This window comes from Diadema setosum, chromosome 7 (genome assembly GCF_964275005.1).
Source record: "Diadema setosum chromosome 7, eeDiaSeto1, whole genome shotgun sequence".
In the NCBI taxonomy this organism is placed as follows: Eukaryota; Metazoa; Echinodermata; class Echinoidea; order Diadematoida; family Diadematidae; genus Diadema; species Diadema setosum.
The window spans coordinates 40,577-96,456 of NC_092691.1; the positions used below are offsets into that span (position 1 = coordinate 40,577).

Here is a 55,880-nt window from a genome sequence, read left to right on the forward strand (position 1 = left end):
TGTGTTTTATATTAGGATCACGATCTTATCAAAATATTTACTAATCAGTATTTTTTCGGTTAGATATTTTGAACATTATGTCTTATTATTGAGCAAGTATATCTAAAGAAAGTAATTTACGTTCAAATTACAGAACAACCGGCAAAGTATTCACATATATAAATAACAGTGTCTGGTAATTAAGACTAGCTTTGTAGATACTGCGTTTTTCCTTGGGGAAATATTCATCATGTAGATACTGCGTTTTTCCTTGGGGAAAGTGCAAGTTAAAGTGAAAACAAAGTTCTGGTAAGGGCCTGAGAACCCGTCTGGCACCATTTCATATTTGGTTGCAATATATCGAAAGAGTCTACAAAGAAACTTACCTGGCTGACGCGGTTTGCCGGAATGATGAGTCGTTTTGGAGTATTTTGAGAAAAATAATAAAAGTCGGTAGGCAGCCTAGACCGACTTTTATTCCAGAAGGCTCCAGACTAACTCGGTCTCAGGGAAAACTCGACCCTTTTTCAGGCAATTTCAAAGAGATTTTTCTCCTCCCCACCACTAGAGGGCGGACTCTACAATGGAGTCAGTGATTTCATGGGGGCCGCCATAGCTCACTTAACAATGGCGGACTTTGCGTACCATGTATACATTTCTACAGCGCGTATTACGCGAACTTCTGAACTTTTACGCGAGTACGCACTTGATTTTGGCTGCTCCTCGGTTGCTCGATTGCTAGCGTGTTAGCACGAGGGGTGAGCCTACCGTTGTACCTCCTCGTTGTCATCCAGTGCTCCCCTTGCGCTCACAAAACAATAGTACAGGGCGTATGAAGACTCCGCACTCTAGCAGTCACTGGGGAAAATCTCTTTGGGCAATTTACACACAGTTCGTGATCGCCATGTTCATCAGTACTCTATACTACGGGTACCAAACGAGGCCTTGATGAGCAGACAGGAAAGTGCGTGCTAATCCTGTACAAAACAAATGGACAGCGCGCGGTCCTCAAGCCTATATAGTATACGCACATCACCTCAGTTGCTGAGACGCGCGGTCTTTGAGGTTTTTGTTGTTGTTTATCAAGCGTCTTTGATTGTTTTTAGAGGTGCTTGAGGGGCGCACACTAATTTTGCATGCGTGCCAAAGAGGTTTTTGATGCGCGTTGTAACAACTCGGACCATTACTTTTTCTTGTTTTTTTACATTCCTTTTTTAGTTACTTACTGCACTTTATTATTTCGTTGGATTTAGTTTATTTTATATACCCTTTGCGTGATTATTTGCATCAGGCAGTGCCTGCATTGTGCGTAATTCATGTGATAGTTTTACATTTTATTTTGTATAGTATATTATTTATAACATACTTTTATGCTAATTTTATTTGAAAAGTATATCTTGTATATATTTGTATTATATTTGTATATATGTTCATTCTTGTTTGAAATTTTCTATTTTGTGTATTTTCAATTGACATTGTACTCCCATACCCCATGAGGGTCGTTGAGTAATAAATCAAACTTCAAACTTCAAACTTCAAACTGCGAGTAGCCAGAACGCTACAATGTAGTTTATACAGGCCACTCCCATATGCATAGTACAACGCTGTACAATCCAGAGGAACAACCAATACAACTCATCCCGCCGTCAAGCAAAGCGAGGCCGAGTTATCCCCGAGTCCGAGTCCAGCCTGACCCCGTTCGGGTAAGTTCTGAGACTGAACGTTTTTGGTTAATATTTCCCATTTACGTTGTTACCCATCGAATATCTTGTTATTACAGCGTTATTCCGCACATTTCACAGGCATACGTTCACATTTTGGAGCAAAATTTGACAACTTTTGCAGGCGTACCAGAACTTTCTTTGGGCTTTAATAAATAGCATATAAATCAATAATAAAAGATCTAGCACTAAGTTTGCGCACATGAGTTCTCTGGGGCTCTCTATTTGGTATTAGAATAATTATTCCTTAGTAATCCACTGTATACATCGCTGAGTAATAATCTTTATCTATGATACCCTGGGAGCGCATGATCATTCATGTATCTCAAATTGCCACACTATGATTTTTACTCGACGAGACTTTCAATTTTTATTGTTTTCTAAGCGAGGGACCAATTCAGTTCTTACTGTGCTATTATAACAAGTATATCTAAAACGATGACTATCATTCATGTGGTGATTCAACCTATGAACGGGTTGGGTTGGCAATAAATAGAAAGCCTTGTTCTAATTTGTCTCAGGGTCGTTTGGAAAATATCGATATAATGCAGAGATATGAATAATGGTATCATAAGCTCATTTTATATAATGTAAGCATTGAAAGGTGTGATTTATTTCAAATATTCACATACCATGTCAATTAGTCACGGATAGTAGATCTTCATGTCGTCAATAAGTGAATCTCGTAGACCATGCACTTTGTCTCTGAATTATCTCGCAAAATCTCGGGTGCTGAGAAGGACATCAATGCGCAAAAACCTGAGCGTATATACGATAAATTTTTGATTTGAGCTCATTAACGGCAGCGTTGCGGTCTGACTGGGGTGCGGGCTTCAGAGCCCCTTGCCCCTGTCGTGGTTCGGGGACCGAGCCCCCTGAAGCTCCCGAGATTTTAGACATTGTAAGCCTTGGAATTGGGCGCTGTTTCAATCGAAATTAAGCACGGGTGGCTTAATATTACAGAACACATTGCTTCAGCGTAAAATTTAATGTAAGTGGGGTGCAGGGACAGAGCCCCAGCCTGCGGGGGGTGGGGGATGGGGGGTGGGGGGAGTAGCCTTTTGTCAAGGCCCTCTCTCTGAATGATGAAGAGAGCCCAGCTGAGTGGGCTGGGCTTGCTTCGCTCGCCCATTATGGCGAGAGGGCCTTGACAAAAGGCAAGGGGGGGCTCCTTGAAATTCTCGAGATATATACATTATTTTAAACCATGAAGAAGGCTGCAATTTTGAATAAAAATGTGATATGCCTATATATGCTTTACAAAATAAATTGCACCAGTTCTATGCGGGTAGGATCCAGGGGCCCACCTTAGGATTCCTGGTGGGGTGCACCGTGCAGGGCAGAGCCCCTGCCGGGGGTCTGGGGGAGCTCTAGAGATTTAGACATTTAAACCTTGAAGTTGGCAGCTATTAAAAAAATAGCATGGCTGGCTTTACAAAACATATCGCTTCACTTAGAGCCCACCCCGGGGGTCCGGGATTGAAGCCCCCCCCCCCCCCCCCTCCCCGAAGCTTTCGATATTGAAGCACTGTAAGGCTTAAAGATTTTTTATTAACAGTGATATGCCCATATACTTTACAAAAGGTCATACGCACAGTTTTTCCATCATGGAGGGGCACAATTTTCCTAAATGGTGTGAGGGTGCGAAGCGCCCGAGGTCGAATTTTTGCATTTTCAGAACTGAAATTGAGTGATTAGGTGCACATTTTGGGGGAATTTCGGGGGCGATTGTCCCCCCCCCCCCTTGCTGCTCGTTAAGCAAACACTTTCGACAATGTAAAACTTCTGTCTTTCTTCACTTTTAAAAGGTGTGTGTTCTGGTTGAGGTGAGGATTTAGCTGTTAACGTTTTGCGAGACATTCAGAAACCACTCTACGAAATGTCAAAGAGCATGCAATTCTAAGGGATATCAAAAGTTTATTTGATGAAAATTGGTTTCGAAATGGCTGAGATATCCAAAAATAAGGTGAAACAAAGAGATCCTAAGAAAAGGCGTGGCCTGTCGCTTTTTATTATTATCACTCTTTTTGATATCTCATCCATTTGAAAACCAATTTTTCACCAAATAAACGTTGAATCCTTCTTGAAATTACATGCTCTTTCATATTTCATAAGAGGTTTCTCATTATCTCACTTTGGAATGTTCAAAACATGAATCACCACCTTAACCAGTACTGTACAGTCCCTTTAAATAACTGGGTCCCCTCGCGTCTCCCAATTTGGCTTATGCAATATGCCGCTTGGCCGTGCCCTTTCCTTTAACCTTTTTTCCCACTTTCAGTCTCTATTCCCTTTCTTAATTTTTTCCATCCTCCTTTCCCCTTTCACGTTTTCCGTCTTTTTCGCTCCGTTTTGTTCTTCCCAATTTCCCGTTTCTTTTTGCTCATTGTTTCCTCCTCATTTCTCTCATAATTTATTTTCCCCTAATCCTTCTCTTCAACTCCTCTTTTCTTTCAATTTCCGTCTGATTCTTCACTTCTCCAATTTATCTTCATTTCTTTCTTTCCTCTTTTTTCCTTTCCCTCTTTTTCCTTTCCCTTTCTTCCTTCCCCTTCCTTTCTTTCTCCCTTTTCCTATTCTTCCTTTCCCTTCCTCCCTTTTTTCCTTTCTTCCTTTCCTCTTCCCCTTTTTTTTTCTTCCGTTTACCTTTCTTTCTTTCTTTTCCTCTCTCTTTCTTTCCCCTTTTTTTCTTTCCTTTTCCTTTCTTTGTCCCTCTCTCCCTTCTCCCTTTTTTCCTTCATTCCTCTCCCTTCATTTTCCCGGTTAGGGTTGGAGTTAGGGAGGACTTCCGGAGGGCAGTCTGCCCCCGGCTGTTACGCTACTGAGCAAGCTCTGAGCAGGGAGGTGGAAAGAGACTGCGGACCAGATTCGGAGAGGCCGCATCATGAATCCCTTGCTGCTGCACTGTTTTTTTGTTTTTTTGTTTGTTTGGTTTTTTTTGGGGTTTTTTTTTTTGGTTTTTTTTTTGGTTGTTTGTTTTTAGAAGGGAATGTTCTGGGCTACTTAAAATTCCTGCTTTGTTACGGGATAACATTCCCGCATTTCACATTTGATGTCTCAAAAAGCACTTGGAATTTATCAACAGAATCAACTTCACTCTCACTTATTACAAACTGCATGAGCCCCCCCCCCCTTTTTTTTTCGCAGGCTCAAAAGAGGATATCGGCCCTTTCAGCTGCAAGATAAAAAGTGCATGTAACTACCGCCTCCCCCCATCCCAAGTGAGAGGGAGATTTTCAGGCCTGGTGGGTAATAAGTATGGGGGGGGGGGGAGTTGTCCTCGGGGGGAGTGGTCCTCCGGGGGAGCAGTCCTCCGGGGGAGTAGTCTTCCGGGGGAGTTGTCCCCGGGGGAGTGGTCCTCCGGGGGAGTTGTCCCCGGGGGAGTGGTCCTCCCAGGGGAGTGGTCCTCCGGGGGAGTGGTCCTCCGGGGGAGTGGTCCCCCGAGGGAGTGGTCCCCCGGGGGAGTGGTCCCCCGGGGGAAGTGGTTCCTCGGGGGAGTGGTCCCCCGGGGGAGTGGTCCCCCGGGGGAGTGGTCCCCCGGGGGAGTGGTCCTCCGGGGGAGACATCCTCCAGGGGAGTAGTCCTCCGGGGGAGACGTCCTCCGGGGGAGACGTCCTCCGGGGGAGTTGTCAGGTGGGAGTAGTCCCCGGGGGAGTTGTCCTCCGGGGGAGCAGTTCTAGAACCTACGTACACAAGTGAATACAGCTGTTTGAAGCCGGAAAAAAAAAAACTCTGTAACGTCTATAACATTTCCATTAAAATCCAGTGGAGGTTGTAGAAGAATTATTGTTCTACAATATCTAAAAGGTGAAAATGGTTCACATATGAAGGCAACCACGTGAAGATGCCCAAAATTAGAATATAAGCCTTCTATATGGGAAGTGCCCACATTAATTGCCTCTATATGTGACCCTTATAACGCAAATACCAAAGCAATTACAGTCGTTCCAAAAATGTGTGTCTCCAAAAAGGTCGTTCCTAGAGTTTTATGACTATCACTTGAGTTTTATGACTATGTGTAATTATCGTAAGGCGCTACAATCACTGTACATTCTTTTCATCCAACATAATTTTACGCACCTCATTTTCTGCTACAAAAAAAAGAAGTGATGTCTGTATGTTCTTGTCGAAAAATGGAATAAAATTTGAATTGAATTGAATTAAACTGAATTCCTGCTATATCAAGACAATTTTATTTCTATAACTAGAAATGTCGCTACGGCGACTGGTATGCCTCCGCCATAATGCATGGTTCTCCTAAAGGCCCGAATTCACAAAGGTGGTACAAATGAAACCATGGTTTAAACCATGGACAAAAACCATGGAGCGCCGAGTGTCGCATGGAATATTTCGTTATGAAATCAGTCATTTCGTCGATGAAATGATTTTTTTTTTTTTTGTTCTTGATACAAACACTGCAAGTGCGGGTATCATCTATCATTAATGCCAGAATACGTATAGTGAAATGTCATGTGTGCAATGAATATCTGTTATTTTTCTATTTGATTAAAGGTACTAGCCCACATTTGTAAACCTGCAGCAATTGGTCTCATAGTTAGCATGGAGTTTAGGTATGATTGCAGTAACACCTGTGCAAAATTTAGCCCCAACGCTGCACGTTGGGGCTGGTCGCAGTTAGTACGTAGCTAGCCCGCGCTCGTAATTCGATTTTGGGTCGGGTTGACCCGGTTTGAAAATTGATTTTAAAACGATGATTTTCTCTCTTTTATCGAATGGTATAGACAAAGAGCAACAGGTGAGGTATGTTACTGTTATAACTTGTACTTGAAGTCATATTGGACCTGTTTTATGCAGTTTTGATTTTCGTGGGTTTGCAAATGTGGGCTAGTACCTTTAACGTGTGCTGCTGTGCAAATTTGCTGGGCGAATTTGGACGAACGGCGGACGAATAAGAAACGAATGCAGAGCGAGCAAAACATTCGAACAGTGGATGCTAAATGAACACAAAGCGGATTGTCATTCCGTTTATCATCCGCTCAAGATTTTGGACATGTCCAAAATCAAAATTTGGCTCCGGTGGATCTCTGTGAATCTCTTCGAACAGCTATCGGATACAGCTAACGTCAAGCGAGTCACGAACGACGAGCAACGGTTGTGAGCGTATCTCCAAATTTTCGGATCCGTTGGGCATTCGTGGGCTCGATCCACTCTAGTGTGACGGGGGCTTTAGGTACCCTAAAGAAGATATTATCTTAAAACTGACCTTTCGTACCCCAAAAGAGACAGTATACCTTAAAAGTGACAATAGAGAACCTAAAAATAGACCATTACCAGAAAAAGTTACCTTTCGTACCCCAAAAGAGACAGTATACCTTAAAAGTGAAAATAGAGTACCTGAAATAGACCATTACCTGAAAAAGTTACCTTTCGTACCCCAAACGAGACAATAACTGCAAAGCGCAATTAGGGTACCTAAAAGAGACCTTATTATGTCCCCATGAAGAGACTATTGTAAACCCACAGTGACCTCCGTGCCCACGAAAAAGTGACCAACGTATACCCCAGAAGGGACTTATATACCCCCCAAAAGTGACAAGTACAGATTAACTTTTGTTTACCCCAAAAGTGAGCAATTTCGTGGGGAAAGTCACGTTCAGATGTATTTTCAAATCTAGCAGAAACCTTTCCGTCTATTGGTCCACATCGAATCTTTCTGAACTTTTTACATCTTAAAGATTTGCTCACATAAAAGTACACATGTGATAGTATGCCGATTGTAATACAAACAGCCAAAGACATAAGGATAATATATCCTATAAAAAAAAAAAAAAAACTTACCATTCAAGTTATCTCACAAGAAAATTTGAACTACCGTTATAACGCATTCCCTCAATTTGAAAAACGAAAATTTGAAAAAAAACGTCATTTATACTGACTACTTCATTCAGGCTGTAATGATAGCTTGATATTCCTACCGGCCTCTAGTGTGATTATCTCAAAGTATAACAGGTCATACATTTTACTAAGTACTTCACTCGAGCTGTAAAGACAACAAGATATTCATACGGGCCTCTAGTACAATGACCTCAAAGTATTACCGGTGATACATTTTACTATACATACTTTATTCGACCTGTAATGACAACTAATTATTCCTACGAGCCTCTAGTGTAATTATATAAAGTATTACCGGTGATACATTGTACTATCTATACTTTATTCACGTTGTAATGGCAGCTGGATATATCTACGGGCCTCTATTGTGATGTAATCAAAGTATTACCGGTGATGCATTAAATCCATATCCATGTTTTATCTATTTATCCAGATAAAACCGACTTTTTCCTTTGATAATCTCAGACTATACATCTTTTTAGTTTGTTTGTTTGTTGTTGTTTTTTGCTCCACACTTGTAAAATGATATATTATATAAATGTTGTTTGTAGATTAACATTAGACATGTCCGACATTCCATTTAAATCTCATGCCATAGCTGTTCTGTGTATCAGGAGCTCCAAGATGTGCATCAGTTTTTATTGTGTTTTCTATTTTTCACCAGCAATAGAACTATTCTGAAGATGTGTGTGCGTGTGCGTGCGTGGGTTTTTTTTTTACATCTTTAAATTTCGTTTATAAAAAAAAAAGACAGCTGCCGACATATTTTCGACTTTTCGGTTGAATAATGGGTTAAAATGCTCTTTGCTCTCTGTCTCCACCTTCATAAATCATTTCATAGTAAAATCACATTGCAGAATAAAAAGTCAACTCAACGCGACATATTCATGCGAGCGCAATAGATCATTCTACACTTACGAAGATGTCATTCGTCCTTCACCCTATATGAAGTCAAGCAAAGTAATAAGCAACACGTTTTCTCCTATCGAATGGCAATTAGAGATTTATTCCCAGATAAGGGACGAGGTTCAAATGGGTTAGATAATTGCAAAATGTCACATGCCGTAGCCAATCATTTGAATAACCAAGTTCTTCTCATCATATAGCTTCGTATTCTGTGACGAGATCCAGGATAAATTCGGAAGATGACTGCGTTAATTCTATCATGATGAATGAAGTTTCTTCCTATTTATTAGATGTGAATATTCACAAATTCACACAACTACGCCTTGTCATGAGTTCCTTTGTGATGAGTGCACAAACTGCTGAATAACGATGGATAAAATACCAAGTTAATTCGGTATTTGTTAAACATAGTATATGCCTCATGGTGGAGACTTGTACAAGGTAAGTGTACAAGATGCAACACCAGTCAAAGCTCTCGGAAAACTAGTGAAGGCAAGCCACTCATCCCTGTTAAAGTCATATTCCTCTGCAGAGTTCAGCCAGGATTTACTTTCCCAGTTGTATCCACCAATCATGTACATCCGTCCATCCACTACACAGCCTGCTGCCTCTGCACGAGGGGTTGTCATGGCAGCAAGTGTACGCCACGTGTCTGTTGAAGGGTCGTACTGTTCTACATGCTCAAGGCAACGTAGAGTGCCACCACTTTCCACCGTGGCTCCACCTGCGAGGTAGAGGTAGTCACCAAATGGTATCAGCAGAGAAAAGAATCGCGGTGTACTTAATGGCCGTAGAGATGTCCACTCATTTTTGTCCGGATCGAAGCATTCCACCTTGCTCGATATTCTGTGATTTCCTGCAGAAAACAAGTTCAACGACTATGAGCATGCTCCAACCTCACAATAAATGATAACTGCGTAGGTCGTATTATGTTTCGGTCAGTAGTCAGTTGTGAGTTATTAACTCTTTATGTTTCATGGTGGAAACCTTCTGTGTGCCACATTATTCTGAGACACCAACGTAGTAATGCCTTGAGAAAACATTCTGTATTTCAAATCTATGTTACTTCTATAGATATTTGTAAAGCCGGACATATAGTGAGTAAAATTGTAGGAAAAATATCCAGCTTTGCTATGATGTAACGTGTATGAGAAATCTATGATTGTTTTTTTTTTTCTGTCAAATAACTCGCATAACTAAATTACTGTAAAGTCATGACTTTTGCTAATCATCCTAATAGCTATCACAGTCGTAGACCTCATAAGCCTTCGTGAAGAAGCAACCCACCTGATCCGCCCACAGCGTACAGTAGGTCACTGTGAGCTGCGACCGCCACACACCTCCTAGGATCACTTAAACTCGCCACGGGCTCCCACACGTCTCGACAAGGGTCGTAGCGCTCTACGTCAGGTAATGAGGTCGTGTCGTCCAATCGTCCTCCTATTAAGGAGGGAAAATGAAGACCGTGAGGAGCTGGGATTTGTAAATATGAAAAATAACAGGGCATAACGGGTAATATAAAAACGTCTCACCGGGAAATGTAAGAACATCTAGCCGGGAAATGTAAAAACGTTAAATTTTGCAGGGAAATGTGGAAATCATGTACGTTGACGGTATTACGTAACAATGGTATTATGTTATTCATGAACTCGACGTCTAACAAACTACTAGTGAACCTTTATTGTTTTCATTTTCTTGTAAGCCCCACAATTGAGTTTCATCAAACTTGGCAGATATCATGTTTATGGTGATATGAAATTAAATCATTTCAACAGTGTTTAATGAGTCTCTCTCCCCCCCCCCCCCCCCCTCCCCACCGCCAACAGAGGTTGGGGCAGTCGAAACCTCAGAGTCCCTAAAATCTGGAATTCTTTTATCTTCTTCTGTCGAACCGATAACTATGAAGACATTAATGACCGAACCTTCATGTTTGATTATGGCGGATCAAGGAGTGCCCTATATAGAATATGGACTAAGGGGGGAGGAGGAGGCGGAGGAATTTTCACATTTTCACATTTTCACGAGTTATGTTGAAGATATGGGAAAAATAGTGAAATTTTAACACTATCACTAACCTTTGACCCACCCCACCCCCCCCCAAAAAAAAAAAAATGTTTCTTTACAGAATCATTGCACAGTAGTATATCATACCTATAAATTTTACAGAAAACTCAAACCCAAAGAGAAATGTGGATTGAATGATAGCGGCAACATTAGTAGAACATATCAGTGAAAGTTTAAGGAAAATCGGACAATCAAAGTAAAAGTTATGAATTTTTACAGTTTTGGTGTTGGAACCGAACCGGTGGATGAGAAGGCTACTGGAGGATAATAAGGCGCCATGCGTGGACAATAATATAAACAAACTATACAGGGAAATCAACACATACACGCAAAAAAAAAAATAATTTTCATGAAGATTATACATTCCATCAACTTTATACTGACATATGTAAAGGATAGCAATTTTTCCCCCTGTCTTCTGAGATCGGTTAGTCAAGTGCTCTTTCATTATGCTAGAAATGGGAATTTTTGTGGAATTCCCTTTATATTTTCTTTATATTGTTGTCCAAACAAACGTTATAGTCTCTAGATAGTCTCGTCTTCCAACACCAAAACTTTAAAATTCATAACTTTTGCATCAATATATTGTCTGATTTTCCTCAAACTTTCATTTATATGTTCTACTAATGTTGCTGCTTTTACTCAATCTACATTTCTCTTTGGGTTTGGGCTTCCTAATCAAGTAAGTTTATGCAATTAGTATGACTTTCAAGGTGTGGAGACAGCATTAACAACAGAATTTGAGCGTTTCCACCTGACATTTTACCCCATGATCCTAAATTTCTCAAGACAAATCAAGCAGTACATGCATATTAATCAAGTTTCCGAAAATAACTTGAGCCAATTCCAAGATGTGAAAAAAAGGTGAAGTTTTACCATTTTCACTTCATCTTTTTAATAAAGCTTTGAACTTTGACCCCGTTAAAAATATGCTCCAAAACTTCCATAGTGAATCTCTACGGGTGCACGTCACGAGACAGACACCCACGAGTCAAACAGCCCACAAGTCATACAGCTCACAAGTCATACAACCCACGAGTCATGCAGCTCAGACAGTCATACAGCCCACTAGTTATACAGTCCACGAGCTCGACACTGAGTAAATAAAGCCCACGAGTTCGACATCAAGTAAAATATGCCCACGAGATATACAGCCCATGAGTTCGACACTATGCAAAAAAGGCTAACACTCACACTATGCATCTACAGCCCGCGAGATAGGCCTACGCTTAAAAGGCTCACGAGACAGACACTAAACAAACAAAGCTCACGAGACCGACACTACGCAATTAATAGGCTCACGAGACCGACACTAGGCAAAGAAGGCCCACGAGACTGACAGGATGAACAGCGCCACCTATATACAAGTTAATTAAAGGGTGTCCAGATAATGCCATAAGGAAGATATGAAAGATGAAAACGGAGAGTTGCTAGGGTATTACCCCGTCAATTGCCCACCTTCACCCCAAGATCTTTGTGTTTGCGTGTGTGAGTGTTTGGGAAAAAAATAAGTAAAATTCAGTAAAAGTGCATGAGTTTCAACATCAATTTCGAAAATGCCAAAACATTCTCATTTTCCTTTCCGCAAAAAAAAAAAAAAAAAAAACATACCGGTAAACACCTTCTTGGAAAAAAGCAAAAATGATGTGGAAATTTAGATCAACCAAAAAAACAATAAATAAATAAATGAATAGCCAGCTGTGAAATGAAATTTACCCCCCCCCCCCCCCCAAAAAAAAAAAAAAAAAAAAATCAGCGCACACCTGCTTTACATGATATAGAGCGGGAGTCGTCATCTGCGAAGGTGTTGATTTAGTATAAATTCACAAAAATAATAATTAGTAATCGTCTATTAAGGATTCAGGAAAAGAGGATGCAACCATTTAAAAAAAAAAAAGCTATTCTACTTCTTGAAAATGTACCGTTTTGAGAAGAAATAATTTTACAAACACAAGCCACAAATCGAGGAGAATTGCTGAAACATAAAACGTTTTCATCCTTTCAATGTCATACATTAGGGCCTACAGTTACAGAAAAATTTACAGATTGAACTCTTTAAGCAGGCTAAAAATTGGGAAGGCCTATTGAAAATAGCATAATGGCATTTAAAATTAAACTATATATTGTTCTTGCCCTTTTTATTTTTTTTTCATACTTTTTTTGGGGTGGGAGTCTCATGAAGAAGACAATTTTATTTTTTTTTAAAGAAAAAAATTGTATCAATGTTACTCCCCGTAGTGGGACGCGATTTTTTTTTTTCCGTAACCCTAACGCGTCGAAATTGCCAATTGTGTCACTTGAGCACAGACTATCAGTGTACTGGCTGGTTTTTGTACGCATGCGCGTGGACTTGGTTAGGCATACTGTACTGTCGCACAGTACCAGTGGCATGGTCGTCTGCTAACACAGAATCAGATTCGAATGGCACGCCTTCATGCCTTTCAAACATAAAATGTTCAAGATATTACTTTTGATGCATATTATCTGTAGGTTAGTTGTATCACAATACATCCTACCATATAAAATGTTTCCAATAAAGCATAAAATGTAAGGAGATATCATAGTTTTTCTCATTAAACCATAACTTTAGACGATTTAATCTGGAAACATTTTTATTAAAACTATCGTTCGCATTTTGTATATCTAACAATATTTAACATCGATGATAATGGTTCAAATATTTATATTGGTTGTTTCTTTCCCTACGGCGCACATTTTCGAACTATTTTGAAGCACCAGTGCTGGGTTTTAGTTTCATCTGCAAATGGTAAATTATGCCTTTAAGTTAGAATGTTATATTTTGCGTACATGTACTTTCTTTTCTATTATCTTGTATAGGAAGTCGCTGGAAACGTCAAAAATTTCCTGATCTTCTTGATCGATTATAATGTGTTGAAAATTAGAATGCTTTCCTCAAACTTTAACCAATCTTATTTTCTTATTATTGTCAGGTGTTTGAGTTAAGAAAAACAAGGAAAAGTAGAAATTACGCGGTGCGTAATATATGTCCCCGCCGGAAGTAGCATTTTGTAGCAAAATGTACAATATAGGTAAAAATCAAGGTCAAAGGTCAAAGAAGTCAAAGGTCAAAATTCTGTGTAGAAGTTTTGAAGCCCTCACCTAGTGCCATCACATAAAGCAAACAGAATCGGAATCGGGTTAGAAATGGCGAAGGAGTAGCATTTTGTAGCCAATGTACAATATAGGTCAAAAATCAAGGTCAGAGGTCAAAGAAGTCAAAGGTCAAAATTCTGTGTAGAAGTTTTGAAGCCCTCAACTAGTGCCATCACATAAAGCAAACGGAAGTGAAATCGTGTTAGAAATGGCGAAGGAGTAGCATTTTGTAGCAAAATGTACAATACAGGTCAAAAATCAAGGTCAAAGGTCAAAGAAGTCAAAGGTCAAAATTCTGTGTAGAAGTTTTGAAGCCCTCACCTAGTGCCATCACATAAAGCAAACGGAATCGAAATCGGGTTAGAAATGGCGAAGGAGTAGCATTTTGTAGCAAAATGTACAGTATAGGTCAAAGGTCAAAGAAGTCAAAGGTCAAAATTCTGTGTAGAAGTTTTGAAGCCCTCACCTAGTGCCATCACATAAAGCAAACGGAATCGAAATCGGGTTAGAAATGGCGAAGGAGTAGCATTTTGAAGCAAAATGTACAATATAGGTCAAAGGTCAAGGTCAAAGGTCACAACGAAATTCTGTGTAGAAGTTTCAAAGCTCCCATGTAGTGCTATCATATAAAGCAAACAGAATCAAAATTGGCTCCTAAATGACAGAGAAGTAGCAAAATGAACATTTTGATCACACACGGACGCACAGACGGACGGACGGACAGACGGACACACGGACACACACACGTACGGAGCCCGTTTCATAGTCCCCTGCTCGAACTCGTTCGGCGGGGACAAAAATAGCACTACTATTATACAGTGAAGTCATGTGAGCGGTTGAATTGGCAGAAAGGAATGGAACCAACTTTATGAACATCCCAGCTAGCAGCCGGAGGTCAACACGTCACTTCGCAACTGGTCAAAGTAGTCGCACGTCTTATAATGACCAGGAAATTACGTGATTTCAACGTTTTTGAAACGAATTTATCACGTCATGTTATGGACCTCCTGACGTGAATTTGAAGTCAGTTTTCCGAAATATTTATTACCTAATATTAGTGACCTTTTAATGACGTAAAAGTTACGTCAATTCTGCGACGTATTTTTACGTCATAAAGACGTATTAATGACGTAAAATCTATGTTGCTTTGCAACGTATTTATAGCGTTATTTAAATGACCGTAATATACCATAATACCGTAATATATCGTAATATTTACTTTGTTTTGCAACGCATTTATGACGTCATATGAGCGACGTATGAATAACGTGAACTTTTCCTCAGTTTTGCGACGTATTTATGATGTCATATTAGCGACGTACTAAAGACTTAAAATTGAAGTCAGTTTTGTGACGTATTATTCAGTCATATTTACGACGTATTAGTGAAGTAAAATTTACGTTGCTTTGCAACCTATCTATACGCCATATTAATGACGTATCAATGACGTTAAATTTACGTCAGTTTTGCAAAGTCTTGCAAAGAAAACAGACGCCATTTAGAGGTCTCAAACTGACACCAGAAAGTCGTATTTCTGCTCAAATGGAAGACATCTATAGACGTCATATTTGTGACGTCTTTCTGACGCCTGGGTGGTTATACAAAGACGTTGCAAGGACGTGTAAATAACTAATTTAAAGTCTTTTAGACAAAATTAAAAAAAGATAATTGACGTCGTATAAACGTTTCAAACTGACGTGAATATGTCGTATTTTTCAAACTGACGTCAATATGTCGTATTTTTGATGAAATGGAAGTTGTCCCAAAGATGTCATTGGTGGTCGTAGAGTCGTCCTAATGACGTGTAAATCACAATTCTAAAGACAAGACGTACGTCAGAATAAGGTCATGAGCACGTCGCTTACACGTCAATTCATGACATTTAACGTATATTGGTAAAGAAACAAGAAAAACGTCTGAAAGCCGCCTTTTTTCACGAAAACTTAACAAGGAAAATGGACGTGATTTTGACCTCATTTTAAGGTCGTGGGCGGTTGGTTAATCAGTATTTCATTTGAAGATCTAATAAAGCGCATGTGAGCACCTCAAGGTACAACCATGATACAAATCTGGTTCCCAGCTAACATTTGGACATTTTCTGAACGTTCTTGAAACGTTCCAAGTTTGTTATTTGGACGTTTTGTCAAAACGTTTTCAGACCGTCTTTTTTGTGGAAGGTTTTCCACGTACTGAAAACGTTTCAAATGGACGTTATAAAAACATTTTTTAGACGTTTAAAAAACAATAAAAAAACTTTCGGAATTTTTAAGGACCTGCAGAAAATCTTTTGGACGTTATTGACGTCAGTAAAACCTTTTAAGAATATTCAATCCGTTTTGTAGACGTTCTGCGGACATTTTAGAAAATCTTTGAAAACTGTCTAGAACGTTAAAAAAAAAAAAAAAAAAACGTTTTAAGAACGTCTAAAAAGTCTTGACCCGTTCAGGAACGTCCAGAAAACCTTTTAAGAACGTCTAATGTTTATTTATTATTGGGTATTTAAAAAAAAAAATGTAGGCACAATCTGGGATTAATGTACCCTAATCCTAATCCTACGTATATAATCCTATCCTAACCTGTTCCTAATGTCCTACCACCTATACTAAGTATTTTATACTACATCCTATTCCCAATTGATGAATTTGTATCACATTCTTTTATATACCAGCAAAATGATGAGATACATGAAGACGTTACTAAGATTAGATCACACACACCTTAATTAGGCATATTAACATGATAAAATGAAAATACCTCTTCATAATCTCTTCATAGTTGAAATTGTGAGTGACTGAACAATACCTTAGGTAAGTTTATTTTCAACACAGAAAGTTCGGACCCAGAATAAATCTTTCGTTCAATAAAAACGAAGTCGACGCAGCAGACCTAATAAAAACGTTTTTTGGACGTTTTTAAAACACGAAGACGTAGCAGACATAATAAAAACGTTTTTTAACCTAAGCACGTCCATTGACGTTTTTAAAACGTTTCCATTTTGTACGAAGACGTACGGAACCTCAAAAAAAAAGTTTAGAAAACGTTCTGAAAACGTTATGTCTTTTCCGGGTTACTGCTCGTTATTTCGAAGGTTCTTTATTTCGAAGGTTCGTTACTCCGAAGATTCGTTATTCCGAAGGTTCGTTAATCCGAAAATAAAATAGGGTTCGCTATTCCGAAGGTTTATTAATCCGAAATGAAATAAGGTTCGTTATTCCGAAGGTTCGTTAATCCCAAAATGAAACAAAGCTCGATATTTCGAAGGTTCGTTACTTACCCTTTTTCATTGTCGGATCAACGAACCTTAGGAATAACGAACCCTATTTCATTTCGGATTAAGGAACCTTCGGAATAACAAATCCTATTTCATTTTCGAATTTATTACGAGCCATCGGAATAGCGAACCCTATTCTATTTTCGGATAAATGAACCTTCGGAATAACGAACCTTCGGAATAACGCCACAAAATAACTAATGTTCGGATTAACGAACCTTCGGTTTAGTAACCATGTCATAAAGCATTACAAATTTTTGCCCTTATATAAAAAGGTGATACAATAGTGCTAGCAACTAAGAATACGTGGCAGACGTAGATATAAGGCTTAGGACATTTGAAGGAGTAGATTAGGTTAGATTTGTAGGGTGCTGTTCGTTTTTCCGAAGGTTCGATATTCCGAAGGTTCGTTAATCCGAAAACCCGAAAATCAAGAAGGGTTCGTTAATCCGAACATTTGGGGTGTTATTCCGAAGGTTCGTTATTCCGAAGGTACGTTAATCCAAAAATGAAATAGGGTTCGCTATTCCGAAGGCTTGTTTACTCGAAAATGAAATAGGGTTCGTTATTACGAAGGTTCGTTAATCCGAAAATGAAATAGGGTTCGTCATTCCGGAGGTTCGTTCATCCGACAAGGAAATACGGTCCGTAACGAACCTTTGGAATAACGAACTTTGTTTCATTTTCGGATTAACGCGCCTTCGGAATAACAAACTTTATTTCACTTTCGGATTAATAAACCTTCGAAATAGCGAACCCTATTTTATTTTCGGATTAACGAAATTTTCGAATAACGAACCTTCGGAATAACAAACTTTCGGAATAACGAACCTTCGGAATAACGAACTGTAACCATAATAATGGGTGCATCGTTCAAACGTGTAGTTATCAGTTTCCTATGAATGCATTACAAAAACTCGAAAGTAGCCTCTGTGACTCTGAACTGATGCTCGATACTCCAACTTAATGAAAAGATCTTAAATTTGGCTAATATCGGGCAAATTGATTTTCATTTGGTTATCGTTTACCATTATTACAGATAAATGAAATTATTTTGTGCCAAATAACAACACACAATAAAACGATCGTTTCAAGTCGCCTCTACAAATGTGTATTACTTGAGAATCGGAGCTGTGGGTTGGATTCTCTCTCTCTCTCTCTCACACACACACACACACATAGTAGACATGGTTATGCTGATACTGGTAAACTGCTATCACAGCTCTAATATCTCATCACTTTTTATGCGTTATAAAATACGCTATTCTTTTGCATGTGTTTGTACGATACTGCACAACTTCGAGACAACAAATCACGCACGGCTTGCCTTTTTTGGGTGTCAGTCGACAACAAATGGTTTGTACACATTTAAACTCATGAACCCACCTGGGAATCTGATACCAGTTGATGTCAGGTGTTTGTTTCTATAATATATCGATCATAAAGTTTCATAAAAAGTGAACTCGAGTTTTGGAGCGCGCTCGGTAACCAGCTATTTTGTACGTGTGAATGCGGCTAGTGTTCTTACAAACAAACAAAATCAGTGTTTTAATATTCAATCGTTTCTCTTCATCATTTACAGGGTGCTGGGCCATGTGGGCATTGGAGGGAGGGATTGAGTAGGAATATATTGCCAGTCGCAATGCTTATTTAGACTGATGATAATGATGATGATGCTGAAAACTATGAAAGATATATCGTGAAGTTGTTGGTGGATTGGTGACATGAGAAAAAAAAAAGTATATTGAAGTGGTGGAGGATATATTGCTTGTGGTGATATGTATACAATGGTAATACGAGTGATATTCGTTGTGATGATGATAAGATGATATCGAGTTGTGAAATGATAGTAATGATATTTATGGTCGTGCACCGTAATCTAATAAAAGCAATGACGGTAGTGATGATTGGTTGATATTAAAGGAAACCAAAGCCCAAAGAGCAATATGGATTGAGCGAACGCAGCAACATTAGTATAACGCATCAGTGAAATTTTGAGGAAAAATCGGACAATCGATGCAAAATTTATTCATTTTTATAGTTTCGGTGTTGTAATCACTGGATAAAGGAGACTACTAGAGTCCATGACGTCTTTAGTGGACAACAACAACGTAAAGAAAATATGAAGAGAATTACACATACACACACACACACACACACACACTAATCATTTTTCATGAAAATTACACATTCCATCAACTTAATTGATACTGACATAATTTATGTTAAGGATAGTAATCATTCCCCCTATACTTTCTGAAAGCGGTTAGTCAAATGCTCTTTCATTACGCAATAAAAGTGAAAACATGTTTTTTTTTTTCTTTATATTTTCTTTATGTTGTTGCCAACACAATACAATCATATCATGAACTCAGGTATCCCCTTATCCAGAGGTTCCAACATCAAAACGTTCAAAATTCATAACTTTTGCATCGACTGCCCGATTTTCCTTAAATTTTCACTGATGTGTTCTACTAATGTTGCTGCTTTCACTCAATCCACATTTCTTTTTGGGTTTTGGCTTCCTTCAATGATGGTCGTGGTGGTAGGGGTGACGATGTTACGTGATGACGAGGACTATAGGGTTGGCAATGATAAAGTGAACATCAAAAAATTATTAATAGATCAATACAAACCGTGATACTAGAGCAATTTTTGTACATGCATAGACTGGGAAAATGAATTGCTGCTTGTTCGAAATAGCACATCTTTTGATTTTTAAAATGCCGATTCAAAATGCCTTTTTAAATCTGATTAAATTAAACTATTATAATAAAGGATTTTATCGATCAAAATCTCGATGATTACTCTCCCCCAGTTTCTCTTCTCTCCCCCATATTCATCTTTGATGTTATCGCATGAGAATATAATCATACATCTTGATATACATTAACCTGAACTAAAAAGGAACCTATACTACGTACGCCTTTCTTAATCATTTCTTTTAAGAACAATGATCGTAAAATTGGAGGATAAACCCAAATTAACCCAGTAGTGCATCCATGTGTTGTTTGAAGGTTTGCATGGTGAAGTTAATTAGGAAGAAAGATTTGCGGTGACACCATGTGTATGTAGTCCTTAACCGGGTCGTTGTTTGGAAGAAGAGCCTAGAAAGAGGAGAAACGAAGAGGGAAGCGACATATGGGGGTTGTGAGGAGGGCAAAAAGTGAAGAGTGGGAGACAGTAATGGGCTGGAAGTTGAAGTTGCACTAGTGGAAACAGTAGAGAAAGGAACACCGAGAGTGGTAAGGAAGAATAGTGTGAGAATCAAGTAAGATGTTCGGACATCGTTAGAAGGGGAAAGATGAAATAGAAGGGAAGAGGAAGAGGAAGCAGTTGAATGTTGGAGAATCATGGAGAAAGGGGAGAGCAGTGAAGGTTCATGAAACCAAGAGGAGAACGAAGTCGGCGAACAGTGTGGCTATGGAACGCGAATCAATGGAGAAAGGACGAATAATAAAAATAAGAAGGGATAAGTAGAGGAGAGGTGAGAATATGCGGAGAGAAGGGAGAGAGAGAGAGAGAGAGGGGGGCAATGAAAAGAAGAAGAAAAGAACAAATTGAAATTCAAGACGTAAATTAGAGGGAGCTAGTGTGGATCCTAGAATTAAATGCTGCTGCGGAGAAGAAAAATTAATGGAGAGGAAATAGATGACAGTTAAGTCCTGAAAGGTTCCTGTGGGAGAAATGCAAACATGAGAAATTAAAATAAGGTTAAAGTGTAGACCTGAGGAGAGAAGACAAGAGAAATAACCTGTAAAGAAATGTGTAAATTAAAACACGTTCTTCTTTGTTGAGGTTGGGTTGCGGTGGCTTGGCTGTGGAGAGAGCTTGAGTAACAAGGAGTCGAATGTTGTCGGCTGCGGCTTTGTTCAGGTATCTGAGCTTGGGTTCCGTTTGTTGTATGATTTCTGTGAAAGGAATCTTCTTGGGTGGTGTTGCGAAGTTAAGCCCAAGGGATAACACGTTGTGTTCGGCTTGTGTGAGGTTGTGCTGGCTTAAATTGACAACGGTGTTACGGGCGGCGGGCGGCTTGTCTCGTGTGTATGTATGGGTATGGCTGTTATGTAGTGTGTTGAACTTCCGTATCTGCTTCTCTCTGGTGCGAAGAAATGTGGTCCTTGCTGTGTGAGAGTTGAAGGTCTGTATCTTCTGGAGGTCAGCAGGATGTAGTGTTTGTGACAAGTGTGTTTGTGAGGTGTTGATTTGTTGATCGATTGTGTGAAGTTCTTGTCGAGTATGGGCTATGCGTTCTCTGGTGAGGGAGAGGCCGGCTTGGTGAAGAATACGTCGAGCACGTGGAGTTTGTATGGTTGATTTCAGCTGTAGACCAGGAGGGATGATACTGTGATCTCGGCATCTTTTCAGAAAGGTGAGATGATTGGAGAGTTTAGATTGTTTGACTAGATTCCGTTGAAGTAGGCGAGAAAGTCTACATAGGTGAAACAGGGAGATCGCTAGAGACCAGACTGAAAGAACACAAAACATGCTACAGACGTTCGGAATGGGAAAAGTCGGCCATCGTGAAACACGCTCAACAGTCGGAACATCGCATCAACTGGGAAGACAGCAAACTCATCACATCCATCAAAAACTGGAACACACGACGCATCAGAGAAGCCATAGAAATTCACACACACGACACTGTTACACAGGATACTGGACTCCACATCAACAACATCTGGCTTCCTCTCATCAACAAACAATCAAACAGCAACAATGACAACAACAACACACTCTCTCCACAGCACATTCCCCCCTCTACTTCTTCGTCTCATAACTCTTCCCCCACCTCTTCACAACAGCGCCCACGACGTCAACCGCGCCTTCCACTCACGACCACACCTATCGCTGGTTCCAGAAGACGCCCTCACCGACACAATTATTCATCCACACCACCGGCGTCCACCCCAGCTACTAACCCGGACTCCAATCTCCGGCCACGACCTACTAACAGCCAAGTTAGCCCTCACAGATGTACTCCGCCACCAACACACTCCAAGAACAATAGAACGCATCAACGACCACAACACTCCACCAACAGCCGACGCTCAGCCCGCCTACGAGCCCGCCTAGACCGACCTCTTCCATCTAGGTCCGCATTCTCCAAATATAGCCCGCCTCCTCTCAGATCACGCTTCACTTCTGACGAAGGACAGTCAACCTGCCCGAAACGTCAAGTTCCTCGGTTCTCCTAGTTATTCTTATATAGTCCAGGCTAGAAGGCACCCAACCTTGTTTTTTGATATATACAATGTTTTTTGATGGTTTCATGTCAATTCGAGGGTGCTGATTCCAAATCCGATTGATGCCACTCGCGTAACCTTGAGCATTTTCGGCAAAATGCAAAAATCCAAAATGGCCGCCAGATATGCTAATTCGGCCGTGATAAACACAATAATGTGCATTATATGACCAATTATTCCACCAAACTTTGTACATTTCTGTTCCTAGAGTTACTCCATCTGCATTTGCAAGCGAATTTTCATTTCATATAGGTTCATTTAGCATTTAAAGCTCATTTTTTATTCAAAATGGCCGCCATTCCTATGCTTATGTACTATATGAATGGCAAAACATATGCATGGAAATATAGAACAAATTTACTGTATTTTCAGTCCCGTACCTGCGCTATCATAAAGTGTTGCATGTGCAATATGTTGGGTGTCACTTACAATATATAGGGGGACTACATATATGAGCATTTAATATTCATAAACCTTACGATGTTGAACACAATTTCTTATATATTTCATTTTGTCTCAACAAAAGTCTCAACAATATGAGTTCACGAAACGTCTCGCAAGGAATCAGTATACCATCATATTCTACATGCCGGTTGAATATAAAAATGTAATACTAACACAATGTATTAAGGAGCCTAGATACATATACTTATCAAATAATGTTGAAAATGGAGGGGAACTGAGCTAGAAAGCAAAGCTTGTAATCTGTATTCCCCTAAAACCATATTAGCAAAGTACCGAAAAATCCTATACAGTAAGTGCAGAGATACATGGTTGCAGACAAAAACACATCGGACATTAATGACACAACTAAAAACCCTTTACATTGTAGATTTTTTTTTTCCAGCAAGGAGTTCGGGGGGGGGGGGAGGAGCAGTCCTATGAGGCGAGTTCGAAATTAATCATAACCTCCATCACTTTGATATGATTTAATTTAGAAGTGCCGCCTTGATTTATCGAGCAAACCTGATTTTCTTCTTGAATTAAAACAACAACAAAAACTGTTGAAGGCATAAACGAAACTGTCTTAATGCAATACCGTACAAACTTTTCATTAAACATCAACCAAGGAGCAATGTGAGATACCTCTTTCAGTTCTCTCACAGTTCCCAGGTGTTGATAATATACACTTTGACATCATGATCTCATTCAGTCTTGTCTTAAAACTAAAACTGTCATTTTTATTGTCTTTAAAGAACCCTTTAATTATATGTTTAGCAGCAGGCGACATCAGCCCCAAATTTGCAGAATTCTCAGGCTAAAGATGCATATTAGTCGTGCAATTGTTTTAATTGCAACCACATCTGGTGATGTTCAGCACTTCCTCAGGGGTCAGAGGGCGATTATTTGCCATAGAAACAGGATGAAGACATGAAGACTTGCTTGATCACCACCCGTTGAAGCCCTGCGGCTTTGTTGCCAGGCCAGAGACAGTGTTGTAGGTAACTTGGGTGGTATCAGAGATGACATCAGACCAGCATCTGCACCAACCTGTTTTGGGGTCAAAGCTTTCAAGATACAGTAGGGAAATCTAGGCTTGTGGGATTTCAGGCGCAATGATGGCAGGTTGTTCAAGGGGGCATTTCATGAAGTGTTTTGTCAGATCTTTTCTTTTTGACAAACTGTTATAAGCTATTAAATCCTTGCATCTGACTGGCTGAGAGCAAATTTGTCAGACAAATTTGTCAGACAAAACGCTTCATGAAATGCCCCCCCCCCCCATGCTATCGTGTTTGGAAGGTCAGGGTATGCGTTGACGGTACTGGTGACACTTGCCATCCTTTCCTTCCAGTGTGAGGGAGAGTGATCGAGTGCCAGTGAAGGAGGGTGGACTTCCTTAGCCTATGCTTGGAAGGCTTGCCACAGAGGGCTACCTTGAACATAGCGTTGGCAAGATGGTTACTAAGATGGAAGGCATGGGTGTGATGATAATCTAATAAAGGTTGGGGCAAAGTCTCCAGAAGATGAAGTACTCCACTATTGTCTTGAGATGGGTCAGTACTCGGCTCATGTCATCCAAGGACTTTCTATGAGACGTAAAGGCAAGATCATCTGCAAACTTCCTACGTGAAGTGAATGTAATGTCACCACATATATGTTAAAAAGACATCTATAATAGTGGAGTTAGTTTACAGCCACCATTAAGGAGGCCATCATTTAGAGTCCTAACACAGCTGGTCTGGTTACCGAGAGCAATCCTGAATCTGCAAATGCTGAAGATTAAAGACAAGCACTGTGAAGTTGTTATAACACTGCTTTCAGAATGAGGCAGCACTGCACAGATCTCAGAGTCTCCCTCGACATCACAGGCCTATACTCAAACACATTCACTCCGAAAAAAAAAAACGGTAAAATTCATCTACCGTATGTAATTCATCTGGGTTAACATTAAAAACTTTGGGGCATTGTTTTCATTTCAGAGATTTGACAACAGGAAGTGAGGTGGTCCCTTTTTCCACTTTCCCCTGCCTCATGTTCTTTCTCGGATGAGGGGACTGAAAAGTTTGTATAATATCGCTTTTAGATAATGTAGAACAGGACAGTTAATTGAAAATTCCATTTGTGTCATCATCTAGGATTCAGCCTTTTAATTCAGTAAATCAGAATGAATATTTTGATGTTGAACATCTAAAGGCAAGTAAGTATCAAATGTTCATTATCTAATAATTCCTGATAAACGATCTTGATGTTGGCGTCAGTTCAAGTTTTGGTGGATTTTTCCAAATACCTAGGGAAAAATTCAGATTGAGGTAGCAAATTTGGATGTTTGCATCAAAAAATAAAACAGCCTTTGTTAGTAACAACCTTCTGATTTATAATCAGCACACAAATTGGTAAACAGTGTACCTGAGTGACAAAAAAAAAATAGAAAATTTGTTTATTTCACACGCTCTGCCGTTCATATTGTGCAGGGGTATATGAGTGGCATCCATTTTGAAGTTTTGTATTAAGAAGAATATAATAAGCCTAAAAATTATAAACTTTCTGGTTTTTTTTTTTTTTTTGGTTTGCTTGTTTTGCTAGTGGCACTCATCAGATTTGCATTGCACATGCAAAACTTGATAAAATCGTAGGTATGTGACTGAAAATTCGTCTTCTATTTCTATGCATGTTTTTGCCATTCATATAGTACATGAGTATAGGAGTGGCGGCCATTTTGAATTGAAAATAAGCTTAAAGGGTGTGTACAGTTCTGGTCGAGGTGAGGATTTAGCTTTTAACGTTTTACGAGATATTCAGAAACCACTCTATGAGATGTCAAAGAGCATGCAATTCTAAGGGGTATCAACAGTTTATTCGATGAAAATCGGTTTTGAAATGGCTGAGATATCCAAAAAGAAGGTGAAACAAAGAGATCCTAATAAAAGGTGTAGCCTGTCGCCTTTTATTATTATCACTTTTTTTGATATCTCAGCCATTTGAAAACCAATTTTCATCAAATAAACGTTGAATCCTTCTTAAAATTACATGCTCTTTCATATTTCATAAGAGGCTTTTCATTATCTCACTTAGGAATATTCAAAACATGAATCCCCACCTCAACCAGTACTGTACAGCCCCTTTAAAATACTAAATGTACCTCTTCAAATGAAAAATTTCTTGCATGTGCAAGTAGAATTACTCAAGGAACAAAAATAAAAAAAAAAAACTTTGATGGAATAATTTGTCATAAAATTGACATAACTGGGATTATCATGGCCAAATTAGCATATCTGGCGGCCATTTTGGATTTTTGCGTTTTGCCGAAAATGCTCAAGGTTACGCGAGTGGCATCAATCGGATTTGGAATCAGCACCCTCGAATTGATAAGAAACCATCAAAAAACATTGTATATATCAAAAAACAAGGTTAGGTGCACTTTCTATGGAGCCTAGCCTGGACTATATAACTAGACTTCTTGCTCTACTTTCACTAGCTGTGCACCTTTACTCAGTGTTTCATTTCTCTTTCCTCTCCCTCTCTCTCTTACACTTTTGTCTGTTTCTACACTACTTATCTTATCTTTTCTTTTTTGTTCTGTTCTCTTCTTTCTTCTTTTTCTTTCTTCCTTCCATACAACCCAACGGTCCTTTTCAGGACCACTAGTTTTAATTTACACATTTCTTTACAGGTTATTTCTCTCGTCTTCTCTCCTCAGGTCTACACTTTAACCTTATTTTAATTTCTCATGTTTGCATTTCTCCCACAGGAACCTTTCAGGACTTAACTGTCATCTATTTCCTCTCCATTAATTTTTCTTCTCCGCAGCAGCATTTAATTCTAGGATCCACACTAGCTCCCTCTAATTTACGTCTTGAATTTCAATTTGTTCTTTTCTTCTTCTTTTCATTGCCCCCCCCCCCCCCTCTCTCTCTCTCTCTCCCTTCTCTCCGCATATTCTCACCTCTCCTCTACTTATCCCTTCTTATTTTTATTATTCGTCCTTTCTGTATTGATTCGCGTTCCATAGCCACACTGTTCGCCGACTTCGTTCTCCTCTTGGTTTCATGAACCTTCACTGCTCTCCCCTTTCTCCATGATTCTCCAACATTCAACTGCTTCCTCTTCCTCTTCCCTTCTATTTCATCTTTCCCCTTCTAACGATGTCCGAACATCTTACTTGATTCTCACACTATTCTTCCTTACCACTCTCTGTGTTCCTTTCTCTACTGTTTCCACTAGTGCAACTTCAACTTCCAGCCCATTACTGTCTCCCACTCTTCACTTTTTGCCCTCCTCACAACCCCCATATGTCGCTTCCCTCTTCGTTTCTCCTCTTTCTAGGCTGTTCTTCCAAACAACGACCCGGTTAAGGACTACATACACATGGTGTCACCGCAAATCTTTCTTCCTAGTGCATCCATGTTACCCAAGACCCAATGCCCACTTCGAATATTAATGTTAACAAAAGCAATCGCTGCAGCTTTGGGCTTAAATATATAATACTTTGATTATAATTTATTCCAAGCTTCAATTAGATTTCCAATTTACCTTTTGCAAGACATTGATGAAGACGTCGAGTTTGCATCCTAGCAACGCAAGTCTTGCAAGACATATAAAGTGTCCGCAGACGGCGAACAAAACCACAGAAATACCATCTAAGGCAAAATGCCGAACGCGATGCCGATGGCACCGATTAAGGGCCTATCATGTGAAGTGGAAACACACACACACGCACACACACACACACACACACACACAAACCCGTTGTTATGTTTATGTTTGAAAGGTGGCGTACCATTCTCACATTCTAATCTGATTTTGTGGTTAGCAGAGACGACCATGCCAGTGTACTGTGTATAATATAGCAGTACAAACGCAATGCCCAAGTCTATGCAGTATGCTTAAGTCCACGCACATGCGTACAAAAATCAACTTGTACACTGATAGTCTTTGCTCAAGTGACACAATTGGATATTTCGACGCGTTAGGGTTACGGCGAAAAAAAAAATCGCTAGCGGGACAGAACAACCCCCTAAAAGCCACACGTGCTGTAGAAAGAAATACCTGATGTCGTTGATTTGTAGATGGTTTTGTTTAATTAGTTACAACCTCTCGCTCGATAGCGTGACAAAATTGCACCCGCCAGTATGTAGCTTTCCCCTTCAAAGAATACCCTGTACAGGTACATATTTGTAATTGACATGTAGATGGCGCTGTTCATCTTGTCGGTCTCGTGAACCTTCTTTGCTTAGTGTCGGTCTCGTGGGCTTTCTTTGCCTGGTGTCGGTCTCCTGAGCCTTCTTTGCCTAGTGTCAGTCTCGTGGGCCTTCTTTGCCTAGTGTCGGTCTCGTGAGCCTTTATTGTGTAGTGTCGGTCTCGTTGGCTTTCTTAACTTAGTGTCGGTCTCGTGAGCCTTTTTGTGTGTAGTGTCGAACTAATGGGCTGTATGACTCATGAACCTTATTTTGATGTCGGTCTCGTGGACCGTATGACTCGTGGGTGTCGGTCTCGTGGGATGACCCCATCTCTACCTGGTATACATGTAACACTACGTTTCATAAAGGTATACCTTGAGGCATTGCAGATATATTGGGAAAATAGTGAAACTTTCAGAATTTGACTTTGATCAGTGCATGTGCTCCCAAAACTTGACAGCTTATAATTATGTATATTTGGCAACTCATATGCCAAATTTCATTTAGATACTTCGAACAGTTCTTAAAGGAGAAGTCCCGACGATTTTCATGATTTCACATCATGTAGTACATAAATCGACAGCTCCATGTTTAGGTTTGTGGAGTTAATTGTGGCCCTTGAGCAGAGAAACTAATACACTCTGGAAACCCCAAAATAGATTACACTGAACAAGAATGATGGCATAGCAGCTACACCATAGGAATGTATGAGTTGGGCTCACCCTAAGAGTGCGTCAGTAAGAGGATCACATATTTCAGAAATGGTTATAAAATCTTGTTACAAAAAAAAAAAAAAAAATCCTCGATAATACACTGAAACTCATTGAAGTCAAAAGTAATGTTTTATTCCTTATACTTTGAGACATTCTGTATTACGATTCCAGAAGCGCACTCTCCGGTAACCTTGGAAAAGGTAACCTAATTATCGGTAGTAATTCGTGCAGCTGATCGTCTATAAAGGAAACATGACGTTAAGTTTGTAACCACTGAATATATGATAATAATTCCAGAAATGCAAACAGTCGATTGGGGAGAACCCAGTGAATAAACAGAAAGGAAAATTCAAGAAAGGCTCTTGGTCAAATATCTCCTCATTTGGCGCGTTTACATCAAGTTCACGACTATGGCATCTGAGAAGATTCCGGGTAGCAGTCTGCATGAGAGAGCAGGGTCTGGAACAACGAAGGACGACGTGGAACAGGGTGCGAAGGCGACACGTCCAGAAGAAAGGGCAGCAGTAACCAGCTCACCAGACGACGTCGAGGTGAGGTCGACTGTGCGTCAATGGTTTCCAAAGCAAGTGTCACTTCAAGCGTGAGACTGCGAGAAGCGCAGGTGAAGCAGACTCAGGCTAGCAAAGCTGAAGTTGGAACAGTTTCAACAAGAACAGAGTTCGAGAAAGGAACAATTTGAAATGAAAGAAAAACTGGAAAGACTAAAAATGGAACATGAACTGCAGAATGCCACAGTAGCGACTGAAATGTGGCAAGAAACAGCTGGATGTGGTAAGGTGCATGATGACTGTGATAAACCACCTTTACCACCAGCTGATGATATCACACAAAGAACTGAAAGGTGGTGTGATAAGATTAAGGTATAAAAGGTAGAAATGTTGAAAATAGGTCTATTTATAATGTAACTGTAAGTGTAAGTAGGCCTGTGTGTGAGGTTCCAGCGCAGTCAGTACCTGTTTACATTAATGCTGCTACAATTGTACATGATGTCGATGGCAGTCAATCTGCCAAAGCCAGAAATTCAGAAATTTTCTGGTGACCCAATAGAATATTGGAGTTTTACTAACAACTTTGATGTAAATGTTGCACGTAAAGTGTCTGATGATAGGGTTATATTGTCATATTTTATCCAGTTTTGCACAGGGATGGCCAGAGAGGCCATTGAGAATTGTGTACTCCTAGATCCATCAGTGGGATACAAACAAGCATGGGATATTTTGTATGACCAGTTTGGGCGCAATTACATTGTTGCTCGTGCCCATACTGAACGCGTCCTGAAGCGCCCTCACGTTAGGGCAAGTTAAGGTTTGTGGGACTTGGCACGTGACATGAGAAGATGTCAGATGACCCTGTCACAGATGGGTTATGAAGGTGACATGAGCACAACAGATAACCTGCTTAGAATTCAGCAGCTACTGCCAGTGTACCTGCAAGTTCGTCCAAGTCCACAAGCTCAAGTTCTTCAAAGAGCAAGAAAGGGAAGCAAACCAGAGCTTTAACTTTCACTGTGCAGGTAAAGAATGCCGCTCCTCCTCCAAAGACAAATGCATGTCCATGCTGTTGTAAAGGTCATGCATTGCATGTGATAAGTTCAGAGGTTGGTCCCAGAAGGATAGATTTACATTCTTAAAGAAGAATGGTCTTTGTTTCAATTGTTTTAATCATTCGCATTTAGCACGCGGATGTCTCTCTATGGCAGCATGTGAAAAGGAAGGATGTACGCGCAAACATCACACACTGCTACATGTAGATCAGAATGTCAATAGACCCGATCAGTAAAACGGAGCAGACAGCCCAAGTCAGCAGAATGGGGCCGGACGACCTGCGACGACAGGGGCAGACAGCGCTGAGTGTCACACTCTGAGAGGGAGGAGAAATGTCTGTCTCAGAGTGCTCCCTGTTAAGGTACAACATGGATCACAGGAAGTGGTCACATGGGCATTGATGGATGATGGTAGTGATACATCGCTATGTGAGCAATCATTGGCTGAGGAATTGGGGCTTACTGGAGTTCCAAAGGATTTCAAGCTAACAACCATCAACAGTACTGACTCGCCAAGAAAAGGAGTAGAAGTTAGCTTCTCTGTGCAAGGTCTTGAAAGCAAAGAGAGAATCCAGATGGATGCGGTTTGGACAGTTCAGCATTTTCTTGTGTCGACAAGGTGTGTTCCTAGATAAGAAGACGTCAATGCATGGTCGCACTTGAGGGGTATCAAGTTTACCTCAGCAGAAAAGGGTAGAGTAAGGCTGCTGATAGGGAGTGATACTCCCGAGGCCTTTTGGGTACAGGAGAGAAGAGGACAGAAGAGAGATCCTTACGCTATCCGCACACCATTAGGCTGGACTCTGCTTGGACCGACCTCGAGCATGAACCCCGACCTGTCCTTTGGAGTGCATTATGTATCAACAGATGAGGCTTTGCAGAAACAGGTGCACCGTTTCTGGGAAATGGATACTTGTCCTAGAGATGAGAAGTTAGCAGACTCTATTGAGGATCGCAAAGCTCATGCAATCATGGAGAAGACCGTTAAGCTGGTGAACGGACACTATCAGATAGGCTTGCCGTGGCGACAGTCTCCACCTGTCTTACCAGACATCAAGCGACAAGCGATTTCCAGGCTTCATTGTTTGAGGAAACGTCTTGAAAGGGACAACTCTCTCCATGTCAAGTACAGTGCAGTAATGGGAGAGTACTTGCGAAAGGGGTACTAACGCTCAAGAGCTCCACAAAGGTAGGGAAAGTGCAGAAGGCAGCTTGTGGTACTTACCTCATCATCCTGTTACTCATCCGTTGAAGCCTCAGAAAGCTGGTGGTGTACTGATGCGTTTACGTCAAGACATTGTCGCCGTAGATGGAGACATAGAAGGAATGTTTCATCAAGTACGGGTGACGCCATCAGACACTGATGCACTCAGATTCCTGTGGTGGGAAGATGGAGACTTGTCAAAGCCTGCCAAGGAATATCAGATGTTAGTGCACCTCTTTGATGCTACCTCCTCGCCCAGTTGCGCTGAATATGCCATCCACAAGACAGTAGAGGACAACAAGGAGGACTTTGACGAAAATGTGACCCAAACAGTTTTGGAGAATTTCTATGTTGATGACTGTCTCAAAGCAGTTCCCACCATCGAAGAAGTAAAGAGACTCATTCCACAGCTGTGTAAACTGCTGCGAAGAGGTGGTTTCAGACTTACCGAATGGGTGAGTAACGAGAAGGACGTACTTTCCACATTAGCACCATCGGAGGGAGCGCTTCCGTTGTTAATCTGGAATTGGGCCATCTACCAATCGAGAGAACTCTTGGTATCATGTGGGACATGGAGACAGACATGTTTGGCTTCATGGCGTCACCAACGGCGGTCCCACCTACAAGACGAGGGATTCTATCTTCAATGAGCTCCCTATATGATCCGTTGGGGTTTGTTTCACCGTTCATACCCACTGCTAAGATCCTTCTTCAAGACCTTTGTGCACAAGGCAAGGCCTGGGATGAAGAAGTGGGCCAAGAGGAGTTGCAGAGATGGAAGAAATTGTTAACAGACCTTCCACAGTTGACCTCAGTCCATATAGAGCGATGTTACAACCTCTAGACTTTGACGGTGTCACCAATGATCTTCATGTGTTCTGCGATGCGTCAGAACGAGCGTAAGCAGCTTGTGCGTATTTGATTGTCAACGCAGCAGGACAAACACACACTGCATTTGTGATGGGCAAGACCAGACTCTGCCGATTGAAGAAAATGAGTGTTCCACGGCTGGAATTATGTGCAGCAGTGTTGGCTGTACAGGCGAGCCAGATCAGGAAGGATGAACTGAGAATGCCAGTAGACAGTGTGATATACTGGACAGACTCGACATCTGTGTTGCTGTACATTAACAATGAGAGTCGTAGGTTCCGTACCTTTGTGGCGAATAGGGTCGCCAAGATCCACGAGATGAGTGACAGACGGCAGTGGAGACACGTAGATACGCTCAGGAACCCAGCTGATGATGGATCAAGGGGGACTTCTGCGAGACACTTGACTCGATGGCTCACAGGACTATTACAGGAAAGGGATGTTTGGCCAGAAGATCCAGTCAATTTCAAGAAAGATCTACCAGATTCAGACCTTCTTAATGACCATGAGGTGAAGAAGTCCCGTGTTTACACAACATGTTCACCAGATGGGCTGGACAAGTTGATGACGAGGTATTCATCTTGGGATGATCTCAAGCGAGGCTCTTGCAGTACATGAAGTATCTGCAAAGAACATGGAAGGATGAATCTACTCAAGAAGGAAGAGGATGTTTGACAGTCCATGAATTGAATGATGCTGAAGATGAAATCATCAAGTATGTTCAAAGACAGTCATTCCCTGAGGAGTTCGGGAAGGGAACAGATGCCAAGAAACCTCAACGTAGACAAGCAAGTAATATCGAAAGATTGAATCCTGTCTTGATCAGCGGGATGCTGTGTGTAGGTGGAAGATTGAACAAGGCGACCATTCAAGATAATGAGAAACATCCCATGATTCTACCTAGTGACCACCAAGTGACTAGACTAGTGGTGATTCATCATCATCAGAAAGTTGGACATTGTGGTATGGGGTTGACGTGGACGTCCCTCCGAGAAAAATACTGGATCATCAAGGGTGGTGCAACCGTCCGTCATGTCATAGGCTACTGCTTTAAGTGCAAAAGGAGAAATTCATCACGGGGTCAAAAGTTCATGGCAGACTTACCAGAGGGTAGAGTCACCCCGAAGAACCCCCTTTCACATGGACAGGGATTGATTACTTTGGACCATTTCTCATTAAGCATGGTCGTAGTATGAAGAAGCGGTATGGCTGCATATTTACCTGCTTGTCGACCCATGCAGTACATCTTGAAGTGGCCTACAGTCTGGACACTGATTCATTCATACATACCTTGCGACGCTTCATCAATCGTCGTCGTCAACCCAAAGGGATGTTCAGTGACAACGGCACAAATTTCAAAGGCGGTTACAAGGAGCTACAAGAAGCACTTGGGAAACTCAACCAGCAAAAGGTGAGCAAGTACCTCGTGCAAAAAGGGATTGAATGACATTTCAACCTCCCAGGAGCCAGCCACATCGGAGGCGTGTGGGAGAGGGTCATCCGATCTGTGAGGAAAATTCTGACGAATCTCCTACAGCAGACAGCAGAGATGAGGCACTGGCTACATTCTTCACTGAAGTGGAGGCCATTTTGAACGCCAGACCTCTTACTTCTTTTAGCATGGATTCCTGAGATGACGAGCCATTGACACCAAATCACCTACTGCTACTTAGAAAGAGCTATAGCCTGCCTCCAGGGATTTTCGTGAAGGAGGACTGCTTTCTTCGTCGCAGATAGAGGCAAGTCCAATACCTGGCGACCAGTTTTGGTCCAGGTGGATCAAGAAATACCTACCACTCTTGCAGCAAAGACAGAGGTGGACTTAACAAAACCGGAACTTTGCAGTCGGCGACTTGGTCTTGGTAGTCAATGACAGCACTCCACGTGGGCGGTGGCCCTTAGGACGAGGTGTAACAGCTTATCCCGACAAGCATGGCCTCGTGAGACAAGTCGAGGTTCGAGTAGGACCCAACTACTACAAGAGGCCAATTTCAAAACTCTGCCTCCTGGGCCCTGTTGCATAAAGCCTTAACCAGAGTTTTTTTTTTTTTTTTTTCATGGTTAAATCCAGAAACTCTGGTTAGGAATTTTAACCAGACTTTTTCTATTGCATAAAGCCTAGCCATAGTTTTTTCTCAGGTTAATGTTCAAGAAACTCAGGTTATTTAACCTTAGCTGTCTGACCAAATGTTAAATCTAAATTTCTCTGGTTAGCCCCACTTAGACTCAGAGCTACCAAGGCTGCTATTCTGGAAACAATTTAGCTGGGAAGATTTCGGTGCAGGAGTCGGAAACGCAGTACAACAGCTAGCAGATTCTACTAGATCTAGGCCTAACAGTTAGATCTAGTTCTCTAATTATAAATTAGTTCTATCTAGAATCTATAGTATCACCTTTATCAATGTAGGCCTACTAATCGATCTAACGTTAGATCCAGCTAGGTTCTTACTTCCTAACGTTAGACAAGTTAGAATCTACTCATTAGACACTTTAGTTTTAGACGTATACTAAATACTAGAACTAATAGATCTAACGTTAGACTCTAGAACAATCTAGTTCTAAATTCTAGAAGGCCTGACTTTAGAGCCCTAGATACGTGAATGAAGGTAGCACCAAAGAGGTAGATTCAATAGTATTAACGTTATTAGGGGTAGACCTAGGCCTACTGCAAGTAGCTGTAACATAGACTAGATTAGATGTAACCGTTGGGTACAAACTGCGACCAGCCCGAACGAAGCTAACGTTACAGTATCTGTGTGAAGGAGCGCCCGGGGTTAGATGTAGCCGAAACAATTGAGATAGATCTACATACAGGTACTTACTGTTCCTGTAGATGTGTAGGGTGTTTGCACTTTCGTATCCATGTCGATAGCTCAGCTTCCATAATGTCGTATTGCACCAGAATCACAGATAAATCCCTATAACTCATAACTTATTTCCGAAAACAGCTTGGCTATCGGGAAGCTTGTAGCAGGCTCGCTAGCAGACATACCGCTACTCGTACTAACTGTTACATGTTTGTGTGGCAGCGACAGCATTAAATCTTGTGATGCAGCGCGATACTGTCATGTACTACAGTACATTGTACATTTAGACAGCGCGTAGCGGTGATCGCTAGCTGCGCGCGGAGCGTAAAACCAATTGGTAAAACTGAGAAAATCACTAGCACTTCCGCATTTTATCGTCCAAGTTTATTTAAATAAAAGAAAGCCGATATACCGTAACTTTAGTTTTTTTTTTTTTTTTTTTTTTTTTTTTTTTTACCAGAGAAATTGACTAACCATGAAACTCAGGTAGGCACCCGCCTCTAACCCGAGTTTTTCTTAGGTTATTTATGCAACAGGGCCCTGGAGGCCAATGGAGAAGTCTCATAAGTTGTGTGAGAGTGGTTCTCTCTCTTGAAAACCAGATGTATTTACATGTATATTATTATACTGTTGAAAGACGTACACATGTCAGTGGACATGTCCCACAGCTGTAGAGAATGTTTATGTTGTGTCTACTTTAAAGATCGGTATATGAAGATTGAGTCATACAAAGGATATGATGTGTTATACCATGTTAGGGTGTTGCTTTACCTATTGATTGGTCACAGAGTCAATGTTGGGATGCGAGTGATATTTTGATTTGTCATTAGGATCGTTATGGGATGCCGTTTGTGTTTGATGTTAAGAAATGAGTGAAATTCTAATTATCTCATTTGGGGCTGGATATACTACGGCATTACAGTTCCAGAAGCACCCTCTTCGGTAACCTTGGAAAAGGTAACCTAATTACTGGTAGTAATTCGTGCAGCTGATCGTCTGTAAAGGGAACATGACGTGAAGTTTGTAACCACTGAATGTATGATAATAATTCCAGAAATGCAAACAGTCGATTGGGGGGAACCCAGTGAATAAACAGAAAGGAAAGTTCAAGAAAGGCTTTTGTTCAAATTTCTCCTCATTTGTCACGTTTACACACTGTGTGTTTTGTTTTGTCTTTGCTTTCTCCTGTTCTTACGTTTTACTTTCCATTGAACACAACAATTTTAGGTTAGCTAAAAAATAAGGGACATTTCCTTTCTGGCTGCTACGTATAACATAGCAAACCTTTACAATTTATTTACGTTAAATTGTCATTGTATTTTTTTTTTTTTTGCATTATTTTAATCACTGTTTTACTGATATGTTTGTAATCATATCCGAATGTTGATGTATTATGTTTGTTTCTAATAAAAAATATGTCCCTAGCTTTGATGAAATAAAGAGGCTTCAAACTTGAAATGTAGCAACGCAATTCCATTACAATACCGCGCCTTTCTTAACAAGGTCACCTGTGTAAAATTTATACATACTTTCTTCTTTTGTTCTGTTTCCTTGAGCCTCCACTCATTCATACTTACTTTGAAGCTGCTATGTCATCATCCTTGTTCATTGAGATCTGTTATAAATTTAGAAAACATTAATTTTCCTTATCCCACTCGCTATAAATTCTGAAACTCTGTACTCAAGCTGTACGAGAAATGTCTGCAAAACTGTAAGTCAGTATTATATGTTGCTTGTGAATCTGTACCCTCCTGGAAAGCCGCTTTTGTAATTTTCTCCTTGAAAGAAAACCGAAACCCGAATTTAAAATCAAACGTAGATTGGGTAAATGAAAGTAGCAATATTAGGAGAACAAATCTGTGAAATTTTAAGAAAAATCGGGCAATCGATTCAAAATTTCATAACTTAAACAAATTCATAACTTTCGAAACTATTGTCCGATTTTCCTAAAACTTTCACTGATATGTTCTACTGATATTTGCTGCTTGCAGTAAATCCTCATTTAGGTTTCCTTTAATTCCTGCAAATGAAACTGATATTTTGGTACAATCTACAACGATAGTCCACATTTCATGAATCAAAATGTAAGATTAGTGCCCGAACACGAAAGTGCGCGCTAATTCTGTACAAAACAAATGGACAGCGCGCGGTCCTCAAGCGTATTACGCACATCACCTGAGACACTACACAAAGGGAAACATCACTTGTACTACCACCAATGTTGTGTATAGCGCGTCTCAGGTTGAAAGTTGAAAGTTGAAAGTTGAAAGTTTATTTACTCACAACCCAAACTCTGGGTATCGGAGTCCAATAAAAAACATATAGCACATTATAATATCAATAAATAATAATTGCAAATAACTCTGAAAAGTGTACAAAACAACTATAACAAACAAAATAAGAATGAAATGCGATTGATGAAAAGAAAAAAAATGTACAGAAATATACAATATATACACGATATATGGTAAAAAACAAACAAACAAAAAAAAAACAAAGAAAGGAAAATATGACGAGAGAGAGAGAAGGGATATGGAGGTGAAGAGGGAGAGTGAGAAGGACACAAGACTGGTGAATTAACAAACGATATACGAGTGACTTTTGGTTCAGGAAAAAAAAAATAGAAACAGAAAAAGAAAAACGCAAAGACATACGGAAATGAATCCATACGCTAAGTGAACAAGAATGAAGGAAATATGGAGACGGGAACGAGAAGAAGAAGAAGTAGAGAGGGGAAGAAAAAAGGAGGAGAGAATGGAAAGACAAATAAGTTACATATCAATTGTAAAGTGATGTACATCTTTGCCCAAGACGCGCGCTGTCTTTGAAGTTGTTGTTGTTTATCAAGCGTCTTGTATCATGTTGTTGCCAAATTTTTACCACCACGAAATAATCCTTATTAACTTTAAGATCTCGTTCTTCAAAATAATCCCCTTAATCGATAAAAAGCTACGATTGTAATTTTTAAATGTTTTTAAGATAATAAAAATACCACTACCTTTGGAAATGAATGATGTTTCTAGGTGTACTGAGTTTGAACTTAGCTCTCTTTTGTATCGTCATGTAGGGTAGCCATTTTGTGTCCATTTTTATCGCGCGCCTTCGTATTTTGTTATCTCTACTATCTTTGGCCCGAACCTTGCCGGTTGAGTAAAGCTGGTTTTCCTTTCATCATATTTCACTCTTTGCACAGTGTCTATGCCTTTCGCTCATGTGCTAAGTAGGGATGGCGCAAGGTAATTACCATCATAAATACAAATTCCTCCTTACAAAGTGCCTTGTCATCAAAATGGCATTAACCATCTGTCTTCCTATCTAAGGCATATCCAGTTGCCACATAATCTAAATTTTTCAGTGGCGGCTAAGAACATGGGTTCAAAGGCAACGAGACAGTTGTGACTCCAATCTCTTGAACCTCCTTGTTAAACTCCTCAAAATAAATCCTGCAATTAAAGTGTGATATATCATATTTCTCTTTATCTGCATTATCCTCATCAAATATGACAGCATAAGAAAGCCTGATTAATTATCTTTAAAATGACACTTCACTTGCTACCCTGGAATGCACGGTATGACTGAGTATGAAGAAAGGTCAAATGTGAAATGTTGCAAAATCTCTACAGAGCAAACGTGTTACATCAAACAGTATAAAATTCCCGTTTGCTTTGTCGTTTCAGGGAAGGAATGTGCTTGAAAAGAATGCATTGTGATATTTCAGGCTTCATACATGCATTAAAAACTGCAGTAGTATCTGAAGATTAAACTCAAACATAAAGGTTGACCAAACAGTCATCTTATGTCTAGTAAATGGGAGTTTTTGAAAGTGCTGTCATTTCAGCATTGCTTATTCCAGTGGCCTTTTTTTTTTCAAAACTGTACATTATCAATAGTAGAATTGTTCCGACTTTTCAATTTTGATCCGTCCCCATACTCAGCCGTTTTGCACATTCCAATAACACCCAATCATAGCAAGTGAGGTGTCATCGTAAAGGTAATTACTCAGGCTTTCTTATGGTGTCATATTCAATGAAGATCATGCGGGTATAAGACAAATATGATATATCAAACTTCAATTGCAGAACTTATTTTGAGGAGTTAATCACCACCAGAAAATATTGAGTTCTTCTGTATGTGCTTCAAGTTTTACTGTCCTACCCCCCCCCCCCTTAAATGCGATCACCTGTACAGCATGCACGTTCCCAGGTGATTTTTTTTTTTTTTTCGCGAAAGGGTTTTTTTTCTGGAGGGGGTCAATTAGTGGGGGAAAAAGCACGAAAAATCGTTTAAGTGGGGGTTTTGTAGTATTTTTGGACCAAAATATTTTTAATTAGGGGTAGTTCTCAAATCTTTAGAAATGAACCTGAAACAGGGATCTGAATAGGATTAGTTTCAAACCCCCGAAAATTCCGAAATAGTAGTGGTGGGTTTGCTTGTTTGTTGTTTTGTTGTTGTTGTTGTTGGTGGTGGTGGTGGTGGTGGTGGGGTTTGTTTGTTTGTTTGTTTGTTTGTTTTTTTGTTGTTTTTAATGGTGTTTGCCCAATCTCCACTATGTGCTTACACTGATGTGCATGTTTTGCTGCAGAGTAAAAACTTCGATAGGGGTAATTTTGCTGACTTCCCTCCCAAAAGCTCGTGATAGAGAGATAAAATCCTAAACCCTTTCTTACCTGAATAGGGGGAATCTCTAAGAATTCGTAACAAACATACGTGTTTGCTTAAATTGACTGCCTGAAGCGGGGGACTGGTGTCCTATCCCGAGTGTCCAAAAGAAACCAACTCTTTAAGGCGAAAATCCATTGTTATAGGATGTATAGTTATTGTATACAAATCATTGAAGTTCATCTGAATAAACGACTCACCCACAGCATAAATTCTGTCGCGAAGAACGCAGAGCTGAAAACTTTCTCTGGCGTTAATCATGTCAGCTATGGGCAACCACGAGTTAATGCGGGGGTCGTATCGACAGGCTGATCGCAGAGGTGTTCCTGCACATGTGGTGTCTCGCCCGCCAGCCACGTAGAGAAACCCGCCTAGAGCCACAGCTGTGGAATGCAGTGTCGTAATAAATGACGTCAAACATCCGGTAGAACATACATAATAATCACTCAAAGGGAAGATTGAAGTAAATTAATGTGGGAAAGACAATTTTCAGACGTTTTATTTATTCATGTTTTATTTTAAAAGGACAGGTGTAGGTTAAGATAAATTGGCTAAGAATATATGGCTTATCTAATTTACTTTCTGTGACGAAAGATCACAGAGTCCATGATGTATGTAAATTCGTTTGCCTGACTTGGAACATTAACACCATGATTGTAGGATACGTAATACTTGATTTTTTTTTTTATTATATTCATGATTGCAACTGATTGACAAATTGCCCTACGTCGACGTAAATCGACACATCGACGTAGGGCAATTTGTCAATCAGTTGCAGTGAAAAATCTCGACGGAAGAATTTCATGAATTTGTATATTCATGATATTTTCATTTCCATCGGTGGATAGCAGTGGTTGATCTATGCTGAGGAGGGGTGAAGACCTTTTTTTGTTTGTTTGTTTGTCAGCCAATTTGGGAGAAAATTGAAACAATGTATAGTGGGAACTTTTTTGATAACTTGTCAGGCAATTGGGTCATCGTCATTGGGATAACCCCTCCACTCCCCCCCCCCCCCCCATAACAGTAAGCTCGTATCCGGGCACTTACCCCCTGGGCAACCACCCTCCGGATAACTACCACCCGGATAATTACCCACCAGGTCTATTCCCCCTTAGGGCAACTACCCCCCGGACAACTACCCTCCTAGGGCAATCACCCTCCAGGGCCATTACCCCCTAGGACAACTACCACCCGGTCATCTACCCTCCTAGGGCAACTACCCCCAATGGCAATTACCCCTAGGACATCTACCCCCCAGATAATTACCCCCTTGGTAACTACCCCCTGGATGACTACCCCCCGGATAACTACCCCCCAGATAACTACCACCCGGATAGCTACCCCCTGGATAACTACTCCCCGGATAACTACCCCCTGGGTAACTACCCCCGGATAACTACCCCCTGGATAACTACCACCCGGATAACAACTCCCCGGATAACCACCCCCGGATAACTACCCCCCGGATAACTACCCCCCGGATAACTACCACCCGGATAATTACTCCCCGGATAACTACCCCCAGGATAACTACCACCCGGATTACTACCCCCCCCCCTTTAACCATACCCCGAACCCCCCCCCCCCCCGCCCCCGAAAGTTACCACCCGTTGTAATTTTTCCATAAGTTCATAACACCATATCAGAAGATGCACCTTTCTCTTACACTGTCATCATTTACTCTTTTGGCTTGTCATTTTCTACCGTTATAACACATTAGACGATAAACATAAGAAAAGGAGAGTTGATTGCACTGCAATTCATATTCCCTTAACATTAGCGAGGGACCCTTCGATTAAAGCCATAATTTCTGATAGGATCCGGGCACGGTTTTATAAAAGTTATCAGTCCTGATAAGCTGTCAGTTCCACACAATTACCAATCGTTGTACTGTTGTAGGTCGATCAAAGCAGGTCCATGGTAACAAGTCAGTGACTCGAGCTTATCAATCAAGCAGAACCCATGGTTTTATTGAAATTATTAGAGACTAACAAGATGTCATAACTGGCAACTTTTATCAAACGGTGCCCTAATCTGTCATAAGAGTAAAATTACAGCTTGTTTTACATACAAGTAGAATTGTGCTAGTTTTCAAATTAAATGTTCTCGACACTGAAATCAAGTTCAAATATAAGTTAGTCTGATTAGAAAGAGTAAAATATTACGAGTTTAACGGTATTTCTTTCTTCTTTTTTTTTTTTTTTTTTTTTTACAAAACACCCCTAGTTGTTAACGAAGTCTTTTGTCCTGCACCCTCTTTTTGAATAGATCTATAGAGAGTTGTAGTTGACAGAATCCTTTTTGCATTATAGGGCTGCTCTGTTTTATCCCCGCCGGCCATTTCAAGAGTATTTTTTTTTCAAAAAAATTTGAAACCTTCTTGGAATAACATGCTCTTTAATATTTCGTAAGGGGTTTCTAATTATCTCACCCAAAAGATGTTTAAAGCCTGAAGTTAGGTCTCGACTAAAACCAGACGATATGAAAAAATGTTGGTTTTTTTTTCCAATTCAAATAGCAAACGTTGTTCGAAAATAAAAATGAGAGACGTAATTTTCTGGGGGAGAGTTACTGTAAGAGGGGTGATTGGTTGGAGCCTAATTTTAATAAGGAGTAATTGTCAAGGGAGGTAATGCTCCGCGGTGATCATACCAAGGAGGTGACAATCTCTTCCCACATCCTTGATAAGTACTAGTTGTTAATGCCCAATGATGCAGTAGGGCAATTCTGAAATGAGTGTTAACGGTATAACAGTAAAATAGTTACAAAATTGATGAAACAATGCAAAGAAAGCAAATTAAGACAGAGACGAAGTACACAAATAAAGATACAGTGAACTCTCGTTACAACGAACACGGTTATAACGAAATTTCGTTATAACGAAGCAAAACTTCTGGTCCCAAAATTATCGCCATTAAAGTCGATGGTACAAAATTCGCTTATAACGATGACGGTTATAACAAAATTTTGGTTACCACGCAGTCTTTTCTGAGCGCCACTGACAAAGAAAAACAAAAGAAATGTGCTCCTTTACAACGAAATGCGGATCGCATTCGAAAATGCGTAGCGGAACAAGCATTTTTATAGCGTCTCTGCATGCATGAGCGAACGCTTCACATCATTGTATGTTCACTCCGTGTATCACGCACAGTTTCCGAGGGGAACTTGCGTTATTGTAATACAATAATCTGAATTCAGATAAGGTTTGTTTCATTGTTCCGAAGTCCTTTGATACAAAACACACAGATTTTGATGCAACTAAATGTCCGTAATAGTTCGGAAATGAAATATTAAGCACATTTTGGCGTTATTCCAAAGGTTCGTTAATCCCATGATAAAATATGGTTCTTATTCTTATACGGTTCGTTAGTCCGAAAATGATAGGAATTCAAAACGTTCGTTAATCGGAACATTACAAAAAGAATCGTTAATCCATGGTGGAAAAAGGTGAGTACACTAACAAAACTTAAGAATTGCAATCCTTATAATCGTCTTAAGATAGATAAATCTTCGAAATAACTAACCTGTCTAATTTTTTTTTCATTAACAAACTTTCTTCGGAATAACGAACCTTATTTCATTTCGGATGAAAAAGCCTTCGGAACAACGAACTTTCTGAATAGTGAACCTTTCTCAATTTTTTTTTTGATTTATAGTTAACCTTCAGAATGACGAACCTCATTTCATTTTCAGATCAACGAAACTTCGGAAAATGAACAATATATTATTTTAACTTAAATTATGAACTTTCGGAATAATGATTCTTCGGAAATGCGAACCTTCAGATAAACAAACCATCGGAATCCCGGGAATGGCAAAACTTCGGAATAAGGAGCCTTCGGAGTAACGTAGTTAAGTAAAAAAAATAAATAAATAAAAAAAAAAATAACCTTTGGAATATCGAACTGTAACCAAATCCTACACCGTCATTTTCTACACATGTGTGACAACACAAACAACTTTATGCTCTTTTTAAAATGTAATATTTAAACGAAATTAAAAAGGTACTCTCCCATTTCACATAGCTTTCCAGCGTATGATGAGGATTCAACAAACAGAAATTTATTTTTATGCGTGGTTTCCTTCTTTTCGTTATACGTGTACATTGCATATTATTATAACGATATATCGCTAAAACGAAAAAAACAAACAAACAAACAAACAAACAAACAACTGTCGGTCCTGGGCATTTCGTCCTAACGGGAGTGCACTGCACATGAACACACACGAGATAAATCCCTTGTAATGAGAGAAAGAGGAAAGGTGAGCAATGAATGACAGGAATAGACTACCTTCACGGTACATGGACAGAGAAAAGCGAGAGGGAAGAGGAAGATGATGGGTCAAAACCAGGGCACGTGAGGCATGAGATATAAGCTCCTCAAAATAAAGAAGTGTTACGCGGAGTTGTGGTAAACGATAGACGATTGTGGTTAAAAAAAAAAAATGCTAAAAATGAAGTGTAACATTTCTTCAAAATGTCTTTAGTTCAATGGTAAAGGCATTCAAACTTAAAACTTCTTTTATACTATCAAGAGAAATCCGCAATTTCGGAACAGTAAAAGAAAACACAGATTTAGCGAAAATAGTTTTGGTTAAAGGCATTGACATTTACTGGATTACCGGGTAGGATATGCAGGGACAGTTTCGTTTTTGAAGAACATAGAGTCAAAATACAGAAGGGAGGAATTAAGCTTGTACATAAATCGTCCTAAATGCAAACGATACATATCGTAAATCCTTAAGATGTTGTTTTCATAAGGTGAAGTATCAGTATGGCATCTCCGTGATTCCTGGCAAATGATACAAAGAACTTCGTTTCCTGTAGTAATAATATTCTTTTTACTAAAAGTAAAAGTTGGGGGGGGGCAATGACTCGGGAGGTAGTTATCCAGTGGGTAATTGATTGGTGCACTGTCCTGGGGGTAATTTCCCTTTTGATAGTTATATAGGGGAGGGGGAGTTATAGGCCTACTTATCCGGGGTAATCATTCACGGGAAGTTATCGGAGGGGGTAGTTATCGGGTGGAAGTTATATGGGGTCTAGTTATCGGAGGAAGGGGTAGTTAACCTGGGGATAATTATACTGGTGGTAATCATCTGGGGGGTAGTTATCCGGAGGGTAATTATCCGGGGGGTAATTATCCGGGGGGTAGTTATCCGGGGGGTAGTTATCCGGGGGGTAGTTATCCGGGGGGTGGTTACCCAGGGGTAGTTCTCCGGGGGGTAGTGACCCAGGGGTAGTACTCCGGGGGGTAGTTATCCAGAGGGTAGTTCTCCGAGGGGTAGTTACCCAGGGGGTAGTTCTCCGGGGGGTAGTTATCCAGGGGGTAGTTATCCGAGGGGGTAGTTATCCAGGGGTAGTTATCCGAGGGGTAGTTATCCAGGGGGTAGTTTTCCTAAGGGGGAATAGCCCTGGGGGGTGATTGCCCTAGGAGGGTAGTTGTCCGGGGGGTAGTTATCCTAGGGGGTAATTACCCTGGAGGGTAATTGCCCTTGGAGGGTAGCTGTCCGGGGGGTAGTTGCCCTAGGGGGGAATTTTCCTGGGGGGTAATTATCCGGGTGGTAGTTATCCGGAGGGTGGTTTTCCAGGGGGTACTGTTCCTAGAACCCAGTAAGCTACATGCGCACCTGATAGGTTAGGTATAGGGCATTCTTTCTCACAGAGGTCCATACGTTAGCAACAAACAACGCAAACAGATTATCAAATTCCAGCAAGAGTAGGGCTTACATTACGCATTCCACGAAGAACTTGGCATGGAATGTGCATAAATATGATCTGAGGATTTCCTCCTGCATGCGAATTTACCAACGACATGCATCGCTATGGTCTTCAAAATATAAAAGGCTGCATAAAAGAGAGACAGTTCTTGATTTGGTTCACTAGCCATTCGATTGCTGCCACTGAGATGTGAGACAATACACAACTCGAATGAGCCAGTAAAATAATGAAATGGTAGTTTATGAGACATAAATTTTGATGAAAGAGATGTATTAAATTAAACTGATAGTGTAGGTTGGCATTATTCAACTACGCTGCATGTGTAAATATTGATGAATTTATAGTTTTTAGTGAAGATTTGCATTAAAAGTAAAGGAAAAGAAAACAGCTGGCTTTAAAAGATTCAACTGTTGAGCAACCAGTCGACTGGGCTATCTCTGCTATTAGACGCATTCACTACCGTGTGTGCCATACGTATAGCCTTACATGGCTCTTTATTTAAAGGACAAGTTCATCTTCATTAACATAAGGATTGAGAGAATGTAGCAATATTAGTAGAACACATCATTGAAAGTTTGAGGAAAATCGGACAATCTGTTCAAAAGTTATGAATTTTTGAAGTTTTTGTGCAGTCACCGCTGGATGAGAAGACTAGTGCAGTGTATGATGTCACATGCGTACAACAATATAAGGAAAGTATAAAGAGAATTTCCCAAAATTTCATCTTTTGAAAAAAAAAAGTACACATTCCCTCGACTCGTTGATTTGCATTAAAAGTAAAGGAAAAGAAAACTGGCTTTAAAAGATTCAACTGTTGAGCAACCAGTCGACTGGGCTATCTCTGCTATATGTTATGGGTAATGTTATTCCCATTGCCTATAAAAAGAGGCAAGTCAAGTGCTCTTTTATTATGCGAAAAAAGTTAAAATATGTTGAATTTTCTTTACATTTTCTTTATACTGTTGTTGTTGTTGTTGTTGTTGTTGTTCATTTTCCATCTGTGAAGATGGCTGGATAGCCCATATTCAGCTACACTAAGCTGGTCTTCCATGGGGTCCAGTTGGATGTGGGGTGGGACCACTTCACCGGGTTAGACACCCTGCTCTTTGCGATGAATGAATGAAGCGGGATCTTTTACGTGCATGAGCTGTGACTCTCTCATACACGGGACCTTGTAGAGCCCACTAATGTCAAAATCGACCACTAATGTCAAAACAACCACTAATGTCATAACACGTCGACGACAAATGTCATAACAACCACTAATGTCATAACACGTCGACGACAAATTTCATAATGACCACTAATGTCATAACACGTCGACGACAAATGTCAAAATCGGATTAACCACTAATGTAATAACACGTCGACGACAAATGTCAAAATTTCCATTTTTACTGCAAATGTCATAACACGTCGACGACTAATGTCAAAATCGGATTAACCACTAATGTCATAACACGTCGACGACAAATGTCAAAATCGGATTAACCACTAATGTCATAACACGTCGACGACAAATGTCAAAATTTCTAAATTTTACTGCAAATGTCATAACGCGTCACAGGGGCATATCCAGGAATTCCGTCAAGGGGAGGCGCCTTTACAAAATCAAAGGCTGGCGAGACCCCCCCCCCCCCATTTTCTTATTTTTATTTCTGTTAACAAAATATAGAGAGGGGGCACCAGAGGGGGATGCGCCCCATCATTCTCGATCCGCGATTGCGTCAACCGCAAATGTCAAAATTGGGTTAATCACAAATGTCATAACGCGTCACAGGGGCGGATCCAGGAATTCCGTAAAGGGGAGGTGCCTTTACAAACTCAAAGGCCAGCAAAACCCCTCCCCTTTCTTTTTCTTTTTTCTTTCTTTTGTTTTAACAAAAACAGAGATGGGGAGGGGCCTTAGCGCCCCCTCTAGATCCGCCACTGCGTCAACCACAAGTCAATGTCAAAACCCATCATTTGCATTACAGAGACGGATCCAGGAATTCCGTAAAGGGAGGCGCCTTTACAAAGGCAAAGGCTTCCACACCCCCTACCCATTTTTTTCTTTTTATTTATGTTGTTAAAAAAATAGAAGGGGGCACCATAAGGGGATGTGTGCCCTCTCCATCCATGATTGCGTTAACCACAAATGTCAAAACTCATTGCTTGCATTACTGGGGCGGATCCAGGAATTCCGTAAAGGGGAGGCGCCTTTACAAAATTAAAGCTGCCGTACCCCCTTCCCATTTTCCCCTTTTTAGTTTTATTGTTTTAAATGAAAGAGAGAGAGAGAGAGAGAGAAAGGGGGCACCAGAGATGATGCGCCCCCTTCTCGATCCGCGATTGCGTCAACCACAAATGTCAAAACTCATTGCTTGTAATACAGGGGCGGATCCAAGAATTGCGTAAGGGGGGGGGGGCACCTTTACATAATTAAAGCCCGGCGCATCCCCCCATCTTTTTGTTATTATTATTATTGTTGTTTTGAAGGGAAAAAAAGAGAGGGGGCACCAGAGGGGGATGCGCCCGTCTCGATCCGCGATTACGTCCACCACAAATGTCAAAACTCATTGCTTGCATTACAGAGGCGGATCCAGGAATTCCGTAAAGGGGAGGCGCCTTTACAAAATTAAAGCTGCCGTACCCCCTTCCCATTTTCCCCTTTTTAGTTTTATTGTTTTAAATGAAAGAGAGAGAGAGAGAGAGAGAGAAAGGGGGCACCAGAGATGATGCGCCCCCTTCTCGATCCGCGATTGCGTCAACCACAAATGTCAAAACTCATTGCTTGTAATACAGGGGCGGATCCAAGAATTGCGTAAAGGGGGGGGGGGCACCTTTACATAATTAAAGCCCGGCGCATCCCCCCATCTTTTTGTTATTATTATTATTGTTGTTTTGAAGGGAAAAAAAGAGAGGGGGCACCAGAGGGGGATGCGCCCGTCTCGATCCGCGATTACGTCGACCACAAATGTCAAAACTCATTGCTTGCATTACAGAGGCGGATCCAGGATTTCCGTAAAGGGGAGGCGCCTTTACAAAATTAAAGCTGCCGCACCCCACCCCCATATTTCCCTTTTTAGTTTTATTGTTTTAACTAAAGAGAGAGAAAGAGGGAGAGAGGGGGGAGGGGGGCACCAGAGGGGGATGCGCGCCCCTTCTCGATCCGCGACTGTGTAAACCACAAATGTCAAAACTTATTGCTTGTAATACAGGGGAGGATCCAGGAATTGCGTAAAGGGGGGGGGGCACCTTGACTAAAGCCTGGCGCATCCCCCATCTTTTTGTCATTAATTATGTTGTTTTGAAGACGTTTTTCTTTTTATTTATGTTGTTTTTTAAGGGGGGCACGAGAGGGGGGATGCGCCGTCTCGATCCGCGATTGCGTCAACCACAAAATGTCAAAGCTCATTGCTTGCATTACAGGGGCGGATCCAGGAATTCCGTAAAGGGGAGGCGCCTTTACAAAATTAAAACCTGCCGCACCCCCTTCCCATTTTCCCCTTTTTAGTTTTATTGTTTTAAATGAAAGAGAGAGAGAGAGAGAGAGAGAGAGAGAAGGGGGCACCAGAGAGGATGCGCCCCCTTCTCGATCCGCGATTGCGTCAACCACATATGTCAAAACTCATTGCTTGTAATACAGAGGCGGATCCAGGATTTCCGTAAAGGGGAGGCGCCTTTACAAAATTAAAGCTGCCGCACCCCACCCCCATGTTTCCCTTTTTAGTTTTATTGTTTTAACTAAAGAGAGAGAAAGAGAGAGAGAGGGGGGAGGGGCGGCACCAGAGGGAGATGCGCGCCCCTTCTCGATCCGCGACTGTGTAAACCACAAATGTCAAAACTCATTGCTTGTAATACAGGGGAGGATCCAGGAATTGCGTAAAGGGGGGGGGGCACCTTGACTAAAGCCTGGCGCATCCCCCATCTTTTTGTCATTAATTATGTTGTTTTGAAGACGTTTTTCTTTTTATTTATGTTGTTTTTTAAGGGGGGCACGAGAGGGGGGATGCGCCGTCTCGATCCGCGATTGCGTCAACCACAAAATGTCAAAGCTCATTGCTTGCATTACAGGGGCGGATCCAGGAATTCCGTAAAGGGGAGGCGCCTTTACAAAATTAAAACCTGCCGCACCCCCTTCCCATTTTCCTCTTTTTAGTTTTATTGTTTTAAATGAAAGAGAGAGAGAGAGAGAGAGAAGGGGGCACCAGAGAGGATGCGCCCCCTTCTCGATCCGCGATTGCGTCAACCACAAATGTCAAAACTCATTGCTTGTAATACAGAGGCGGATCCAGGATTTCCGTAAAGGGGAGGCGCCTTTACAAAATTAAAGCTGCCGCACCCCACCCCCATGTTTCCCTTTTTAGTTTTATTGTTTTAACTAAAGAGAGAGAAAGAGAGAGAGAGGGGGGAGGGGCGGCACCAGAGGGAGATGCGCGCCCCTTCTCGATCCGCGACTGTGTAAACCACAAATGTCAAAACTCATGCTTGTAATACAGGGGCGGATCCAGGAATTGCGTAAAGGGGGGGGGGGCACCTTGACTAAAGCCTGGCGCATCCCCCATCTTTTTGTTATTATTTATGTTGTTTTGAAGACATTTTTCTTTTTATTTATGTTGTTTTTAAGGGGGCACCAGAGGGGGGATGCGCCGTCTCCATCCGCGATTGCATCAACCACAAAATGTCAAAGCTCATTGCTTGCATTACAGGGGAGGATCCAGGAATTCCGAAGAAAAAAAAAAGAAAGAAAAAAGAAAAAGAAAAAGAAAGGGGAGGGGCTTCGCTGGCCTTTGAGTTTGTAAAGGCACTTCCCCTTTACGGCATTACTACATCCGCCCCTGTGACGCGTTATGACATTTGTGGTCGACGTGTTGTGATATTTATGATTAACCCAATTTTGACATTTGCGGTTGACGCAATCGCGGATCGAGAGGGGCGCATCCCCCTCTGGTGCCCCTGTCTATATTTTGTTAACGCAACAGAAATAGAAATAAGAAAATAGGGGGGGGGGAAGGGTCTCGCCAGCCTTTGATTTTGTAAAGGCGCCTCCCTTTTACAGAATTCCTGGATCCGCCTCTATCATGCAAATGATGGGTTTTGACATTAACTTGTGGTTGACGCAGTGGCGGATCTAGAGGGGGCGCGGCGACCCCTCCCCGTCTCTGTTTTTGTTAAACAAAAGAAAGAAAAAAGAAAAAGAAAAAGAAAGGGGAGTGTTTTCGCTGGCCTTTGAGTTTGTAAAGGCACTTCCCCTTTACGGAATTCCCGGATCCGCCCCTGTGACGCGTTTTGACATTATGTGGTCGACGTGTTATGACATTTGTGATTAACCCAATTTTGACATTTGCGGTTGACGCAATCGGGGATCGAGAGGGGCGCATCCCCCTCTGGTGCCCCCTGTCTATATTTTGTTAACGCAACAGAAATATAAATAAGAAAATGGGGGGCGGGGAAGGGTCTCGCCAGCCTTTGATTTTATAAAGGCGCCTCCCCTTTACGGAATTCCTGGATATGCCCCTGTGACGCGTTATGACATTTGTAGTAAAATTGGAGATTTTGACATTTGTCGTCGACGTGTTATGACATTAGTGGTTAATCCGATTTTGACATTGTTTGTCGTCGACGTGTTATGACATTTGCAGTAAAAATGGAAATTTTGACATTTGTCGTCGATGTGTTATGACATTAGTGGTTAATCCGATTTTGACATTTGTCGTCGACGTGTTATGACATTAGTGGTCATTATGACATTTGTCGTCGACGTGTTATGACATTAGTGGTTGTTATGACATTTGTCGTCGACGTGTTATGACATTAGTGGTTGTTTTGACATTAGTGGTCGATTTTGACATTAGTGGGCTCTACAGACCTCCATTTTATGTCCTGTCCGAGGGACAGAGTGTTTTGCCTCTTGCTAGAGGGGACGGTATGTTTACACACAACATTGCTCAGTCCAGACTCGGGTTCGAACCCGGGCCGCGTGATCGTGAGGCAGACGCGCTACCGACTGAGCCAACTCACCGCCCTACTGTTGTACTCATATGACATCACAAGCCTTAGTAGTCTCCTCATCCAGCGGTTCCAACACAAAAATTTTAACTTTTGCATCGATTGTCCAATTTTCCTCAAACTTTCACTGATGTGTTCTACTAATATTGCTGCATTCTCTCAATCATTATGTTACTGAAGGTGAACTTGTCCTTTAACATTATTGATAAGGCGCGTTTGATCTAGGAAATCTGACAGTGGATTGACTTTAAAAACACTCTGCTCAAATGATTTTCCAATTAATCTATCCCTTGTATCAAAAAATATTCTTTTGAGACTTATGTTTGTGGCCAGAATATGGCATTTACGCAAGCGTCGTTATATTTGGTGACCCTCGACATTGACCTCCTATTACTACTGGACATAGCTGACGTCACGGCTGAAGAACTATACTGTAACCTAATTACTGTGACCTTTGACATGTGACCTACACCACGTTCATGAAAATTATTATCTATTTAATTTTACCCTGTGCACCAACTTACGTCTCATAAACACACCCAGTCTGTTGAAGAAACGCCTGTAGAAATTGCGCTTTCTTCTGCCTTTGACCTTTCATTGAGTTAATTTCGGGGAAATAAATGTCTGTCAACTTTACTCTTCCTCTAAGTATTACCAAGTCATATCATTAATTGCACATTCCTGTATAGATTAAGTTTCGATTGAAAAAAAAAAAAAAGAAAACAGATCACTGGTAGCCAAAATGACTTACGACCTTTGACACTGAGGGACTTTACCCAAATTTAGTCTGCACATCAACACCTCAAACCACATCTGGGCCACGTACAATGAAAATTCTTTTGGGCAGTTCTTCTATATTCGCTCTAACGAGGTGTGGGACAGACAGACTGACAAACAACCGGAAGATATCATGATTTCAGGACTTTTCGGGACAGACTCATTTAAAGCTCATCTTGCCTGCATGGTGATGTCTTGGCTGGTCCATCACTGTTAACAATTCCCATTGTTTCGTCAAGATGTCGTAGTACATGACGTCCGAACTAACGGGGTCTTTTGCGTGCCTCGGTTGTCCACCTGTTGTTACGGTTGTGTGAACAATGCGTGCTGCTCGTGGTACGGTGCGAAAAGACTGTAGCACACTCTGCCGATGAGGGAGACAGTGATAATGCAAGGCTTCTTTCACGAGAGATTCACACTGAGGATTCCCCATGATCAGCGGCACACTCTCTACGAAGTCCACAATTTCTGTTGCTTTAATCATCGGGAGTCGAATGTGACGCATGAGTTGAACCAAGTAGGTGGATCTGCCGTCAATGTCTTCCTCAAGCCACTGCATGCATGCGTTGAAAACCTAGGAAAAAATAAATTGTTATTCGCATGTAGTTCATTAAGGGAGGCGTATGTAACACACATGTACGAGCAACAGTGACTTTTTAAGACCTGTTTATATAAAGACAAGAATAATCCCTTATTATTTCAGCTCCTCAACATTACATTGATCTTTCATCTTCTCCCACGAAGGCCGCCATGGGCAATTCGAAGCTTTCCACGTGTTTTTTTTTTTTTTCAACCCTCTTCTGTTCGATTATGTTATCTTTCGTCCGATTCTATTATCAAAACAGCACATACATTCCAAGTTCCCCCAAACATTATAATAAATAGATAGGAAAACAAATCCTAGCCAGGGTGTAATTACCGGTCTTATCCCCTCCTTTATGTACGTTATACGTATTATACAGAAATTTTACCTGAAAGCGAAACTATCTATAAGAATTATATAGATAACTTTTATGAATATAACTCGATATTCCTCGAATTCCTCAGATGGTCTATTAAGCATAACGGAACACAATAATTTGTGACTTTGGCGCAAAAACTTGTTTAATGCGTATCATTTGATCACGCTGTACGCAGCATTTTGTGATTCCAATCAATCGATACATTGTATCGTAAAGTCGCCAATGTAGGCCCATTTATCGTAATTTATCATCCGGTGAAAACCAAATGTCATTTCATTTACAAGCGAAGTTACTCGTACAGGCCCTTATGGTGATGAAGATTTACGCAACACTATGGGTTTTCACTGGTTCAGTGCTACGTCATCGTCTCTCCAGACGAATGGATACCAACGACGACGACGACGTGTAGATATGTTATTATTTTTGTTTGTTTTATTTTTCTCCTGTGAAGAAATTACATCACTTTAGATGGCACATAGTGTTATAGGTGGAGACAATAACTTTCAGACTGGAGTATTTTGTTACTCTAAACTTTCAAGTATGGCCACATAAAAAAGCCACGTTACAGAATATCTCCTCCATACCTGAAGTTCATCTTGGATATGTAGGTCATCTCTGGATATGAGGCAAATCAGTGGTTCTTCAGACAGGTCCAGAAACTCGGGCGTCTGAGATAAGTCGACGAAATGCTTAGCCACTTCGGTACAAGCATTTTCAAAAACGTCGTGCAAATCGAATGAGATTGCTACACCCAGAGTGCGAAGACAGGTTTCAAACGTGAGGTTTTCCAAGAGATAATTTGAACAAGAATCTATAGCAGTTGGTATTTTGAGATAAAGAGCTGCATTTAGGATCTCGTCAATGTTGCCATCCGTGACATGAAGACATGAAGTGTACATAGACTCAAGAAGGATTTTCACGGTCTCGAAGCTGACGCCATGGAGGGTATATACAAACTGTTCTCCGTCTGAATTTGGGTCATCTTCTTCAGATGTGAACAGTTCGCAGAAATATTCACTGCATGCCGCTAACACTAGTCTATGTGCACCTGCACGATGATGTCCGATGGCAAGTATAACGTCATGAAGCTTTTTCCTGCGCCACAGGGCTGTAGCAGCACCCAAAACTCTCGATGCGTGATCTGTGAGAGAAGACCCTCGGACATTGACGTTGGAAGTTTCGGCTACAGTGCTTAGTCGGGATGGTTTCGAAGATGGAATGAGACCGGTGGTTGCTGGCCGTCCAGTTTCTTTCTTCTTCCTCTCAACACGATGTGGAGTTTTCTTGGCAACTCGAGGTGGCATTGCATTTAAACTATGATGTGGGGCTCGAGACTGCTGAATTGACTTTTCCTTGCCTGTGTGTTTAAGGTTACCTCGTGACTGGACTTTTGTCTTATTCGTGAGTTTGCTTCCGTTCATGATTAATTTGACAGTTACATGGTGTATCGATTTAAAACAGCTTTTTTTTTTTATCAAAGCTTTCTCGTAAAAGCCCCCATAATCCTGTTGCTTTGTGTGACTTTGAGTGGTAATTTCCTTCTTTGAGAGTAAACGAATAGCATAATAGCAACATCAATCACAAAGTTGATCTTGTGTTGCGCTCTGAGATTAACGCCCCGCCTCACTACCAGATTCCTTGTGACGTCATAACTACTCTGTAATACGCATTAAGGCATCAACTACATAGCTGAAGGACACGCGGCACGCGTTAAGTTTTTCTCCGTTGTTGTTTTTTTTTTTGTTGTTGTTTTTGTTCGTTTGTTGTTGCGTTTTGTTGTTTGTTTGGGGTTTTTGTTTTTTGGTTGTTTGTTGTTTTTTTTTGGAGGGGGTGTTTTAAGGAGCTGTGTTCTTATCATGTCTCACCGAAAGTCCCAATAATCCTTAAAGTGGTGTTTTCTGTGGGAGCGAACGGAAAGCAACGGAATCTAGCAGTCAGTTTACATTACACAAGTTGACCATTTTGTGTTGCGCGCTAAGAGTACGCACCACATTATTGTGACGTCACAACTACTCTGTAATACGCACCAACTGCCAGTAGTTGCCAAGGGACAAGCGGCATAATGCGCCAGCCCTAGAGGCGTTGTAAGCTTTCTTTTCTTTCTTTCTTTTTTTTTTTTTTTGGGGGGGGGAGGGGGGAGCAGTGGTAAGGCGCTGTGTTCTATTCAAGTCTTGATAAGCCCCCATAATCTTGTTAATTTGTGTGACTGAGTGATTTTTCCCCTTTTTTTTGTGTGTGTGTGACGAAAAGATAACATACTACACCGCAATCCGTCATCTTGTGTTGTGCGCCAAGATATCCATATAGCTACGCCCCACTACGTAACAAGTGTCATCATTGTGACGTCATAACCAGTGGCGGATCCAGTGAAGACCGCAACCGGCGCCCCCCCCCCCCCGTGTTTTTTTTGAAACAAAAGAAATAAAAAGAAAAATGGGGGAGGGGTGCGTGCGCCTCCCCCCCCCCCTTTAATTTTGTAAACGCGCCCCCTCTTTACGGAATTCCTGGATCCGCCCCTGATAACCACTCTGTAATACGCATTTTCAACTAGCCGAAGGCCAAAGACACGCAGCACGGGCCTTTGTAATACAGTAGGTGTAGTAAGCATTGATGGCTGGGGGATGAATAGCAGTGGAAGGGCTCTGATGGATTGGCGCATAATGAAATCAAATTTGATTTGACATATTAGTATGGTTAGACTTACTGTTCATCGACCGCCTTAAACAATATAATTCAACCTTCTTAGATATGTGGACTGAGTGAATGCAGCAATATTAGCAGAACACATCGGTGAAAGTTTGGGGAAAATTGGATAATCCGTTCAAAGGTTATGAAA

The 55,880-nt window shown here is 40.9% G+C and overlaps 1 protein-coding gene across 2 annotated transcripts; it reads right to left on the reverse strand.

The window, feature by feature from the left end:
* Positions 1-8,553: 8,553 nt before the first annotated feature.
* Positions 8,554-54,586, reverse strand: LOC140230746 (kelch-like protein 9). Of its 2 annotated transcripts, none has more exons than XM_072310883.1 (5): positions 53,629-54,586; positions 52,263-52,656; positions 39,793-39,975; positions 9,750-9,863; positions 8,554-9,318 (listed from the first exon to the last, which is right to left on the reverse strand). In XM_072310883.1, the coding sequence occupies exons 1-5, from the start codon at positions 54,463-54,465 to the stop codon at positions 8,882-8,884; spliced, it is 1,965 nt and encodes a 654-aa protein (XP_072166984.1). In that variant the 5' UTR covers positions 54,466-54,586; the 3' UTR covers positions 8,554-8,881. The 2 variants fall into 2 exon arrangements, with proteins under 2 accessions (XP_072166984.1, XP_072166982.1); XM_072310881.1 differs by having other exon boundaries at positions 9,750-9,902.
* Between the last annotated feature and the right edge of the window lie 1,294 nt (positions 54,587-55,880).

Excerpts from the sequence above, each read along its gene's own strand:
- LOC140230746 (XM_072310881.1), bottom strand. The coding sequence starts at position 54,465 with ATGAACGGAAGCAAACTCACGAATAAGACAAAAGTCCAGTCACGAGGT. Across the intron at positions 52,657-53,628 it reads ATATCCAAGATGAACTTCAG|GTTTTCAACGCATGCATGCA; the intron begins GTATGGAGGAGA and ends ATTTTTTCCTAG. Across the intron at positions 9,903-39,792 it reads CGACAGAATTTATGCTGTGG|GAGGACGATTGGACGACACG; the intron begins GTGAGTCGTTTA and ends CCTCCTTAATAG.